The sequence below is a fragment of the Arachis ipaensis genome, chromosome B2, assembly GCF_059453495.1.
Source record: "Arachis ipaensis isolate K30076 ecotype BB chromosome B2, ASM5945349v1, whole genome shotgun sequence".
In the NCBI taxonomy this organism is placed as follows: Eukaryota; Viridiplantae; Streptophyta; class Magnoliopsida; order Fabales; family Fabaceae; genus Arachis; species Arachis ipaensis.
Genome location: NC_142437.1, coordinates 102,905,441 through 102,977,529, shown reverse-complemented (window position 1 = coordinate 102,977,529; position 72,089 = coordinate 102,905,441). Strand labels below are relative to the sequence as shown.

The 72,089-nt window shown below is 31.4% G+C and overlaps 3 protein-coding genes and 1 non-coding gene across 4 annotated transcripts; 1 reads left to right on the top strand and 3 right to left on the bottom strand.

The window, feature by feature from the left end:
• Nucleotides 1–21,219: 21,219 nt before the first annotated feature.
• LOC107625604 (zinc finger protein 10) lies at nt 21,220–22,665 on the bottom strand. The gene has a single exon (XM_016328286.3). It carries the CDS (start codon nt 22,375–22,377, stop codon nt 21,373–21,375), a length of 1,005 nt encoding a protein of 334 aa, XP_016183772.1. The 5' UTR covers nt 22,378–22,665; the 3' UTR covers nt 21,220–21,372.
• A 10,047-nt stretch (nt 22,666–32,712) lies between these two features.
• On the top strand, nt 32,713–33,245 carry LOC110268947 (uncharacterized). The gene is made up of 2 exons (XM_021116095.2): nt 32,713–32,763; nt 32,883–33,245. Exons 1-2 carry the CDS (start codon nt 32,713–32,715, stop codon nt 33,243–33,245), a joined length of 414 nt encoding a protein of 137 aa, XP_020971754.1.
• Nucleotides 33,246–59,279: 26,034 nt separating this feature from the next.
• LOC148575063 (pentatricopeptide (PPR) repeat protein) lies at nt 59,280–59,777 on the bottom strand. The gene is made up of 2 exons (XM_088506030.1): nt 59,577–59,777; nt 59,280–59,411 (listed from the first exon to the last, which is right to left on the bottom strand). The coding sequence occupies exons 1-2, from the start codon at nt 59,775–59,777 to the stop codon at nt 59,280–59,282; spliced, it is 333 nt and encodes a 110-aa protein (XP_088362156.1).
• Nucleotides 59,778–67,878: 8,101 nt separating this feature from the next.
• On the bottom strand, nt 67,879–67,986 carry LOC148575062 (small nucleolar RNA R71). The gene has a single exon (XR_015905578.1). It is a non-coding gene; the product is annotated as a small nucleolar RNA R71 (small nucleolar RNA).
• Between the last annotated feature and the right edge of the window lie 4,103 nt (nt 67,987–72,089).

Genomic DNA, 72,089 nt, shown 5'->3' with positions numbered 1-72,089 from the left:
TTACAAGAAATTTAAATGAAATTTAAAAGATATGGAAGAAATCCTATGGAAAAGAAAGCTCTTTGCATCAACTCTGAAAATCACTGGGGATGTGAGTGTGCGAGAGTGTTTTCTGAAAACAAATTCTAACTATTTTTTCTTCGAACCTTTACCTACTTATAAGAGTCTTTGACCAATCAAATTCAAACATAACTCTCACGTGTATTAATCTTTGAGTAACCGTTCCGCTCTTTTGCACGATGTGGGTACCTGCCATCAATTAGCTTTACTTATCAACTTCTTCATTTCTTCTATTACTTCATTCTTTCTAAATGAGTTCTTATCTATCGAAATTCACTCCCTTGTCGATATGCCATTTTCGATAAGCCCCATGAAGCAAGTTTTTACTTCAAAGCTCAAAACTTATTTATTTTCGACTAACAAATTGCCCCCTTAGGATTGATGCTCTATCGAGCTATAAAAAAAAATGCTCAATCCTATTTTCTCTTAAGAATTTTAAGACCCATAACTAGACAATTAATTCAAACACGGCTCATTAACTACCCACGTTTCCATTATTTTAAAAGTAACGTCCACAAAGACTCGTTTCCTCATTAGTTACTAACAAAATTTGAAAATTTTCTCCAAAATCTCTTTATAAACCCTTGGTCTCCATATTTTCATTTTTCTTTTCAAAATCCATCTTCTTCCAATAGCTACACCAATCTTTTCATCAAATTTCTTGTGCATCCTTCTTCATCCGAAACCAAACCAACGCTCATTTCTTTTTCTTTCCAACATCAATGGCTTCTTTTAAAATCCTAGAAACTTCAACAATCAAAGACAAAGACAAACAAGTTATGACTGAAACTTTTGAACAGTCTGACTTGAAAATAGTATCTCGATTCAATGACACTGTCATTGAAGACCCTAAGAACATTACAAATGACAAAAGAATCCTTTTCTTTTTTACTGTCGAAGATGATACTTGCTGTTTTGTCAGTCCTTTGCAAACCTTAGAACAAGTCAAGAAAAACGCCCATTACTTTTCAAGTGGTGAAGGAGAAAGTATAGTTTTTCATTAAATATTATGATACAAGTAGGCAACAAATGCAACTAAACAGCGCACCACAAATATACCAACAATAGCATATCAAGTACAGATTGTAGGACTGGTAATGGGTAGGGTAATGTAAGATTTGGATTTTATTCTAATTTTATCTACGGATTGAAAATTTTCTTAAAGTTCTATCCTATTCTATTCTATCTGTGGATTGAGAATCTCTCAACCCTAGCTCTACCTGCACCCTAAAGTTCTAAATCATATCCTATCCGATCCTACTCGCATAAAAATAAAAAATTTTCAAGCAAATATAAAATTTAACCATTCCAAATTTCATACATATTAATAAAATAGAAAATAAAAAACTAAATTCAAATTAAAATTAAAAATAATAAAATCTTAAAGAAATTCAACATAAAATTATAAATAATGTGATCATCAACTAACTTAGTGATTATTTCAAGTTTTTATAAAAGGAAGATTGTGAGTTCAACACTCACTTTTTTCACTACATACATAACTTTTACATATATATTATATAATATATTAGGGTGCGGGTAGGGTATGGTAGGGTATACCCTGAACTCATACCCTACCCTACCTGCAGGCAAACTCGCACCGCACTCTACCTTACTCGCAGCAAGTCGGGTAGACAATCCTATCCGAATAGGTTAGTCCGGATTGGGTACTCGCGGATAGGGTATATATTGCCAGCCCTAACAGATTGGAAAATTAGTTTTGTAAATATTTATAGAGAAGATAATAGATGTGCAGGTTGCTTAGCATGCAAAAGTTTGAATCTAGATTCAGAATTCTATTTTTAGGATACCCATTTTAAAGAGGTTCTTAGGTTATTAGTAGATGATGAATAAGGAACATCTTTAACTCGTTTAATTTCAGTGTAATTTTTTTTTGGACTGTGACTCCCTCTTAATAAAAAAAAAACATATCAAATATACGAATCAAGTTGAGTTGGTCTAATAGTTAGTTTATTAATCTGTTTAAACAAGTGTCAGAAAATTTGAATTTCACCTTATATATATAACAATTTATTAATTAACAACAAATCTTTAAATTGAGTTATATATATATATGCCATATATATATATACCAATGAGTTATAGCTCAAATGGTATAGTCTCCCCATATTCAATTAAGAGGTTGCAGATTCGAGTCTCCTATCTTTAGTAAAAAAAAAAAAGAGTTATATATATATATATATATATATATATATATATATATATATATATATATCAAGTACACTAGTTGACACTTTATTATCTACTAGATCCCTTAGTTAAGTAATTCACAGAAACACAACTTACAAGCATAATATTACCAATTAGGAAAATCCGTCAATAACTTAATAAAGAACCTTTGTCACATGGATCCATCAAGTTGAGGGCAACGGTGGAATGCTTTATGTCATTTATGGAAAATCCGTCAATAACTTAAATAGATATATTTTTTTAGTAAGTACTTACACATATATTTTGTGGGATATGCTTCCTCTAATTACATTTATTTATTTATTTATTCAATAATTGATTTGCAGTGCATTAGGATTTACTTGTCCGATCCATAAATGCTGGAAACTTGTCCAATTAGTATTTAGATGATTAATGTGAACAATAATGATTAAATAAATGCATAAACACAACTGGCTTCATTCTTATTAATTAATGTATTCTTCTATCTTGTGATTGAGTGTTTTTTTTTTTCTTTGAAATTCATATCCAAACTCTATTAATCTATTACATATTTGATTGAAAATAATAGAAAAAGTATATAAGTGATCATATTTCTAATATGTTTTTTTATGCAAAAATATTTGTAAATTTTTTTATACCTCATCTTTCTTTTTTATTCTGTTATGGTAATTTTTTTTTTTAAATTAACATAGATCGAACTCTAGACTTTAATTTAAGTCATAGAAAGTTTAATATCATACTAAACAATTTTTTCTCTTCAAAATTTAAACTGATAAAAAGTAAATGAATGATTCATATTTCTAATAATTATTTTCGATATTTCTTTTACCTATTTCTAAAATTCAAATTCGAGGCCACCAAAAAAGAAAACACTTGTTTACTATTCCACTAACCTCAGTTTGTGATTGAGATTTTTTACAGAGAATTTTTCTTTTTCAACTCACACATAATTTGGTATTTTTTATCAATCTTATTACTTCTCAAAGATATCAAAGTAAGCGAATAAAACTAACCATGCAAAAACAAATTAGAATAGAATAACTATTCATGTGTTTTTACCTATAATTTAAACTTGTATATGATACTAATAATTTTATGATAAAATATAAACAATTTTATAATTTAAATTTTTAGAATAAATAATTTTATGATAAATGGAAATACAGCAAGAACGTTCTTTATTTATCTATGGCTTGTTTTGTATAAGTTGAAAAGTTTTGAGTCACGTTCAAACAGCCTGTCGGATTGTATCGTGAAAAAAAAAAATTAGATTCCAACCGCAATATCCGAAATTAAGTCTAATTTAATTTAATATTTATTTTGTTACGTTATTAAAATTTTCTACAATGTGAATATATAAGAAATAATGCTTTAATTGTTAAAATAACAAAGTGAAGTGATTATTTCAATCTCATTTATGCTTTGTCAACAAGGATAGGCACTGTAAATTATTAAGACTTGACTCATAGTTTCACATATATATGTCCCATAGAAAATTTCAAATTAGTGGTTAGGATCTGCTTGATCTTTATAAGATACCCACACTTAATTAGTCCACCATGAAGTTTATTTAATATAGTCTCTTCTTTAATTTCTTTTCAAATAATTTAGTAAATATTTAGGTGAGTTCGATATTGATTAACAATTTATCAAAAGTTAAGATATGTTTTAAAATTCATATTATCTCTACTAAGGAGTTCTTATGGCGACAAATTAAGAAAAAAAAATAAATCCGCATCCTTGAAGAATATATTCTCAACTTTAATTTTATATATAGCGTGTTAACCCCTTCTTAGAGAATAAAAAATCCCATTATTTAATTTTAATATTGACTAATTTAAAAAAATAAAATAATAATTAAATTTTTGAGAATTTATATTTTAAACATATTAATTTTTTAAAAAATATCAATAATATTTTTTAAGATAATAAACATAGATAAGTTAGTTTAAATTAAGATATTTTTCCTTAATCATAAGAGCTAATTTAAATATAGTGTATCCATATCTGTTATTTTAGAGAATTTTATTAGTATTTTTTTTAGGGATTAATATTTTCGAAGTGTAAATCTTCACAAGTTTATTTGTCATTTTATTCAATTTAAAATTACAATTGAATATGATTAATGTTCGAAAATTATTTAATTTTCTAATTTATTTGTAAAGAATACATATATTAATTATAATCACAAATGATGTTATTTTAAATTAAATGACTTATATAGTGTTGATCTCATTTATTGTTATAAATGCTAAATTGAATAAGTCATAATTATTTTTTATTTGTAATTAAATGAGAATAAAACTATATATTATCTTTATAGGCTTTAGATAGTATTTTTATTTAGACTTTATGATTTAAGAGTGACATGCTCAAATATAATAGTAATTTTAGAATTTTGGTCTTCGATATACTAAAGTCATTTTTCGTAATTCTTTTCTCATAAAAGGTTACAATTCAATTGCCCTACTAAAAATACAGAAGATTTTAGTTGAAAAAGATTAAAATAATTTTTTTATTAATTTTTAAGTTTTAATTTCTATGAATAAAAATATATTTTCATACTATAATATATATTTTTTTATGATTTAATATAGATGATTTAGATTATAAAATAATTGATTTTAACAAATAGTATCAGAATTATCTATAATTTAATTATTAAAAATATTCAATTTTATTATTCTTTTGAATCGATACATGTATATCCGTACGTCGTTTACAATTAGAATTGTTGTGCAGTAAAATTATATATATTTTGAACATTTGTCTGTAGTTCGATTTATTGCTACGTACTGCACATATAATATGTAATTTTACTATGTGTACGCATTAAATGTTTAAGTTTAATACATGTATTATATTATGTACGTGCGTCATATATATATACTCTGTTATATATGTATATTCATAGACATTATTATGTTATTATTTAGCTATATGCATGGTTCTGTATTTATGATGGATACGCCGTGTTTTAATTATTTTTTGAGATGATGTTCATAAAATTATTTTGATAAATAAATATTAATGATTTATTTAGAAATATTGATAGAGTATTATTGAATTATGATTATTTTGTTTTAATTGTGTGTACCATTAATTTAATATAAAATTAATTAATTATCTCTTTTGGGATATAAAAATTATCATGTATATAATTTATGCGAATATTAATCAATTCAAAAAGAGATTTATATTTGGTCAAGTTATATGTATACATATATTAATAATATTTGAGTAATAGAAAATAATATTTATTATTTATACAAACAATAATCAATCCAAAAAATTTATTGTTTGGCCAAATAATAAGCATTGCACACTTTTGTTTATTTTTTATTAATTATGCGATCAATAATCGGCCTAAAAAAGGTTATTGTTTTGGCTAATTAATGAAAAATATATGCGGTAGTAAATAGGTTGTAAAGTTTGAGTTTCCATGTGCGCATTCAGTTGGTCCAAAGAAATGTTTAATGTGTGACAGAAATTTTTGACAATATTTAATTACTGCAATAAGAGTATCACTTACAGTTAATTTTTTTATCTAAAGATTGAAAATTAATGTTGTTATAGATATCTCAATATGGACTCTTTTTTTCATTATTTAACTAATATTTACTGCATGTTTTTGTTTTAATCCAAAAATTATGGCTTCAACTACCAATTCTACACAAGTTAGCAGTATTCCTATGTTGAATGGTTCAAACTTTAAGGTTTAGAAGGATACTGTAGAATTTGTCCTCGATTGTATGGATTTGGATATAGCTCTTTGAGAGGAGAAACCCACTTCCACTTCAAAAAATCCCAATGAGATTAAAATAGAGAAGTGGGAGAGATCCAATCGAATGAGCATTATATATGATCATGAAATGCTCAATTCCTGAGGTGTTTCGGAGCTCAATTACTGAGGATAAAGATGCCAAACAGTTCTTAAAAGATGTTAAAAATTCTTTACTAAGAATGAAAAGGCGGGGGCAAATAACATTTTGAGCAAACTTGTCTCCATAAGGTATAAAAGTAAAGAAAACATAAGGGAGTACATTATGGAAATATCTCATCTTGCTTCTAAATTGAAAGCACTAAAGTTAGAGTTATTTGAAGATTTACTCGTCCATTTCATTTTTATCTCTCTTCCTGCACATTTTGGGCAATTCAAAGTGAGTTATAACATTTTGAAGGACACTTGGTCCCTAAATGAGCTTATATCTCACTGTGTGTAAGAAGAAGAGAAGCTACAGCAAGATAAGACTGAAAGTGCTCACATGATTTCATCTTCTCAGTATAAAAGAAAGTGTGATACTACTGCAGATGTGCCTTCTCAGTAGACAAAGGCTAAGAAATAGGATCAAGTTTTAACCTGTTTCTTCTGTAAAAAGGTGAGACATATGAAGAAGGATTATACCAAATATGCCACTTGGCGTGTAAAGAAAGGTATGATTCTTACTTTCGTTTGTTCTTATGCTAGTTTAAGTTATGCACCTGTTGATACTTGGTGGGTAAATTTTCCTGCTACTACTCATCTAAGTGTTACTATACAGGATTGCCTTTGGAGCTAACTGCTAAGTGATGCTAAAAGATACATCTATGTGGCAGAAGGCAATATAATTGCAGTCAAAGCTATAGGAACCTTTAGATTATGTTCCACGAGTGGATTTTTTACTTGGATTTGTTTGAGACATTTTATGTACTGTCGTTTAGACAGAATTTAGTTTATGTTTTTCGTTTGGACAAATTGGGTTATTTTTGTTCGTTCAAAAACAATAAATTCAGTCTCTTTTATAATTCGAATAATATTTGCTCTGGTTCTTTAATGGATAATCTATATAGGCTTGATTTGAATTCCTATAATAATGAAATAATGCAAACAGGTACAAAACAGAAACTAAATGAGAGTTCGACATCATTATGACACAAACGCGTAGGTCATATCTCTAAACAGAGAATTCAAAGGCTCGTGTCGGATAAAATTCTTAGACTCCTAAATTTGGTAGACTTTGAAGTCTGCCTTGAGTGCATAAAGGAGAAAAGGACAAACGAATGAAAATTAGGTGTCAAGAGAGATAAAGATGTCTTAGAACTGATACATACCGATATATGTGGCTCATTCTTTACTGTCTCTTGAAGTGGACAATGGTATTTTATTATGTTCATAGATGATTACTCTCGTTATGGGTATCTATATTTAAGTCATAAAAAGTCCCAAGCATTAGATGTTTTCGAATCTTTCAAAGCTGAAGTTGAATTTCAACTTGGGAAGAAAATTAAAGCTGTCAAATCAGATCGTAGTGATGAATACTACGAAAGATATGACGGTTTAGGTGAACAACATCCCGGGTCGTTTACTCTTTTCCTAAAGGAGTGCGGTATTATTTTGCAATACACCATGCCAGGCAAACCTAGCGTGAATGGTGTTGTAGAGCGAATGAACGAACTCTTAAGGACATGGTAAGAAGTATGATTAGTCATTTTCCTTTGCCTGAATCACTCTGACGAGAAGTCTTAAAGACCGAAGGTACATTCTTAATAGGGTGCCAAACAAAGCAGTTAACAAAATTTCTTATAAAATATGGACTGAAAAAGACCCAGTATAAAGTATTTACATATTTGGGGATGTCTAGCTGAGGCGCGACCTTATAGGCCCCATGAAAGAAAATTGGACTCAAGAATAATTAATTGCTACTTTATTGGTTATGTTGAGTGTTCACGGGGATACAAGTTTTACAATCATGCATCAAGGACTATTTTTGAAACGAAAAATGAGAAATTTCTTGAGGATGTTGAGTTTGGGGGGAAGAAAATATTAGGAATGTTACCTTTGATGAGGATTCTGTAACTGATAATGATCAGGTCTTCGTACCTATTAGTGTTTAAGATGCAGTTACAATACAAGAGCACAATAAGAATCCTACTGTAGATCCAGTTATAGTATAAGAGAACAAGGAGAATATTATTGTTGCTCAAGATACTACTATAATACAGGAGAATAATGAAAATTCTCCTTAATGCCAACCCATACAGCAAGCTTAACAATCTCAAGAAGTGTCATTAAGGAGATCCAACAGAAAAAGGAGAAGTGCAAGTTTGAGTGAATATATAGTCTATCTCCAAGAACATGAGGATGGCATTGGTTTGACAGAAAATGACCCAATCAATTTTCTTCAAGTCATGTAAAGTTCTAACTCTGAAAAGTGGATTGATGTCATGAAAGAAGAGATGAAGTCTATGAAAGACAATGACGTTTGGTATCTTGTAGAATTATCTGAAGGTGTGAAACCAATTGGTTATAAATAGATATTTAACACCAAAAGGATTCTAAGGATAATGTCGAGAGGTATAAAACTCGTCTAGTAGCTAAAGGCTTCATCCAAAAGGAAGGCATAGACTATAAAGAGACTTTTTCTCTGGTATCATCAAAAGACTCTTTTAGAATCATAATGGTACTAGTAGCTCATTTTGACTTGGAGCTACATCAGATGAATGTACGATATTGTTTCTCAATGGTGACATTGATAAAACGATGTACATAGTACAATCAGAAAATTTTGTATCAAGTGATTCAAAATCTATAGTTTGTAAGTTAAAAAAATTCATTTATGGTCTCAAACAAGCTTTCCGTCAATGGTATCACAAATTTCATCAAGTCATTATCTAATATGGCTTTGAGGTAAATATTATAGATGAATATGTATACCGCAAATTCAATGAGAATAAATACATATTTTTAGTTTTATATATTGATGATATTCTACTTGCTAGTAACGATATAAGCTTGTTTCATGAAACTAAAAATTTCTATCGAACAAATTCGAAATGAAAGATATTGGTAATGCCTCTTTTGTATTAGGAATCCAGATACTAAGAGATCGCTCTCAAGATATTCTTGGATTATCACAAAAGAGTTATATCGAAAAGATTTTAAGTAGATATGGCATGAAAAATTGTATACCAATGGACACACCTATAGCTAAAGGAGACAAGTTCAATCTCAAGTAATGCCCCAAAAATGATCTTGAGAGGACAGTAATACATGATAAACCTTATGCATCAGCATTAGAGAGTTTGATGTATGCTCAATTCTACACACGCCCTGATATATCATTCATAGTAGGAATGTTGGATAGATACTTGAGCAATCCTAGCATGAATCATTGGATAGATGTTAAACACATAATACGTTATCTGAAGAGAACAAAAGATTACATGCTTACTTATCGGAGATAAAAAAATTTGGAGATCGTTGGGTACTCTGATTCTGATTTTATAGGATGCCAAGATAGTAGACGCTCTATTTCAGGCTGTGTCTTCATGTTGGCTGGAGGAGCTATTGCATAGAAGTCTAACAAATAGACTCTTGTAACTTCTTCAATAATGGAGGAAGAGTATGTTGCTTGCTTTGAGACATCCAAACATAGCATATGGTTGCGAAACTTTATTTGTCACTAAGTTTCGTATAGTAGATGACATTGAAAGGCCATTGAAAATATTTTGTGACAATAAGTCAGTAGTACTATACTCTAACAACAATCAGAGCTCGACGAAATCAAAGCATATAGACATCAAGTTCTTAGTTGTCAAGGAAAAAGTTTAAGAAAAACATATTTTCATAGAATATATAGGAAGAGAGTATATGTTAGCAGGCCCATTAACCAAGGGATTGATCCTTAAAGTATTTCATGAGCACACTGTTCGGATGGGTATCAATACATGTGATGCCTTGGTTTAGTGAGAGTTTATTTTATGTTATATGTTCTATGACAGATATTGAATTATCTTTCTGCAGAATTAAGTTGATAGTTTATTTCATGTTATGTGAAATATTTATTTTGTAATATTTATTTTGTGTTTGATCTCAATAATGTTTTAAAGTTAGACCAACTAAAAATAGACATGCATGAGATCACTTGTCATGCAATTTTCATATTACTCATGCAAATTTAATCTATGTCATTAAGTATATTAGGATGGTGATTATCGTGGTTCAGTCATGACATTAACGTGATAAAAGATGCGATAATTCCATATCTAATATATGAGACGGACATGATTGTTAAAGTAATAAGAGAAATAGCATTCAGATGTGCGCATAAAGTTTATAAGATGTGATTATCTCAAGAAAGAATATATGTATAGTTCAAGTGAGAGATTGTTAGGAAATTATTTAATTTTTTAATTTGTTTGTGGGCAATACATATATTAATTATAATCACAAATTATGTTATTTCAAATTAAATAACTTACATAATGGTGATCTCATTTATTGTTATAAATGTTAAATTGAATAAGTCATAATTACTTTTAATTTGAAATTAAATGAGAATAAAATCAAATATTATCTTTATGGGCTTTAGATACTATTATTTTTATTTGGACTTTAAGATTTAATGAATTTCATGCTTAAATATAAATAATGACTTTAGGGTTTCGATCCCCGATATACCAAAACTGCCTCTATAACTCTTTTTCTATAAAAGGAGTTGCAATTCAATCGTGCTACCAGGGATACAGAAGGTTTTAGTTGAAAAAGATTGAGATAATTTATTAGACCATTTGGTCACTACTCCCAAAAGTACTCCACAGACAAACAAGCCCAAATAAGATGATCAACAACTCTATATTTTTCTTTTATTATATTACATGTTTATTTTGCCTTCCTTTATTATTCTGGAATGTGTAAGTCAACTTTTATTCTTTATTCTGTTAGCATCTTATTAGCATATTCTACAAATTAGAAAGATTTGATAGATATGATTGTATTTATGATGAGCTTGTAAAAGCTGTATATATTACAGCAGCATACAGCAGAATAAATCAAGAGAAAAGCATTATACAATTTTTATTCTTCTCTTCTCCTTACTGCCCAAAATTCAGTATGGTATCAGAGCTTTAAAGCTCTGCTATATCCATTCATGGTGAAGACCGCAAATTCAAATGGAACACCTTCTTCTCCTTCTCCTTCTTCTTCCTCTGTCATACAAACAATGAATGATAATGATTCAAACCCCTCTCAAAATCCTGCTAGCCTCTTCTATATACACCCAAGTGAGAACCCAACATCAATTCTTGTTTTTTTTGTACTCATAGGAAACAACTACTATTCCTGGTGTCATTCCTTTTCTGTGGCCATAATTTCTAAAAACAAATATGGCTTTTTGACAGGCTCAATCCCTTGTCCTTCACTTGATGACCCAGTTTATCCTGCCTGGGAAAGGTGCAATAATTTAGTCCTTTCCTGGCTATTTTATTCCCTTTCACCTTTCATTATCCAAAGTGTCATCTATCTGTCTACTGCTTCTTTTGTTTGGGAAGATCTTCGAGATCGCTTCTCACAGTCAGATCTGTTGCGCATTGCTGAATTGCAGGAGAAAATTTATACAATCAAACAAGGTTCATTCTCTGTCACTGACTTTTTCACTGCCCTAAAGACTCTATGGGAAGAGATAGAAAATTCATGCCCTCTCCCTCTCTGTACATGCCCTGCAAAGACTTACCGTAACCAAGACTTCATCATCCGATTCTTGAAGGGACTTGATGAACGTTTTTCAGTGATAAGATCCCAATTGCTTCTCCTTGATCCTCTGCCTCCAGTCAATCGAGTTTTTGCCATGGTAATTCAGCAGGAAAGACAATTACAAGCAGCTTCTGGCATTCTGAATGAACAACGAACTATTGCTGCCACCATTGAAGGTCAACGACCAGAACATGGTCGCGGACGCGGCTCTGGTTTCTCCAGCAAAGGACGCAGCGGGAATTCCTCCAAGCAGTGTACTCATTGCGGCAGAACAGGGCACACGGTGGATGTGTGCTATGGAAAGCACGGGTATCCACCTAGACACCCGCGATACCCTGGGCGACCGTGTGCTGGTGATCACGCTGTTCCCTCCATCAACAGCGCCGCTTCTTCCGTTGCTAACCCTACTCTGTTCTCCAGCGGCGCCACACCATCATCCTCTTCATACAGCCTGGTTCAAGAAAAACAGGCTATTAGGGCACCAACTGAACCAGTTCTTGGACTGACCCAAGCCCAGCATGCAGCCTTAATGAGCTTTCTGAAAAGGGGGCCCACAGTTCATTTTCTAAGGATGAGATCAAACCCTTCAGTTCCTCTTCCTCTCAATCTCAAATTGGGCTTCTCCTTAGTCCAAATTTGGGTAGCCATATTTTACGTTCTTCTCATACTTTTTCAATTTTAAATTCCGCATCACATTCTGTTTTTAATGGTGCATAGATATTAGATTCAGGTACCACTGATCATATTGCTTCCAATTTTTCTTATTTTATTTCATACAAAAAAATTAAGCCAATAGTTGTCCATATGCCCAATGGTTCCAAAGCTATAGCGTCTTTTAAGGGTGTAGTTCAATTTTCATCCTCTTTAATTCTTTCTGACGTACTTTATTTGTCTCAATTTCATTTTAATCTAATTTCCATCTCAAAACTTACTTCTAAACTTCCTTATGATGTCACTTTCTCACAATTTTCATGTATTGTGCAGGAACCGAACAGTTTGAGGATGATTGATTTGGGTAGTTTAAAAGAAGGATTATATATTCTTGAGCAAGCTTTCTACAACATAAGTTCATCACCTTCCTCCATCAATTCTACATATATTACACCCATCACATCTTTAAACTTATGGCATTTTAGATTAGGTCATCTTTCTGGACAACGGCTTAATGCCTTGCATAAACAATATCCCTTTATTTCTTTGCATCATGATGAACCTTGTGATGTATGTCATTTTTCTAAGTAACGAAAACTTCTTTTTTCTCTTAGTAATAATAAAGCGGGCATGAAATTTGAATTCTTGCATATGGATATATAGGGACCTTTTTGTCAAAATTCAATTCATAATCACAAATATTTTTTAAGCATAGTTGACGATTTTAGCCGCTTTACTTGGATCATCTTGTTAAAATAAAAAAGTAAGGTATCTCAACATATCAAAAATTTCATTGCTTTGATTGAAACACAGTTTAACTCTAAGATTAAATTTATTCGATCAGATAATGGTCTAGAATTTCTTTTGACATTCTTTTATTCATCAAAAGGCATTATTCATCAACGAAGCTACGTTGAAACTCCCCAACAAAATGGGAGAGTCGAACGTAAGCATCAACACATTTTGAATGTTGCTCGTGCTCTCATGTTTCAATCAAATTTGCCTATCACTTTTTGGTCTTATGCTATTAACCATGCAGTTTATTTGATAAATAGAGTTCCATCTGCCATTCTTAATTTTAAAATCCCTTTTGAAACTCTATTTCATAAACAACCCGATTACAATGAACTCAAAGTTTTCAGCTGTTTATGCTTTGTTTTAACTATTTTGAATCATCGCTCTAAATTTGATTCAAGAGCACAAAAGAGTATTTTTCTTGGTTATCAAAATGGTTTTAAAGGATATCTTGTTTATCTTTTTGAACATAAGAAAATTATAATTTCCAGAAATGTGATCTTTTATGAGCTTATTTTTTCCTTAGTCAAAATCAATCAACAGCCCACACAAAATGATCCCATTCTTATCCCACATCAAAATAATCCAAGCCCAAATAACATCAATAATTCAAAAACATCCTCCATTCTTATTGGACCCATTCCTTTACCCAATGATCCACCCCATACTTCAAGCCCACTGCACAACAATAATTCCCAACCCCCCTCTTCTGGAAGCAGCGAACCCCCTCTCTCTCCTAATTCCCCTTCGTCTTCTTCCTCCCAATCCCCTTTACCCTGTTCCCCCAACTATTCTTCCAATGTGACTTCTCCCCCATCCTCTCCTCAATCACATACAGCCCCTCACTCCATTAAGCCAATTGAACTTGGACCAATCAATGTTCCTCCCTCTACCCAACATAGCTACCGTCATATCCGGCCTCTCGCTCGTCTCTCTGATTATGTCTGTAATACTTCTTTTAATCCCCAAATTTATTTATCCTTACGCTCAAGGTATCCTCTATCTTCAGTTTTCTCTTTTGCTTCTTTTTCTATCTCACATACCAAGTTTCTCTCATCCTTATACTCTGACTGTGAACCAAAGACTTTTCAAGATGCTGTTAAGGTTCCTCACTGGCAGCATGCCATGACAGAGGAACTTGTTGCACTTGAGCTGAACAAGACCTGGGTTCTGGTTGAGTGTCCTCCCACCGTAAAACCCATTGGATGTAAGTGGGTTTACAAGATCAAACGCCAGCCTGATAGTAGTATTGACCGCTACAAGGCTCGCTTGGTAGCCAAGGGTTTCACACAGACAGAAAGAGTAGATTTTCTTGAAACATTCTCACCGGTAGTGAAACCTGCAACTATCAGAATCGTTCTTGCTTTGGCTTTGATTAAGGGTTGGCCAATCCAGCAGATTGATGTTAACAACGTTTTCCTTCATGGCGATTTGACGGAAACTATCTATATGGCTTTACCTCCTGGCCTCAAATCTTCTCAGCCAAATCAATGTTGCAGATTGCTCAAATCATTGTATGGATTGAGACAATCCAGTAGAATGTGGTACGAGAAACTCTTCCTTTTTCTTGTTTCTTATGAATATCAGCAGACGATTTATGATTATAGTTTATTTTTCAAAATTCTAGGCACTGACATTTGCATCATACTGGTCTATGTTGATGATATTGTGATTACGGGAAGTTCTTCTTCTGAGATAACAGCAATAAAGGAACTTTTGAACTCTAAATTTAAAATTAAAGACCTTGGTACATTGAAGTATTTTTTAGGTATTGAGGTAGCACATTCTTCTCGGGGAATCTCTCTCTCACAGAACAAATACTGCTTAGACCTTTTGAACGATTCTGGGCTTTTGGGTGCAAAATCCACACCTATTCCTATGGATAGTACCACTAGACTTCATCAAGATGATAGTTCTCCTTTGTCTGATCCATTTATTTATCGGCGTCTTGTGGGTCGATTGCTTTACCTAACCACAACTCATCCGGATATTACTTACGCCACCCAACAGCTTAGCCAATTCATGGCCACCCCTACTCAGGTTCACTATATATGCAGCAGCTCTTCGAGTACTTCGATATCTGAAAAATAATCCGGGCAGAGGTCTTTTCTTTTCCAGATCTTCTAGTCTTCAGATATATGGCTTCAGCGATTCCGATTGGGCAGGTTGTCCGGATACCCGTCGTTCATTAACTGGTTATTGTTTCTTTTTGGGAGATTCTTTAATCTCTTGGAGGACTAAGAAGCAAACTAATGTTGCTAGATTTTCAACGGAAGCTGAGTACCGAGTCTTGGCTAATACTACATGCGAGCTTTTATGGATCTTGAATTTCTTGCAGTTTCTTTGTGTGTCTTGTGATCGTCTACCTGTTCTGTTTTGTGATAATCAAAGCGCCTTACACATTGCTGCCAATCCTGTGTTCTATGAGAGAACTAAGTACTTGGAGGTGGATTGTCATCTGGTTCGCCAAAAGGCTCAAGCTGGCGTAATGAAGTTACTTCCCGTTCCATCTTCGCGCCAATTGGCAGATATATTTACCAAGCCTCTCCCAACACATTCCTTTCATACCAGTTTATCCAAGTTGGGGATTATTGACGTATATCATCCTCCAACTTGCGGGGACATATTAGACCATTTGGCCAGTATTCCCAAGAGTACTCCACAGACAAAGAAGCCCAAATAAGATGATCAACAACTTTATATTTTTCTTTTATTATATTACATGTTTATTTTGCCTTCCTTTATTATTCTGGAATGTGTAAGTCAATTTTTATTCTTTATTCTGTTAGTATCTTATTAGCATATTCTACAAATTAAAAAGATTTGATAGATATGATTGTATTTATGATGAGCTTGTAAAAGTCGTATATATTACAGCAGCATACAGCAGAATAAATCAAGAGAAAAGCATTATACAATTTTTATTCTTCTCTTCTCCTTACTGTCCAAAATTCAGTACAATTTCTGTTAATTTCCAATTTCTAATTTTTATAAGTAAAGATACACTTTCGCACTATAATATATAATTTTTGGTAATTCAATATAGATGATCTGAATTATAAAACAATTTATTCCAACAATTAATTATTATTAGCTGTTATTCCTCACATTTTTCATCGCAAGTATATATGAAAGGATATACATACACAGTAAGAATAAGGCCACCTATATCTACGAATAGATCAGCAGTGAGGAGGAAAGACATGCAGTATACAAAAAAACAAAGATTCTGTTTTATGCAATATAAGTGTGCTCGTGATCAAAGGGAACTTGCCCCCATGCAAAAATATACTCTTTATTTAGACCTTAGTTGTCATACTAATTATAAAGAATAAAATCCCAAACAGACAATACCAACCCCCAATAGACTGGATGATGATGAGTTTAATTTCCCTTTGAAAATTCTGATTCTCCAAACTAATGATTTGCTATTAATAATTAGTATTTAATTCATGCACATTGTGATTATAAATTATACAAGAAAATCATTTAATCATGTATTATTAGGTCAGAAAATTTTTTTTGAGTCAATAACCAATTATTTAAAAAAATTAAAAATTCGGGTGCAGTCAACTTCATGTGAAATTGATAACTAAGAGTCGTTAGATAAAAATTTAATCAAATCATTCAAAAATATTTAATGACTTTCAACTATCAAATTCACCTGAAATTGACTGCACCTAAGTTTTCACTTTAAAAAAAATCATACAAATTATAACGCTTTATTTTTTAAAAATTTTTGTATATTAAATTTATTTATTTTTTTCAATAAGTAGAATCACACTTTAGACTTTTCGATTATAGAAATTTTGGTACTATATTATGTTATTACTTCTCATTCTTCAAAAGATTTTATTAAATAATTAGTGTTGCACTTTTTGTTAATTAAACAAATTTTAATTCTCTATTTAGTTAAACAAGAATTTTAATTTTATTTAAGAGTTTGATGCTAACTAATGAATTACTGTATATATAAGGAGGATTTTAAACACTTGACACTTATTTAAATAGACGAATAAATTAATTATTCGATTAACTCAAGTTAGTTTAACTCTTCATTTATTATGTTTTATAGGATTTAGAATATAAGATTTATAATATTTGATTATATTTTTATCTTTAATAACAAATTAGTTTTAAAAGGCACTGTATTCGTTATTTTCTCTAGAGGACATTAACATTCGTCTTAATATACATACAGTAATGAACACTATATATGAGAATATATAACAATATATATGCTATATATTATTCTTTCCCTCTTTTCTTTATATATTTAAGTGATTCGCTCTATATATAATCCTATTGTATTCTACAATTCTGTGAAGAAATGAAGAGAATAGAGAAACGACATATTTTGCCATGTGCAAGTCTGCAACTTCATCCCAAAAACTTGAATGATTCCTTGCTGTGTTTATGAGACCCTACCCATCTCAAACCCCAAAAGAAGACAAAGCCCACCAACTGCCTTTAAATCCCTCTTACACTCCCTTATATTAATTACAACAACTCTCTTTTCTCTTACTTTCCCATTCACATGCAAATTTGACAAAAAACAAACACCACTCATATCGAAAAATAATTACAATAAATTTTAGAAGAAAAGAGATATAATTAACTTTTGATATTTTTAAATCAATTATTGGATACATTTAAATTATATATGCTTAAAATAAGCTAAGAGTGAGTTTATATAACTTTTTTTTTTTTATTTTTACACTTTTTTATTTAAGTTGATGTCACTAACTAATACAACTAAAAATATTCAATTCTTGATTTTACGCAATATACTCTGACCAATAAGTTGCTACATGCATAAAGTAGAATTTAAATAAATTTCTAATATTTGTTTAAGCAAACGAGTAAATTAATCTTTCGATGAATCCAAATTAGTTCTAAAAGTATTTAATTCTTTGTAGTAATACTAGCTATTTGCATTAATAAACTAGAATCCATGGTTACATATAAAAATTAGCCGTTCTAATAAAATATTTCATACTTACATTGCACAAAAATAAATTCAGAAATGTGATGATACCCTCCTTCGTTCAAGTCATCATTCTCTAGGCTACAAGGGAACTATATATGATCTAAATGAATGTTGGGTATGGCTTAATTAAATTCTTGAATATACATACATATAAGTATATATGAAAGCTATGTTTCAATAATGACATTGATACGTACAAAATTTCATTAAAGTCAAAGGATGTTCCATCAAATTCCTATTAAAAGGTAACAATCAGAATGAAGTACCCAGAATGCTCGCCTTGTGTCCTGCAGCGAATTATGCATCAAAACTTCACCACCACCACCATTTCCTAGGGTTAGGGTTTATAGGGGAATTTTGGGGTTCACGCTTTCATTCTTTTATATATATATACTATAATTCATGGCTTGTCATTAAGTGTGTGTGTGTATGTGTATATTGTACACCTAATTCTCACATATAGAACAAGCAATAAACCAAAAGTATATATATTATTTAATTAACACCTGTGGTGATATGAGCCGTGATGGAATAATATTCTCTCTGTGATTATTTAATTGTATTTGTTTAAGTGTCCTTAAATTTATATGGGTGTATTGTACTCTATTTTTTTTATTAAGTTTTTATACGGAACTTTTGTTAATAAAGTGGTTTTCTTCTACGTAAAATCGATTTTATTTTATTAAATTTTGGTGGGTTTGCTTTTTCTTATTGCTTTTTTTTTTTGGTTAAGTCTTTTTTTTTATTGCATTTTATATTTTACTTCGTTTTTTTCTAATGTTAATTAAGCGCTTACAATTATTAAAAAACGATTGCAAAGGCATTTATCTTATTAGTGAAACTTTTTAATGATATGATACTCGAATTCACTTTCTATATATGAAAAGTTACGTGAAATTTATTATTAATTTTTTTCTTCTTTGTCTCCTCTATATATTATATCATATTATCCAAATATGGATAAAAAAAAAACATATATAGAATAGTTACTATTGTCGCTATAATATTAATACAGTAGGCATTATAACAATTTGTTATAAAATAACTTCTTTTAAAAGCTAAAGTTGATAAAAAAAATATATGAATAATTATATTTTTATTCTGTTTTTTTAAATAAATTTTTTTTTTAAATTTGTTTTTTTATATAAATTTTCTTTTCTTTTTATTTATGCTATATTTTTTATTTTTTACGAGATAACAATATAATAATAATAATAATCGTATTCTAAAATTTTTTTATTATAAAAGTTTTGATAATATATCATGAAACAATTTTTTTAAAATATTTAAATCAATAAAAAATATATGACTAATTATATCTTTATAACAGTGTAAACACAATTTAAAATTATGTATTACACTCCTTTTTCAATTTTTGAAATTATGGTTTAATTTGATTCTGTAGTAGGTAGCAAAAATTTGGAGGTATTTAGAAAAGAGGGTTGTTAGCTAATAATTAAAAAGGTGTTAGAGAGAAGCAAGCAAATGGATTTGAGTGCAAAGGATATTATATAAATAAAAAACATTATACTAACTACTACACATGCATACACTACTAGATCTTAGGTGAATGGGATGAGAATAATTACAAAGGAAAAGGGAATCAGTGTTGGGATGTATCTGACTTTATATGGCTATGAAAAGCTTCAATCAGTGAGTGTGGTGTTTATTTTTTTATGGGTTTGTTTAGTTGTCTATCTGATGGAATGTCAGTGAGGTATTACTGAATTGGAAAAAGAGCTTGCTTCTCCATTTTCTATGCTCAGTAACCTTGACCCCTTAAACCCCACATACACATACACATGCCCTAATTCCACTGCTTCAATCAAATTTTACAACACTAGTTACATTCTCTCTCTTTCATCTTCTCAAGAGAAATGTTTTCTAGTTAAAATAAATCAATATAATTAATTACTCACAAGAGAAATGTTTTCTAGTTAGAATCAATGTGATTAATTACTCTCTATATTAAAAATTAGTTATTATATATTTATATATATTATTTTATATATTTTATATTTTAATATGTATTTATATAAATAATTAATTTTTATATATACAAAATATAATTAATATAAAATATCTAGATTTAGACCACACTTAGAAAAAAAAATAGATTATTTTCAAAATTACCTCCACCATTTTCACATTTGGTGTTATTTTTTCAAGAAAAAATATATAATGATTATTCTCTTAAATTTAGTTAATATTAGATTTAATTTTTTAAAATGTGACACTAAATAAAATAACAATGTAAGTATAACATAATAATAATAATAATAATAATAATAATAATAATCTCCTCAAAAAGAGATTGAGGTTTTCAAGAAATTAATATAATCTTGACAAATAAAAAAAATACAGTTAATGTACAAAATTTTAAGAAAACTCAGTATAATTCGTCTTATTGTGAACAAATCATCAAACTTATAAATTCTCTCAATCTATCTGATTCTAAATCTACACATCTTGGCCTTTAATCTCAGATAAATTTGCGTTAGTTTTGTTAATTAACAATGGAAATAATAGAAGATCAAGTAATTAAGTATTCATGCCAATGGACTATAACTCAAATAACAGTCTCTTATCTTCACCTAAAAATTTCGGATTCAAGTCTCACTCTTAACTTAAAAAAAAAAAAAAAGTTAAGAACTCATAGTGATCGGTGAAACCCTAATTAAACATCAAAATGTAAACTAAGCAGCAATGCAAGAAATTAAAACTAGAAATATATTTGTTCGGATGAAACAAGAAGATATGTGTTGGACTATTCAAAGTAAGGACCCAACCAAATATAGAATTTTCATTGTCAGTATTTGAAAACTTTCATTTAATTTGATCCTTGTAAGAATCGGTGGAGCCATCAAGAACCAATTATGTTACAGTAATAATGTCAAGAATATTCTACATTTATTCATTCATTCATAACAATCCTATAGTTTACAAACTTGCTATAGCATTGATGGATTGTGATTGAGGATTAAACATGTTGAAAAAAAAATGAGAAAGAAAAACAAAAACAAAAAACTTCCTTGTGAGGTATATATAATTAAAAGAAGTAATAGAAACAAAAACACCAATCATAAAAAGATATATAGGTAATAATTAACAATAATAATTGAACTATATTCATTATTTTTTTTCTTTTTTTGTTTTCCAATGTAATACTGTACTATACCTCGGAGCTGCAGCTACCAAGCCTTAACTCCAGATCTAGCTCTTCAATGGAGCTAGGGTTTAATTCAATCATCTTCGGATGATGCATGTGATGATGATTATGTCTATCAACTGAGCTTGTTGAGTTTGGTAAAAATGGTGGAATTGATGAAGCTTCTGTTTTCCTCCTCTTGAAACTTATATGTTCTTCTTCTTTAGCCTCAAATTGATGATGACTTCTACAAACAACCAAGTTCAAGCTCACACCCACATGGTCGTCGTCATCGCCGTCTTCTTCTTCTTCTCCTTCATCATTTTTTCCCTTACCTTGTGAGACTTTCTCAACATCAGCTTCTTCAGGGTTGAAGAACTTATTATTAGAACACAACCTTTGATTATCTCCACCAAAGTTTGACCATGGATGAGAACAATAGACTTGGGAATTCTTGTGAAGAAGAATAGAAGAAGAATTATTGCAAAGTGGTGGAAATAATGATGGAGGAGCTAATAACAAAGCCTTGGAAGAAGAGGGAGTAGAGGGTAGTGACGAAGAAGAAGCTGAAGGAATAACAAGATCAGAATTAGGGTTAGTTTTAAAAGCTAATCCACAAAGAGTAGTAGAAGAAGTAGTAGAGGGGTATAATAGGGTATTATATGATGATCCCAAAGGTGTGCTATGAAAAACTTCATCATTATTATTACTATTACTATTCTTGTTGTTGGGACTAGAGGGTTGTTGTTGCTTAAGCCTTGCTCTATCCCTTCTATGAACATTCATGTGGCCACCAAGAGCCTGAGCTGACCTAAACTCTCTCCTACAAAAGCTGCAAGAATATGATCTTGGCGGCCATATGCATCCACCAACAAGGGCACCGGCCGCGTCTTCGGCAAAGGCTTGTTCTTCCCATGACGATTCGTCATAGGAAGAACGATCGTTATTGTTGGTGGTGATAAGATTATTATTGTATCCTAAAGAAAATTTTTTCTTTGCTTGCATCGTCCAACACTGATCCTGTTCCATTAAAAACAGAACACCGATCAGTCTGGAATTAGGGTTTTAAATTGCGGTTGCGACTACAGATATTATTCCTAGAACTTTAAGGAGGCACAAAGAGGGATTTGGAGAAGGAAATAGAAGAATTGAAGATGGTTTGAATGTAAATGAAAAAGGTGGGTAGTGCAATTAAAGTGATGATCCTAAATCTATAAGCTTGGAATTGGAAGCTATATGTACAAGTCTTCTAGGTCTAATGAGATCTTAGATAGGGAGAGTTTAGGGAAGAGTTTAATTTTTGTGTGTGGAGGTGAAGTGGTGGGTACTCTACCTTGTATTTGCTTGGTGAATATGATTAATTAAACCTGATATTATTATTATTTTGTTTTGGGGGAAAAAGAGGGGAGGGGGGGGGGGGTGTTGTGTGTTTGGATTGTGCAACATGGGTCAATGAGAAATCAAAGAAGGAATAATAATAATATATATTGTCCTGAAATGTGTCTTAGCCTCTTAGGCATAATAATGTGAAGTGTGGGTGGCTATATTGTTCAGTACTTGAGTCAAGAAATCTGACTGAAATTTCTTCCCCAGACACAGAAATTCAGTATTTTTTTTTTGCCATTTTATTTTAGAAAAAAAAGCTTTGTTCACTGATCTTAGACATACCTAGATAATATCCAGTTTATATTTTGTTTACTCGTGTTTGTATGTGCATTTTTATATAAAAAAAAAATTAAGTTGAAAATTTTAACTAAAAAGAGTAAAAAACTGAAATAAAAATGTTAAAAACTTTGCCTGGCGATTGGTGTCTAACTTAAGTGATCATATATGGAAATAGTCTTTATTTTTAATTTCCCTTTGTCTTCATTGCATTAGAAAACATATGGAGTACAGTTTTCCAGTGTCCTTTAGTAACAACATCATCAATTAATATATAATAATGTCAATAATAATAATTGTAAATGTGATTTTGGAACTTGGTAAGTTACAATTGCACTTGCCTTTTTTTCCCCAAAAAGTAAAATTTCTGAAACCAATATATACATAAATAAAGATGCCATTTAAAATAAATAATTTGGCTGATTTTTTTTTTTTTAATTATACTCATATAAAAAGTCTATTCAACTTGGCAACTAAACACTAAAGTTGACATTTTGTGATAATTAAGTTTGGAATCAAGTGCAAGAGTTATGTGAATTTGTCATATAAGTGTCGGATATTATTAAACCAATAATAATACATATTCACTTGTATTAAGGGCACTACTGTATCTGTATCATTATTTGACCACTACGTAATTAAAATTTACCTTCATTGGCACACACCGTTTTAACTGCTATAACCAAAAGATCTTTTACAATTATAAATATTATAAAAAATGATTTAAAAATAAAATAAAAGATAAATTTTTTGTTAATTATCTTTTAATTATATTAAAAAAAATTGTTAAAAAATTTGACACAAATTTTATTATCGATGAATTTTATGATACGAAAAATCGATTATTTTGTTAAGAAAAAGTATACACATATTTTTTGCACTTTAAAATATATTTTCTATCAATATATTTTTGTAATACATCTTATATTATATAATTTTTTGTATAATTTTTTAATATTATATATATTATTAGCCCCGTAATAATATTTTTAGATTCGTTACTGTACACACAGTTTATCACATGTCAATTTAGTCGCCTAAAATAAGGTAGAAAGTTGGAACTGTTTTTCTTAAGATGCTGCTGTTCTTTTGTTCTTATAAGGCTTGTTAAAATTCGTTCTAAACGAGGAAGTTATTCCTTCTCACACAAATATATTTTAATGGATTAATAATAAATAGTTATTATTTTTGTGAGTATAGTATTAAAAAATGTACTAGAATATAAAAAATTAAAAGCCAAAAACAACAAAAATTCTTAAAAGATAGAATAAGTCATACATTTAAAATGATTTGGGCTTAATATTACGTGATTGTCCTGTTTTAAATTAGATTACAGATTTGTTCTTAGCTAAAACGATTTAGCCCCACATCCTAATAAATTGGTGTTACAAAAAATAATTTATTTTTACACGAAGTATATAAATCGTTCTTGCTTAAAATGATTTAGAAAGGAGTGAGGCTACCTATATCAATTTTTAAAATAATTTACCAAGAGAGAGAGAGCCATGGATAACTCAATCTAGGTTAAAACGATTTAGTAGGTTAGAAACTCGCTTGGCTGAATCGATTTTATGTATTACAAATTTACAATTTAGCAGGGAGGAGACGTTATGCAGTGTGTATTATATATGTGTGAGGTTGCAAAATATATGATGAAAGATTTTTTGCTCTAGTCCACCATAACGGAAAAATTAAGAAAAGAAATCTAGAAAGGGAATCAAATTCAGCAGCAAAGATCTAATCAATGTCTCATTTGTTCATCTATCAATTCGCAAAATAATATACTATAGAAGCTTGAGACTTGTGGAATCAAGTGAGTGGGAAAATTGTTTTATGAGAAAGTTTAGGAATCAGTACTTTTATTAAAATTTGGTCAGCATTTAATCGACAAAAGAAAAGTGAGCAATCTTATACTATTTGATGAAATTTTACACCATTAAATACCAATAATAGCTAATTGATTATTACAAATCACAAAACTTGCTAGTTCTTAGCACACAAGATCCCTATTATTCTCAACAAAGATTTTTTGAAGCATTATCTTTTTGTGACCTCGTAGAAAATCACAAAGATTTGTAAATATTGTTTTACTGTGGCAAAAATTGTCTTAAAGTGAGAACGGGCGGAGTTGTATGTCAAGTTTGGAGATGTGGTTAAGAGTTTTGGAGATTCAACTCCAAATCTTCAATCTGTTTTCTTTTTTTTTTTTTGAAATAAAAAGCTCAGCACAATAAGATGGAGCATCAACGAAAAAGTATTAAACAGATAAAATAAACTAATTCCTAATCATCTTTGGTAAAAGTCATCAACACCCAAAAAATCAAATATCACTCCACTTTTTGTAACTCTTAATTGACCTGTTGACTATCCCTGCAATTCTTGATTCTTGATTCCTGAAAATTCTGTCATTCCTTTTCAACTAAGTGCTCCAAATGATAACAATGAAACCAAACTCACCAACATTCTATCAATCCGACTATACGATTGACCTCTGAACTACGTAAACTTACGGTCATTCAGTTCTACATCCACCAGTTCCATAATGCTGACACACTTGCACCTTTCCTTTCTTCCAACTGCACAATCTCATTGAAGACACCTATGTAGAAAAGAAGAACTTGACATATTCCCGATAAAAAACTCAACTATTCCCACACAGCAAGCTTCTCTTCCCTTGTATGCATACCATACACCAAGCAAATCACACAAATGAAAATTATTGTTTGTCAATTCCACTTCTATACACAACAATCTCTCTCCTTTGTATCAATTACTCAACCTAAACATCATAACATTCCACATTATTAATAAACCTCCAGAAGCACACCTTCCGATCCCACAAATTCTAAACCCACTGCATCATTACTCTAAAATTGCACTATATCAAACTTAGTAATCACCTCCTTCTTTGTTTCTATCAATCATAACATATTCACATTATTTTTACGCTTAAATTTTTACCATTTTCCACTTTCCAACACCCCCTAAACCCCTCATATTCCACGAACTAAACTCATTTAAAAACTTTACACACCTTATTTCGGTTTTTGGGGTGGCTCTTTCTTACTTTCTCTTTCTGCTTTGCTTGCCTTCTTTTTTGTGCCAATACTTCATTTTGAGCTTGGAGAATAGACATAATGTCCTCATCCTTGTCATATAAAATAGCTCCTTATTCGACAGCCAGATCCCAAGCAGCCCTATTTTTCAGCCGTATCTTTATCCCAACTTCTTCCGTGCTCATCATGATTAGTTTCATAGTCTGCATCCTGCTCTGAGTTTCCCAAATCTTCCATGTTCCTTACAGCCCCTTCATCATCCAACCCAGTTTCCTGCACCACTATATTCTCATCCTCTAAATCTGAATCCTGCACTGCATCACCCCTCATCAGACATATGCCAACATGCTGCTTACCACTCCCGTCCAAACTAGCGTGGGTCTCATTAACTACACTTGGTGGAATATTTTCCTCCGCTGTGCTGTTCGAAGTATTCTTCGCGCCTCCGCCAATCTCTTTTCTGCTTGATTCTGCTCGTCGGGTGCATAGGGCTTCACGCTCCTTCCTGCCCTCCACGCCATCAAGCTCAGCACAAACATTATCACCTCCGCCACCAGTAGCTGACTTCCGCGCTGCTCCTAGATCTGCCTCGTCAGCACTGTTCACCGTGGCATCAACCCCTTCGCAAACTCCATGACGAGCCACGCCTCTCTCTTTACCGTTGCCCGCAGCAGCCAGCAAAGAGGCCCTTTTAAAACGCACAATGACATACTTTTCATCGCACCACATAGCGACTTCGCTGCCACACCCCACTAACATATTAGGACTTATATGCTTCAACCCAGCCCCAATTGAACTTTGGTTCAACACCAAATCAACCCCTTCTTTTTGTTTATCCCTATATTTCCAAGTCTCCATTCTTTTAGAGATTGCTTCGTTACTGATTGTTTGAGATTCCATTGATTCCACACTCACCATAATTGCTGGATACATCAAATGATTATCCATTCACCTTTTCAAGAAACTCTCATGCCACTCATCCAAATCCTCAACGGCAATTACCTTTCTATCCTTGTCATGCTCTGCCTCCCGTAGGCGCCCCTGTGGCATCATTACCACCGCATCCCATTCTAACTCCAACGATTCCCTCTGAGCTTCTAGTTCTTCACTTCCATGGTGTTCCAAAACAACTCTCTCTTTCTCGTTCACCTCAATATCCTTTCTTTTAATTTTTTTTCTGTTTTTCATTAGGAAACTCCCTGATATCTTCATCGTGCGTAGTGGTTTTTTTCCGGACATCAATCCTCCTCCTATACTTAGCCTCACCCACAAAGATCTCTTTGCTCCTTAATCGCATTCCATTCATCTCCTTAATGGCTTTTATTGCCCCTCCTTTTGTAGTATGCCTAATGAAAGCAAACAGATGGATCCGGCCATACTTCTCTTTACGTACCAAATAGATGTCATTTATCCTTCCTGTCCACTTGAACATATGAAACAATTCATTTCTCGAAAGATTGCCGAGTAAATTATCCACAAAAATTGTGATTCACTTTCCAATCGAAGATACGCTTTCCAGTTCCAAATTCGTGGATCTTTTCCAACATGGGACTGTCTAACTTTATCCCGCCTTGCATTAGAAATAGATTATGTTATGAGAACATTGATGGTGGTTTAGGGTTCAGAGGAAGTAACGTTCAAGGTCTATGGTTCGTTACACCAAACGCAGTATTGGTGGCATTGCCATTGTTTGCATTTGATTGCGCCGATTGCAGTCCGACAGCCTCCAAATAAGGCATGATATGATCGTACGTGAAGAGGCATATACCGCTATCTTTTAATGGTCTTAATATAATGAGTTAATTACATCTCACAATAATATTTTCACACTAAATATGTTATACGTAATTAATCTAATTACAACAATCTTTTAAACTATAACAAACTTGTTTCATTTAATCATTCAATTTAAAAAATTAATCAGCAATAAAAATTTTATTTAATTATAGAAAACATATGATACTTCAAATTCGGTTATAACTTCATAATAGGATTAATAACGTTTAAAGTGGATAAAAACATCTAGGGGTAAGTATTTTTTTGGTCTCTAACGTTTAGGTCAAAATTGAAACTGTCTCCAACGTAATTTTTTATTTAGAATCATCCTTAACATTTTATTTCGTATTAAAATCATCCTTTTAACTTTTTATGGACAAAAATACCCTCCACCACCACCAGCACCTTTACCACCATCACCACCTTCCTTACTCCACCACCACCTCTTACTCCCATCAAATACTAATAATCAGATTCAAGAACACCAACAATAACACATTATTCAAATTCAGAAACAACATCAAATTCAACAACAAAATCAACACACAACAACAATGAAATCAGAAAAATAATAAATCAAAATCAGAATCAGAAGCAGAAACAAAACAGACATAGACGCAGAAGTAGAAGAAGAAGCAGATACAGAAGCAGAATCGAAAGCAGATGCAGAAGAAGAAGCAGATGCAAGCAGAAGAAGATGCAAATGCAGATGCAGATGTAGAAGCAGAATCGAAAGCACATGCAGAAGTAGAAGCAGATGCAGAAGCCGAAGCAGAACTACCGGCGCCGCCCGTGCCTCTTCCCCTTCCGCCACTGCCTTGCGCTTCATCCTTTCTCCTTCCTCGCGCGACACCCACCGCGGAACGAGCCAAGCTCTCTCCCTGATTTCTGACAGCGACGACGGCGGCTCCAAACTTCGCCGGTGCCGTCCCCCCTCTCCCTTTCCCCTTTTCCTCCCCCTCCCCCCGCGCATCGTTTCCCCTTTTCCTTTCTCCTCCCCCGCGTGTTTTCTTTTTTTTTTTTTTATAATTTTTTATTAGAATAGGAGTAATTTAGTAATAAAATTAAAAATTTTATTAAAAATGACGATTTTAATACGAAATAAAACGTTAAGGATGATTCTAAATTAAAAATTACATTGAGGACGGTTTCGATTCTGACCCTAAATATTAGGGACCAAAACAATACTCACTCCTAACATCTATAACAACTCTAGATTTATTTATGACAAATTTATCCTTATCTATAGAAAATCTAGCTCAACCAATAACAAATTTTAGACTTATTTATAGCTTTACTTTTAACTTTGTACAACATATACTACATACTAGCTTTATTTATAACTACACTAATAAGTAATACTATTACAATCATTCTAAAAACTAATGAATTAAGAATTTACGCTTACTTTAATATAAAAATAATAAAAATTTTATATACTAACATCTTTATATGTCCAACATAAGCGATGCTATTTAATCGGTAAAGACGATTGGTATCATCCAACACATTTTTTTCGTCTCGATCAAAATGTATCTGAATTCTCCGATCGGGTAGGATAATTTACAAAATGATAAATCGTCATGATCAAAACCAAATTATATAGCCTTGCACCTACACACAATCCGTGGATAAAATCAATTCATATAGGCTTGCGCTTTTTCTACTAAATCGATCTGGATAAAACCGATTTATATATAGTCCCTTTCCTACTAAATCGTCTTAGGTAAAACTGATTTACCCTATTCTATGTCTCACACTAGATCGGTCTGACAAAGGACGATTTACAAGAACTCTCTTATCATTAAAAAATCGTAGGCAAGCATGATTTATGTAGGACATAACCTAATTAATTTGAAACAGGTCAATTACATAATTTTTGAGTTGATTCATTTTAAACAGGTAATTTACCCTAAAAAATTATATTTAGTTGACAAAGATATAAAAAGAAAATACTATTTTCTTATAAATAGAAAAAAATTTGTACATTTAATTTAAGTTTTTTTTATAAATATTTAAATAATTATTTAAAAGAGATATGGAATAATTTGGGGACAAAATTTAATCTCAACTTATTTTATTTTATTTTTAATTTTTGATTATTCACATAAAAATAAAATAGTTGAAAAAAAAATTTCTTCTCATAAAATTACCCAATTCTAGATAAAAAGATTATCCAAATATTAGATCCCAGCAGGCCAACTATACTACTTTACTATATATAATATACGTTATATCAACAATTTAAATTTTTTTAACATGATTTAATTAACTTGAATTATCAGCGCACTACAATAATAAAGATTATTTTTTAGGGTTATATGTGTAAAAAAAAATTAAAATTCATCAAAAAAAAAATTTTGACACTATTTTAATTATGAAAATATATTAATAAAAGTTTTGTCAAAAATAATATTTTTAACATATAAGTAATTATGAAAATAGTTTAAATCTTATTTTGATAAATATTGGCTGTCAAAAATAATTTGTTAGAAAAATTTAAGAATATATTTTCTATGATACTTATTAACTGTCAAAAATATTATTTATTTTGACACTTATTGACCATAAAAAATTTTCAACAAAAATTTTCAACAAAGAATGAAATGAAATCTTGAAATCGAAGAATAAACTAAAATTTTAAACATAAAGAATGAGTAATATGATCCCAAATTGAGAGTAGTGTGATGCTAAAATTAACGGAACCCAAAGAAAAAGAAAAATAGTGGAGTAAATTTAAAATAAATAAGTATTAAAACTGAGGAATAATTTTTTATGATCAAATTATTCATCAAAAAAAAATAAAAAATTTGATATTTATGATATTTATCAAAAATATATATTAATTTTTATACTTAATTATGATTGTTAAAAAAGACAATATTAAAATAATTCTTTTTTCTTATAGTCTGATCGTGTATGTTAGGCAATATATCAAATGTCGACTTGGCTTATTATAATTACAATGTTCCTGCGTACGCTTGCCAACAAGGTATAAAAATATGTTAGTCTACACAACTATTGCTTACACTTTTTTATTAGAGAAAAGTTTTTAATATGGTATATTAGGAGAGCCTATAATCAAGCCTTGTTTGTTTAATAAAATTTTTTTTTTTATTCATTTTCCATATTTTAACTCTAAAGATGATCATAATTATACAATGAAAGAGCATGTTACGGTATAACACTGTTTATATATAGATTATATATATATATATCTTATTCAACGAAAAATATTAAAGGATTATCAGAATTTATTATTTTTTATTATTAACTAGTTATTAATCTTTAAAAGTATAGACTAAAGTATATTATTAGATTATTAAATTAAAAAAAATTAAATTATTAATTAAATATGATGACTAAACATAATAAATTTATAATGATCCTTTGGTATTTTTTTTATTGAATAATTTAAAATTCTGAAAGAAATTATTTCCAACAGGACAAATAGAGATCCATAATCCATATAAAGTTTGAAGCATCCTGCGATTATACTAAATTGACAATGTACCAAATATGTTTCATTATTTTAATTTGTAATAGACTAATAGTTTATTCTGATGTTCTACAATATATATTGTGGTTATTATTATTATTAAAAAATATGTGGAACGCTATAACAGCAAAATTGTTTTAATTTTTTTTTTTATTTTCTCGAGACAAGTTACGCATCTACTTATTTTTCTTATAAAACTCATTACATCTAGTTAACTGTTTGTTCTTATTATATCTACGTACTAAATAAACTATTGGCCAAATGACATCCTGATTTTCTTCAGAAGCAATAATTATGTGAACTTGGCAACTTGCTCTTATTATTATTAGATTTTGAACAAAAGCAAAATAGACAAGGTTCCGTAAATAAGGACACCCTGAAACTTCATAACACAAATGACACATTGTTGTTAATAAACAAAATAAAATCATCACAGACATGGATGGTTTTTTTTGTCACTTTTTATTTTTAGCATAAAACATACATCCCCCATCTACCTAATGAAGTTCTTCTTCTTCCTTTTTTTTCCTCCACTTAAACTCCCAAAAAAGATTCTATTTGGACGGTTGTTCTTGTACTCAGTGAATGCCGTTTTTGATGGACATGACGAAAAAATTAGTATGTAGATTTATGGTAGCTTATGATGAAGAGTTGAAGATATTAATCAACAAACTACTGAAGAAACTTAATTAGACCAATATTTTGTCATCAAAAGACTGCATGACCATACTATTATTATACAGGAAATGAGTCTAAAAAAATGTCCCTTTGACTAGTTTATTAATTAATTGGCTTAATTATATTATTTCATATATATGGTTCTTTTTCCAATTTTTTTATTTTTTTAAGATAAATGGTTGTAGCTTGACCTATAGGCCTTATTATATTATTCCTAGTAGAACCAATGACCAAGTCATGCTAAAGAGTATAAACCAGCTATTATTTTGATATTCACTTATTACACTTATTAATTATTATTCCGGAGTCCGATTATTTTGATGAAGCCATTTCCGGTGAGAATATCTTCGTTTAGGGTGTGTAAGTGTGCGTAGTTTTTTAATAGCATTGGTTTGTGCGAATAGTCATTAGTAGAAATTCTAGGGGTTAGCATCTTTATTAAAAATTGGTCTGTATTTAATCAGTAAAAAAAAAATAATCTCACACCATTAAAAACACTAATAACGTAATAATGACTATAAATCATAAATTCTGCTGATCTTCTAGCATTCTTCAAATTAGTTTGGGACACTGTAATAATGTCTGATTTGGCAATTAGGTTTGTGCATTTGTGTATTTTTCTTCTGTTTGTATTGAAGATGAAGTATTTGTAATATACCAGAAAAGAGTTCGGACAATGCTATCAACGCAACAATGTCAACGGGACCGGAAACCTCATTCTCTGATGGTGGTACCGTTGTTGAGGTGAGTTTGATGCATTTTATATTTATTTTTTATTGTATTTTGGGGTGGGGGGAGTTGATAGTTGACCGCGACTGACTAAATTATGTTGTCGTTGGATTTTGCTGATGATTATTGTACAGGACACAATTCTTGACACATGTATTGAAGGGGATGTAGTTGGCAGCGAAGCAAGGGGACAGTTCAAAATGGTGGTTATTGATTCTTCCCGAGGTTATGGACATATAATGGTTGAAGAGGTAATGACGATAAAATTCGGTACTCCAGGAGAAGCAAGGGAATTTTATGCTGCTTATAGTAGAGTAAAAGGTTTTACTATTCGGAAGAGTAAGAGTAAAAATGCCAAAGGAGAAGTGGTTAGATATAATTTTGCATGCAGCAGGGAGGGGTTCAGGCACAGGAAGTGGTTGGAGAAGTCGGATAGGAAGTTGGAGCACAAGCCTGTGACTATGTGCGGATATCTAGCAGAGATGAGGATCAAGTAGAATACTAGTAATGGGAAGTGGTGCGTTGGAAGATTTGTTGACAATCACAATCATGCTTTACTCTCCGAGAGAATCGTTGGACATTTGCCAGCTCACAAGAGTGTGTTGGATGTTGAAATGCACGGATGAACATGTTGAGGCAAGTTGGAATAAGCATCCTTAAGATACACCAATTGTTTGCCAGGTTGGGGGATATAATCTAGTTAAATTTACGAAGCAAGATATGCACAACGAGATTCGAAAGCAATGTACGTTGCAGAATGGGAATGTGAATGATGCCCTTAAGTTTTTCCAGCAAGCTACTAGGGATAACGAAAGGCTGTTTTGGAGATGTAGGGGGACCGAATATGCGACCTAATATGGAGCGACGGGCATAGCCAAGAAGATTATGAAGTTTTTGGGGATGTGTTGGCCTTTGATGCGACATATGACAAGAACAAATACAATCTCCTGGTGATTATTTCGTCAAGAGTGAATCACCATAATCAAACATGTGTCTTCAAAACGAGATGGTATCTTATAAGTCGCAGGATTCATACAAATGGGTTTTGAGCAACTTCCTTGATTGTGTAGGGGCAAGGCCCCAAAGGCAGTTATCACTTATGGGATCTTGCGGCAACTGGCTATTATGCAAGTCTTTCTGGATGCCCATCATAGACTATGTGCCTGGCATCTTTTAAGGGCACAAAAAATTATTTACCAAGGGCAAGTGTTGTTACGGATATAGAAGATGTTGCTTCGTAGTATCTTAACAGAGTAGGTGCTTTCGTCGATCAAAGCAAGCGTCTTGCCAAAGTGGCCTGTCTCAAGGAAGAAGACTTCAAGGCTTTCATAGACAACATGTTAAGGGACACTGCCATGTTGGAGTTGAGGAATGGGTTGCGATTGGGATCGGGCACTGAATGTTTTGCACAAGGTACGACTTTGGGGCGTTTAAATGATCCTATACGCATTCGCACGAAAGGAACTGGGCATTCAAACGATGCCCGCAGTTTGAAAGGTCCAAAGCGGAGATAGTGCAGTAGATGCGGGACTTTAGATCATCGACGAATACAATGCCCTAATTTGATATCATCGAGAAGCTCTTTTTTTTGAGAATTTCGCCAGAGTTGGCAGGATTGTAACACAAACCCAGGTGAGGCCATAGTAAAATGTACATAAATTTTTCATTTCGGGATATGTTTTAGGTTTCAACGGACAGAGTCATTTCTTTTGGTAGGCAATATAGTGTTGGGTCGGGAATATTGCACTATAAGTTAGTTTCAATAGACACTAAATTCACATTTATAAATTTGGGGATAATATGAAAAATGTTGCTGCTTGTGTAATGGTTGCTTGTGATTTAGCCATTGAGGCTCTGGATTTGCAAGTGGCATGGGTTGACACTACTTAGGTAGCAAAATCCTCTGCAATGGCCAATTGGCATGCAACAAGTAATGTAAAATTTTCTTTCTTTTACACCATTTGTGCTTAAATTGGGATGTTACAATTCGTTTTGATTTGGGGATACCTTTGTGAGTTCATAATGTAAGGCTAATACAATTTATTGATCAGAAGGAAGGACCGAGGATCAAGAAAGCTAAAGTCAATCTCCCGATATCAAGCAAGGGTGGCAAGCACATAATTAAAGACATACAATGATTAAAAAATCAAAGATCATCAACCTATTATGACTTAGATTCTTTTCTCCATAGATTTCATTTTCAAGAACCACATGCTTAATTGTGAATTTGTACATCAGTAATGGGACAAGATTAATGACTACTTTGCTAAGATTTCAAAAATCATAGTGCAACAACTCAAGACTTAATTGAAATTTATCAAAAAACAAGGTATTATTACATCAAATACTTGCATAGAATCAAAAAAATTGTGGACTCACTTGCCTCCACTAGCGACATGATTCCTCTGGAAGATTATATCATAGCAACCACTAATGGTTTCATCGAGGAGTATGATGCATTCATCTTCTCTATTATGCCAAAAACGGAGTCTTTATCCCTAATTAAAGTTAAAGCTCTCCTTTTAGTTTATGAAAATATGCTTGGTAGGTTTTAAAAGACAAAATTAGGAGCCATTAAAGTAAATTATACACAAAAAACTTGCCAACCTTGTGTTTCAGTTATGTTAGTTACTAAATGAATTATGTTAGTTATTGAAGCAGTCCTATTTTGATTCTCTGCTTCTGCACTATCACATACATGAATATAAATCACATTTCATCTCATTAAAAAAGACAATCAGATTGACCATTCTTTTTTACAAATTTTAAGTGTGAATACCTCAAATTCTCATCATTCTCACTAAATCCTTTTAACCTTAAAAGAAAACATTTTAGCATTGTGCAAATAAAAAAAAATACCGTCCATGCAAAATTAATGCAAATTCGAAAAAGACTATTGCATAAAGAGATGCACTAAAGATGTTCCTTGTTAGATACCAGACAAATGACGCAACAAAAGTATAAAGACGAAAAATTAAAAATCTGTATAAAATATGAAAACAACTAAATAACTATCTTTGAGAATTACAACTTTTCTATCACAAGGAGATTAAAATAACATTCTCTCTTGACAAAAAATTAGATAGGAGAATTCCTCTCAAAGAAAAAAAAATATCAAAGAAACTACAAATATTTCTATTACTCTTATTGGATTGAATTCATTAAAATTGAAATATAAAAACTTAATTTATAGGAAAACTTCTTCAATATAAATCATCTGTAATGAGCTTCTATCTCTCTTCTATAAACTAATTAATGATTGCTATTAATTACGATTCCATCCATTTCTTTCTCAAAAAAAAATAGTATTTTCTTTTCAACCGTAAAAAAAGACTAGCATTACTATTTTTATAATCTCTCACATAAAGCTAATTTTGGTAAATTTTCAAAATTCATGTTGCTCATGTATTTAATAGGTCATACAAGAATCTACACCATTCAAATTTTTGAGTATTGATTGGCATTGTCATGGCATCTGCTAGATTATCTTAGTGTTAATCTTTTGCATATCCACACTCCCTTCTTTTACCACTTCCCGAAAAAAGTGATATTGTATTCCAATGTGTTTTGTCCTTGAATGAAAAGCAGAATTTCTTGCAATATGTAGGGCACTCTGACTGTCACAATACATATGAATTTTCTGTTGTTTGTGCCCAAGTTTTTCTATTAACCTTTGGATTCAAATAGCTTCCTTATATGCTTGTGTAGCTGCCATATATTCAACTTCTGTAGTAGATAGAGCTATAATAGTTTGTAACTTAGATAGCCAACTCAGAACGCCTCCTACAAGTACAAACACATAGCTTGTAGTAGATTTTTGTTCGTTAAGATCACCTGCAAAGTCTGAATCAACATATCCATTGACAATGAGCTCTGATCCTCCAAAACATAATGCAACATTCGAGGTCCTTTTGATGTATCTTAGGATCCTTTTAACAACATTCCAATACTCTTTATCTGGATCTGCCATAAATCAACTTACCATTGCAATAGCTTGAGTAATATCTGGCCTTGTACAGATCATGTCATACATATAAGGCTTCCCACTACTGATGCATATGGTACTCGAATCTGCCTTATATGTTGTTTGCAAGATCTTCCTCAAATAATTCTTTTGTAATAGCCAAATCTTCCTATCCTTTTTGTCTCAATAAATTTGCATCCCTAAAATCTTGTTTACTGGTCCCAAGTTCTTCGTATTAAACTTCCTAGCCAACCGTGTCTTCATTTCTTGGATTTGATCTTTGTTGGGGCCTACCACCATGTCATCTACACAACAACAAAGAAATAATTATCATCAGACCTATTGTAATAGGTACAATGATCTGAACTAAATCTGTTGTATTCAAGACTAATAATGAAAGAATCAAATCTCTTGTACCAACACATTGGCGCCTACTTTAGACCATACAGAAATTTAGTTAACTTGCAAACCAAGTTTTCTTTTTCTTGTTCTTTAAAACCTTCTGGTTGGAGAATATATATCTCCTCTTCAAGTTCTCCATGAAGAAAAGTAGTCTTTACATCTAATTATTCTATATATAAATCAAATGCAGCACACATAGCCTAAACTACTCTGATAATAGTTAGTCTCATCATTGGAGAAAATATTTTATTGAAGTCAACACCTTCTTTCTAAGCATATCCTTTTATAGTCAATCTTGCACGATATCATTTCACTTGATATTATCTCGCTTGATCGTAAACTCATTTGTTACCAATGGATTTTTGACTTGTTGACAGTACAACAAGTTTCCAAATATGGTTTCTATGTAATGCCTTGATTTCTTCTTGCATTGCTATCATCAACATTGAAGCCTCTGGTTGCACATAGCCTCCATAAAAGTTGTTGGCTCTCCTTCTTCTGTTAGAAAATAATATGTATCATAAATTTCCAAAACATAATTTGAATTCCATGATGGTTTTTTTTTGTTGAGTGGATCGATGAACTTCTATGTCATTGGCCTCTGATTTTTGTTCTTCGTGCTCTGGTTGTGCTTCAGAAAAATCACATTTTCTGTATTTCTCATCGATTTGAACAGTGGCTATCTCTTAAATAGTGCTGTAATTTTCTTGTTCTCTTTACAATTCATCTTCTGCAAATATCATATCTCTGCTGACAACTATCTTGCAGACAGTAAAATTCCACAGGTGATACTTTTTAACTCCGTCAGTATAATCCAAGAATATACATTTCTTAGACTTTGGGTTCAGCTTTGTTCTTTCCTGAGAATCGTACATAATGTATACAGGACAACCAAATATATGTAAAGAAGAATAATTAGGTGACTTACTTTGCTACATATCCACTGGTATCTTTAACCAATTGTGGTTGATAGTAATCGAGTTATCACATAATAGACAGTTTTAACAGCTTCTACCCATAAAGATTTGGCTAAACTTGCAGTTTGCAACATAACTTGTGCTATTTCTAGGAGAGTCCTATTCATTATCTCTGCTACACCATTTTGCTGAGGTATATATGCAATTGTGAATTACCATTGAATACCTGCTTATTTGTAAAATGTTAGAAAATCACCATCAACATATTATCTTCTATTATCTGTCCTTAAACACTTGATCTTCTTTCCAGATTCAAGTTCTAACTTTGCTTTGAACTCCTTGAATATTACAAGCATGTTTGACTTCTTCTTGATCGGGTACACCGATAGCCTCTTAGAGTAATCATCAACAAATAATACAAGATATTTTGCTCCTCCTAAGGACATCTCTACAACTTTCATATATCAGAATGAATCAATTTCAATATCTGCTTGCTCCGAGTAGTCGATCTACTAAACGTCAACATATGTTACTTGCTTGTAATGCAATGCTCACAAAACGGTAAGCTTATGAATTTGAGTGCAGGAATAAGATTCATTCTACAAGAATCTTCAAGCCTCATTCTGACACATGGTCTAGTTTGCGATGCCATGTCATCATCATTTCTTCTTGGTTTGCTGAAGCAACTAATGCCTCTGCTTCTTGCAAAGTATCTCCCATAAGCATGTATAGATTTGCTGCAATCTTTTCTACTTTTATTACCACAAAAGCATCTTTAACATTTTCAAGATCTCAATTTTAATATGGGTCTTGCAACCAAGTTCGTCTAGTTGTCCAATCAACAACAGATTCTTCTTTAAACCTTTCACGTGTTTTACCCTTTGAAGTGAATGAATAGAACCATCAAATATTTTTATTTTGATAGTACTCATTCCAATAATTTCTAAGGCATGATAGTTTTCCATAAACATAAATCCTTCGAATACTTGTTCATATGTAAAAAACCAATCAGGATGAGGAGTCATGTGCCAAGTTGCTTCTGAATCAACAATCCAGACATCAGTAAGCTGTTTGCTACCTTTAGAACCAATTGTTACTTCGCCATACATAATTTCCCAATCATCAGAGGTACTCGCAACGCATCCTTGAGAACTTGATCCTTCTGGAACCTTCTCTATATTTTTCTTGAAGTTCCCTCTCTTGCCACAATTATAGCATTTGAATTACTTCTTTCTTGTGACTTTGGTCTACTTTGACTCCCACTACAACCATGCTCCATTGATCTCCCTTTCGTTATCAACGGCGCTTTTGCTTGCTTTGAGCTCTCTAATCTATCTTCCTTATTCTTGAGGCTAAATTCTTCTTTAAGAATCGCAGTAGTAATATCATCAATGAAAAGATAGTCTGTCAAAATATTATTAGTTAATTTAATGATGAGCTGATTATATGAATCTGGTAGACTTTGAAGTAGAAGCTCTGCATGTTCATTTTCTATTATGTTGTAATCAAACTATGAGAGTTGAGAAAATAACGTATTTAGATTGTTGATGTGATCTATTGCCGAGGTAAATGTTGGGAATAAATAGTATAACCACAATCCAATCAATCATGTATCAAATAATTTGTTACTGTTATTCTACTAAAATGTTAATATAATAAAATTCTTGATTAAATTTAGAGATTTATCATTGTGATAATGATCATAATATTGAGAGATAAATCTTTTATAATTTAATCTAAATTGTTGTTGGTCATAGGATTATTAAAAAGGACAATATAATCCGGAAAGATCAATATATATATATATATATATGGTGCATATAGAGATATGACCATTGAACTAACTCACTTTGAGAATTCTTAATGATTATAATTACTGCATATTTGTCAATAGGATATTCTCAAAATAAACATAGTAATAAAGTTCCTTTGACTTGCGACTATCATAGTAATTGATAATGTATTTATTATACTTTGATTCCAGACACCTGATACTCTAGGGTGCTAGTTGAATGGACATTTGGTATGATTTAAATACTTGTAGAATTGATGATCAGTCAATAAAGAATCCGTCAACTCTAGGTAAAGAGTTTGAGCTCTATGATAATAATGACTGAGATGAATAAAACATTGGCCAAGAGGATTGAATGAATGAAGAAATGAGTTTTTTAAGTCATTCACAGTTCATTATAATAATGGTAACAATTAGAGTTTGACAATTAAACCATACTCTAAGGGTTAACTAAGAGCTGAAAAGATGGAAGGAACTATACTTTGTTCTTCTCGGATTCTTAATAAAAATATATTACTTCATATTATCATGTCGTTAAGGAGTGTTGCTAGATGCCAACCTTGATTAGTAAATTTAGTATGACTAATTTACTACCCACTTAGTATTGAACCTATGGGTTACACACTAACAAGTGTTCTAATATTTGCTGTAAAATTATTTAATTATTATTTTGATTTGATCAAATAAATAATTATATTAATTCAACAGAACATTATTCTATTCTTTGCTAGTACCAAGAATATAATAATAATAATATGATAATTGAAAATATTAAATGAGATTTAAGAATAATTAGTTATTCTATTTCTAAATTTGAATTCTAAATTTGGATGAGATTCTAACTGATTCTGTTTCAATTTGAGTTATGATATGATTCATAAATTTAAAAGATTCAAGTTTAAAATAATAAGATATGATTTAAATTTGATATTCAAATTTAAAATCAGTAACAAATCTTACACTATATATATGTATGCCAAGAGTAAAGGAAAAAGATGAGAATAAAAATACAAGTGTTTTATTCCTTTACCTCTACACACATAAACGTATGTGAGCCTAATTCTTGGAGAAGAATTTTATAGCATACAAAGAGTTGTAAGAGGTTTCTCAATTTAGATCAAATGTCCATTGGTCAAGGAGTTGACAGCAAAAATTGGTCTCAATGTAGATACGCATAGCGCCTTCAAATATCTCATTTTATCATTTTAAACATTTTGAGATAAGTAATTTCATGATAATCGTTATTCTTATTATGAACTATTTCTCTAAGTCCATTACCAAAAATCAAGATCAGAAGTATCTAAAGTCTTAAGGAGCTAATTTCGATAATTATTTAAATTAGACTAAAATATTAAAGGAGACTAAGATCTAATAAGGTAGAAACAAAATTTTTTCATATATTTATTACAAAAATCAAGTAGATTAGTAATAAATAATAAGATTTTTTAATTAAAAATTTGAAATTTAAATCTCACTTAGAGCATCTCCAACGCATCAATTTTTTAAGGTTTCATTTTCTCTTTTTTTAACATAATGGAGTTCCAACTGTTGAAAAGAAAGAGAGTAGCATCCCTGTTCATGGATCGAGGAAGAAGAATTCCTCTTCAGAAGGACTTGTGTGCAAATGATAACTTGCCATGTGACAAATTATTTTTAAAATAAATAATTATATTAAATAATTAAATAATAATTAATTAATTATAATTTAAATAATTATATTAAATTATAATTAATATTATTTAAAAAATTATATTTTTATTTAATTAATAATTTATATTAATTATTTAAATTATAATTACATAAATAATTATATTAAATTATTATTGAATATTATGTATATTTTTATATTAAATTATAATTAATTAAATTTGTTTACATAAAAAAAATAAATTTAAACATTTTCACATTATAAAATAATTTTTGTTTGAATTATTTATTTTTATTTATAAAATTTAAAAATACTAATCATATTACAAAATTAACCGTGTAAAATTAATCGTTAAAAATTAGTCGTTATTATGTTATTGTTATTATTAATAAATTAATATTAATATTTTTTAATAATAAATTGTTTTTGAATTTATAAATTTAAATAATATTCTTATAAAAAATAGTAATCATATTAATTTTAATTATTTTAATTTATTAATTACGTGGGACTATAATAGAAATTAAAGTTAGTTCTTCCTAATGAAAAAAGAGAGATATTTTGAGTTTCTATTTACTGTTTATGACGCAAAAACTGATATGAAGTTATTTTTTATGACAGGTGAGAAATAAATAAGAACTGGAATGAGTTCCTAACGAAAATGTTCTTATAACACTTTTAAAAAATAACATATGTATAGTAATTTTAAATAGGTGGCCTAATAGGGTCTTATAGACTTTTCAGAGCCTAAGTCTAGTCTACCTCTTAAGATGAAAAGGATTATTGTAATTTTTTTTTTTAATTAGGCCAAACCCAAAGTCCTTGAAAGACCACCTCACCTGATTCCATCCCTAATTCCTACCATTGATACTCATGCAAAATAATTTAAGCTGTGTACTTATGCAACGACTTTTAAATTTGGCTTGAAAATATTGATTTTTTTTATTTAAAAACTCTTACCACTAAAATTTTATAGTTATCAATCCAATTTTTATAAAACAAAGTGTATAATTAATTATAATCCATGTTAAAAATGTTAAAAGTATAACTATTTATATATATGTCTTTTTTTATTAGTTTAAATTTTTGAGAGAAATAATTTTATAAAATAATATTAAAATTTGTATGATATAAAATTTTAGAATTTAATTTATTTTATTGAAAAAAATTTAAAATAAGGTAAAAATAATAACAATAATAATAAGAGAAAAAAATTATGTAAAAAATTTACGTAAATCCAAATAAGACTCTCGCATAAAGAATGTATTTGAAATACAATAATTTACGTACATATATAGTTTTATCAACTTAATATTTTAGAAAAAATGATTGTATGATAAGAAATTATAAAATAATAATATTATATGATTAGTAAATCTTATCATTTTTAGTTAACATTTAGTCAATAATAACTTATATTCTTATTTAAAAATATTTTATACACAAAAAATATATAATTTATATTTATATTTATTAAAATTATATATATATATATATAATTTATATTTATATTTTTTAATATTTGTACACATAAATTAATAAAATTTATTTATTAAAAATATTTTAATATTTATACTGATTAAATAATAACAAAAAATAATAAAAATGGTTAACCGTACCCTAATAATTTCTCATTGTAAAATATACATCAAAGAGTATAATTCATTTTAATTTCTCCAAATAATAATCGACATTGATGAGTGCATGAATATTCCAAAATTTCCTACCCTTATCTCTCATACCTTATCTCCACCTTCCCATGTCTTATTAGCGGGAGAAGTTCCTCTCCTTATAATAAAAACTCGCGTGGAGTAGTTATTAAATCTAAACTTGCTTTTAGCCTTTTACTTAGGTTATATCGTAATTAATTAATTAAGTATTAATATACTTCTTTTAATTTGAGTTTGTCTATTATTATATGAATCGAATTTAAATTGAATTAACCCATAATTAAAAACCAATATAATAATTTAAATAGGAAAGTATATGGGGAAAATATTAGCTTTAAAAGAAATTAAAAAAATTTCAAAATTTCAGCTACCTTGCTTGCTTAATGTTTTATTTTATTATTTACTTCAAATTCACTTCACTACTGATGGCTTGTAGAGTTTTTTTTATCATTATTAATAGAAAAAGTATATACTGTGTGAACGTATTCAAATTAAATAAAATTACAGATTAACTTCAATTGAAGTAAAGCATCGCTGTTTATAAATTAAAAAAAAAAAAGAAAAAAAGAAAAACAGGTAATCCAAAGTAATCTTGACAATTCATATTTAGAAATACTAGAACTAGTTTAACATAAAAAAATATATATATATGAATAATTGTATTTGTCCGCTACTTGTTGCTATTTAAAACTAACACTATCAATAATTATTCTTTTCCACTTAATAGACAAATTAGAAAAGACATTCATGTACCTGCTTCATACATTATATATAGTTATCTTTTGCAATCAAGTAGCTAATAGTACTATATATAATGTCCTGTTCTGGATCCGGGATGTTGCTTAATCTGTCTTCTTGCTTTCTACTTGTGTTACTTCAAATCTAAGCCTCTCATTTAATTTCTTGTTTGAATTAAATTAAATTAAATCAACATCTGTGGAGAGAGAGATGGTAACGAAGAAGGATATGACTAGAAAATAAAATAAAATTAAATATCAAAAGAAAATCAAATTGGTAGATTATTTATGGGTGTGTGATATGAGTATGACACTGGATGACTCGTGCATATTTAAAACTAAAAAGAATTTTTTTTCTCAATACATACATATGCACATTAGCGAAAATAAAGTTTTAAATTCTTCATCTCATAATACAGAAATTATTAAATATATAAAATTAACATTAAACAAATTATTAATCTCCGCGCAAATTCCTTAATTTCTATCATTATCGATTATTCTAATACCTTTCTTTTTTTTTAAACAAAAAGCTCAATACAATAAGGTGAAGCATCAACAGAAAAGTATTAAATAGATAAAATAAACTAATTCCTAATCATCTTCGGCAAAAGCTAGTAACAACCCAAAAGATCAAATATTATTCCACTCTTTGTAACTCCTAATTGACCTGTTAACTACTCCTCCTGCAATATCCATTTCTTAATTCCTGAAGATTCTATCATTCTTTTCACTCAAGTGCTCCAAATGATAACAATAAAATCAAATTCACCAACATTCTATCAATTTAACTGCACGATTGACCCTGAACTACGGATATAGTTTAAATTCTAATACCTTTCTATACAAATATAGTTTAAATTCTACCATTAAACAGATAATATTATTGTTTTCTTTTACTCTTTCTGTTTTTAATTAATGGTTTCCTCTAGTATTTTTTCAATTTATTGAAAAATAAATATATTTAGAGCTAATATTATCAAATACGTGATCTTTTTTTCTTTTTTCTTTTAAAATTCAGCTGCAGTGACAGTTTATATATATATATATACTCTCTCGGACGAGCATCTCTTTCCTAAAATTTTTTTCCTAAGAAAATTGATGACTATTTTACACATATTATATTATCTGATTAAAATGGAGAAAATCTTGAAGAAATTGCATCGGTTAGGGTCAATTATTTCTGAATTAACTATGGAAGTCTTGAACTTATTGATTTTTAAATAAAATTAAACAAAGCAAAGACAAATTTAGGTGCAACTAGTACTTTATACTTTATTACATATAATGGGGCTTTGCCATACGTGCGACCTTTGATAGTGTTGTTGACATAAAAAATTTAGCAAAAATATCATCACGCCCTGCAAAAAAGACAACTTTTACCACTATATGCTTGTAATTGAAGCATGAAAAATGACTCTTTTATTAATATTATTAAGTCCTCGTCATAAGTTAAATACAGCGATCAAAATAGACTTTGCCTCGCGATTTGGCTCGGATCCTATTGTTCTTAAAAATAAGCGACTCGAGCCAGAAAAATTGCATCTCATTTAAAAGTGAGTCAATTTAACTTCGTTTATATAACTTATAAATTAAACGGATTTGGATCAACTGAACACGGAATGGTTCATTTGACTCGTTTATCTTTTTTTTTTTTTTTGAGTATATAAAATTTTTTTATATATAAATTTTTTTTTATTAACTAATTTTTCAGATTTTAGATAATTTATTATAAAAATATATGAATATATGATAATTTTTTTTGAAAGAGAGAAGCTCAACACAACAAGTGGAGCGAAACAACATAAAGAACCAGTGAATATCATAAAGCAATCTAGGTAGCTCCTAATAACACTAATATATATGATAATTGTTTTTATTTGTATGATAATAAGTCAAACAAGTCGACTCATCTAATTTATTAATTCGGATGAATCGAGTCAGATTGACATTTCTTTGGCTCATTTAAAATACTGACCAATTAAAGATATTTATAAATTTTATCTTCAAATAATATTTCTTTTTGCAATCCATATAAATTGACCACAAAAGGTTACTAGCTTTGAAATTTATCCGAGTACACATGCTTTTTAAATGATATGATGCTCAACCTGTTTAAATTAAATAAGTATTTTGTTTCGTGGCGAAACTAAAAAAGAGGATGTGAGTAATTAGACTTGTAAAAGAGGTCAGAGATAATGGTAAAAATGTTTGACATGCCTTCACATTAATTCTGAGATGATAATTAGAGGTTTTTATAAAAAATTCTAATGTCTAAGCTAACAAAAATTTAAGTAGATTTATAAGAAGAATATAAAAAATACCTAAATTTAATGGTATTTATAAAAAAGATGATGACTGAGTCATCACTTCTAAAGATCACCCTTGAAATAAGTGGATAGTTTTTTTTTCTGATTGTAAGAAAAATTATCACATGATGAAGTGATTTTTTATTCTTTGGATAACACTTGAGGTAGTGGGGTGACAAACCCTTGCTTATCCCAAGTTGAGTTAAATGTTGGTCATCATACCCATGTAGCACTTAGAATGATCTTCTGTGACCCAAGTCATATATACTGGGTCTATTGAGGTGGAGTTAATTCATTTTAAGCCATAATCTTAAATATTTAGACCATGGTACGAACACATTTTATGTAAAAAATTAAGCATAAGTAGGCCACATGTGATGTAAGATGTAGGGTTCGTTTTTGCTGATTATCCATGTTTAATCTCTAAGCATTAAAAGGAAAGATACCAATAAGCACCATGTCTTTGTCTCCAACAAATTTAAATTAGCTAGTGTGTATTTTTATTGGTGAGTTATATGGTAAAGATGTAAGTTTACAGATTTTTCTTTTAATTGAAAGAGAAATTAATAAAGGTATGACCTATATTTTGAATAATAATAAAATAATAAAAAATAATTATAAAAGGAATTATATTTTCTCTATACCACTTCAATCTGTACAATAGAGTGCCCCATTTTTATTGGATTATTATGTTCAGGGACAAATTCAAAAGTTACACTAATAAAAGAGTCTGTATTTTTTCTATTAATTTAAACTGTTAAAATAAATAATTTTATGATATTGTATTAAATAAGGAAGGAAAAAATGCACACTAATTGAATGAGAAGTAGTTCTCTTTCTCTGATCTATTCTGCCGTCAAGCTTCCACACTCCCGAATTCTTCTCTCTGTTCTTCAATTCTCCTGCTTTTGCACATTATTTTTCTGTTTTTCTTGTTTTCCAAGCAAACATTCTTAGCTCCAATTTCTTTTCATATTTATATAGTAGGTACAAATTAAATACTTCTTAGATTATCTTTTACCATCGCAATTTTCCTCATTTACCCATAGATCAATGGACACTCTAGCTTTTCTTTTTGTCACTAGCTAATCTAATACAATATTCGAATGCTCTATTACTAATTAAGCTACTAGAAATTCATCAATTAATAATAACTCAAACAGTTTGTATATATAAAAATACAAAAATGCTATCTACACATCAAAATTAACCAACATGTAATTATGTATAAATATAGTTTAATTTATTTTTAGTATGTATTTTATATTTTAGTGCGTATTATACACCAGTGGCCAATTTTAGTATACGTCTAACATGATTGATAAAAATAACCCTACTCGATCATATAATAATTATGATTCTTCACAATTAATTATGTAATAGAAATTCTTATAAGCAAGGTAGGGTGACGCACAAACATGCTTGTAGTAGTTACACCGGACAAGACTTGTTGTATTATCATCCCCAAATTTCATTATATTCCCTTGTTTGAATGTGTATGTCTTAGTTTTTCAAATCATCATTTGACCATTCATGCAAGAGTGAGGAATTTGTTAGTTGCTTACATAGCATTATCAATTGTAGTTTTTTTAATGGGATGAGGAGCAATCAAAACAAATAAAAAAGTATATGGTATTTGAAATTGATTTAAAAGATTTATAATATTGGTGTTGAAAGGACCACATCCTATTTGGAGATATCTTAGTATGATCATTGGAATTAATTAGTTCACTAATTAAATCAATGAACAATTTCTGAGAAACACGGCAATTGCAAGAAAAATTAACGATGAGAACATTCTTAACTGTTCTAAGCCAGATTTGTCTGACCTACAATATGTGCAAAATCTTTGTGGGATACACTTTCATGAAAGCAACCTCTTAGACCCTTCAATTGAAGGATATGAACGAAGGATATTCAAAATTTGAGAAAGAAAAGAAACAACCTTGTTAAATGTGAAAAAGAAAAAAAAGAAAAAAAAGTCAGTTACTATATAAAAATATATCTTTGGCGTTTATAAATAAGTTCAATTATATTACTATAAAAAAATTATTTGACTGGTTTAATAATTTTACTAAAAAAAATAATTATTCTAATAATAAATTATTTTATTAAAAATTATTAAAAAAAACATGTAAATATATAAATATTTAGTGATTGAAATTTACTATTAATTAATTATTTTCGGAAAACAAAGTAATGGATCTAGATCTGTTTGCAATAGTTTAAAGTAATATTTTAAATTGCAGTATTAATATTTTAATATAGGACGAAGAATATATTGTGACTGTTTCGGATTTGAAAGATTTTAGCAAAAATATTGGTTATATTATACAATAGCGATTCTCAAAATTAAACTTTTGAACGTAGATCCTCAAAATAAGGCGAAAAGATTAAAGTGATAAAAAAAAAAGATTAATCACTATTAAATTTATAATTTTTATTATATATTAGTTTCATTATTTTAATTTAAGAATCGTTAAATATTTTTCTTTATCACTTTAATATCTCTTTCGTCTTATATATTAAAACTTTAGGTATCTGACTCTTCAATTTTGATATATTGTACTAACACCAAACAAAAGAACTAATAAGAACTAGTGATAGGAAAGTACATTATCTTAATTAATTTGATCGCTAATTTTTTTTTTTTTTTATAAAAATGAGATGAATGATATATTTTAGTATTGTAATTTTATTTTGGTGTTTTTAAAACTGCGAGAAGAATTAAAATCAAAAGATTTTATTTTTGCTATATCATATTTTTTAATTTTTTAAATAGAAATTAAAGAATATTAACTATTTTATATTTTAAATTAAATGATGTCATATTTAAAATTAATATTCCGACAATAATTTATAATTTAAAAAAAAGTACTTTTATGAATCCAATATCAAAAATAAAAAGTGTAATCTAATTTCTTGGCACCGATTGAAATTGATTACTTTTAAAACAATAATAAAACGGTAGCTGTCAATTTGTCATTGCTCTTGGTAAGTAGAGCCTTTTTCATTAGGGTTTTCAGTTGTAATAATGGTTGGAATTTTGATTCTTTAAATTTTGAATTTTATTTTAGAAGGTAAAATATGATCTATCATTATTTATTTTATAGGTGAAATTAAGAGAAAATATAAGAAAAAAATATTTAATGATAAAAATTTCACTTTATTCTCTAAAATAAAAATCTAAAATTGAGAAAATTTAAATTCTGATTGTTGTGATGGATACTATAACCGTACCTTTGCGGATAATTTTTTAAAGTGAAAGTTGTTTTACCTGGTATTATCTTCAAGACTACAACTATTATTAAAAATAAAAGTAATATCTTAAATGATCAGCACCTAAAAAATCTTTTGTCAAAAATTTTAATTATTAAATTAATTTTTAAATTTTTATTTCATTAAATAGATCCATTTTTATATCAAAATATTTTGTCTATAAAAAATCACTAGTATAAAAATTTCAAAAATTTTTAAGAACTACTATGTCTATAATGATAATGACTAATTTATTTAATTTTATACTAAAATTTAAAGTAAAAATTGATTCGTGCAATAAAATAAAAAAATAAAGATTAATTTGACAATTAAACTTTATTAAAAATTACAGTGTTCAACTAAATAACTCTTAAAAGTTGATTTAGGATATTACTCAAAAAATTATTTTTTAGCAATAATTTTTTTTTCCCAACAATGATTTGAGTGCTATAACTTTAATAACAACAAGTAAAGATATACGGGTGAATGCGGATCAGATCGGATATAACCAAAATCTCAATCTAATCCGCATTAAAATTATCAGATCGGATCTAATATTCGCGGTTTAATTTTTAAGTTTGAATTTAATCCGCACATTCACAGATCAGATCTCGGTATATCTGCAAAACATAAAAATATTTTTAAAAAAATTTCGAAAGTAGAAATATATTTCATTAATTTTGGTAAATGAAATACAAGGTCCATATCAGGACAAGAAACAATGAATGGGGATCTCCATCCTAAATAAATTTCACTTAGAAAAAAATCTGATGGTGAAAAATGGAAAAGTAAATTATAAGAGAAAGTAGTCTTCTTTCAAAAGAACAGGGCTTGTGGACCAAATCAACGAGAAGTTACAAGAAGACGTTAAATTTCTCGAAATAATTTAATGGAAACATCAAGAATAGAAGTTGGGACAATGATGATTTGTTCAAAGATAAAGAGATTCCTAATTTTCTAATAGTTCCAGCATAAAATAGCAAGGAGTTGTTGGTTCCGATCATCACCAACTATTTAACGAAGCTGCTACGTCGTGGTGTTCCACCAAGGCAAAAAATCAGCAATTGGATAGGTGGGGAGACAAAAGCTCAACTATTGGACCAACCATCTCTTATAGCTGGACATTGCGTAAGATAGTGGGGGATTGTTTCATCCTCTTCTTGGCAATGGGGACACAGTGCTAGTGTTTTGAAAAAAATCTTCGATGAATCTGGGCCAAAACCAGGAGCCACCCATGGAGGCACTTTCAGATAAACAGTTTGATTTTGTGAGGGAGCTTCATCTTCCAAAGGTTTATCCAAGAGGCTTTTTGCTAGATATGGGTTTAACAAAGTTCAAGCAAAGGATGCAAAAATAGGTAAGCCACTCTATAGCCCGAAGTTGTATCATACTTCTTATGTTTGTTTAGCACCCATTGAAGTTTGTCGTCTCCATCTTCAATTTTTAGAGATAAAATTCTAGTTGAAATATCATTTGAAAATATCTCTATAATTAACGGCTAATTCCAAATTTTTTTTTCGGAAATCAGGTCTTTTATTCTGGGAACAACAATGGCTGAGTATTGAAGATTTATTCACATAGTGAAGGAATATGAGGGAGGCAACTATGGATCATCAAACATACGGATGTTTATACAATTACCTATTCTCCAGGTAAGCCCCTTCTCCACCACAGTTTTGTCTTGCAAAACATTATTCTCCATCCTCAAGAAGGGAGTGTTTCAGGTTTTGCATTTAAAATATTTCTGTTTCTGAAATATTTATCTCTGTAAATTCTGGCCAATAGAAAAATAGGATGTGTTGCTATTCTCCAATACTATTTGTCTAACAGAGCAAGGTTTTGAGCCCTAAGGTCTTTAAAACCAAAGTCTTCTTTCTTTCTTAGGCAGGTCATAGTGTCTCAATTGATCCAGGGCATTCGCCTTTCATTTCATTTTTGACTCCATCAGAACTGAGTCAGTATGGAGTGAATATTGGAGATTAGACTGTCTAGTAATCTAAAGCAGGAGAGTGTGTAAATCGGGATTGCCTCCCCAACTGTCTTTAATAAAACCAATCTTCCCCAACAAACAATAGACTACGTTTTTACTTTTGAATTTTTTTCTGTACTTTCTCCTTTATCATATTAAAAGTGGCTCTCTTTGATCTGTTAACAATAGATGACAGCCCAAGATATTTATCTTGAACTCCAATGTGTGAAATATTTAAGGAGGCAGCCAGACGAACGCGAGAATCAGGAGGAGTGTTATGGCTGAAAAGAACTGTAGACTTGCCAAGAATAACTTTCTGACCACTGAAACTCTTGTACGTAGCTAATAAATCAATAATATTTCCACGAACATTTGTATTAGTCTTACAAAAAAGAATAGAGTTGTCTGCGAATAGAAGATGATTCACCTTAGGACAGCGCCTTTTAACCTGAATTCCCTCAATGAGATTATTTTGTTTTGTTTTGCGTAACAAGAAGAAGAGAACTTCTGTACAAAATTAAAAAAAAAAAGATAGGGAGAAAGAGGATCTTCTTGGTAGAGACCTCTTTGTAGTTTGAAAAAACTATAAGATTATTCATTCCACCATCATAGAATAAAAAATAATTGTCACTAGTTCATGAATCCAATTAATCCAAAGGAGATCAAATCCTATTTTCTCCAACATAAACCACAAAAGTTCCACTCTAGGGCTCTACTCTGTCATAGGTCTTACTCATATCTAATTTGAGGGTCATCTCATGTTTCAAACCCTGTTTTTTTTTTTCTTGAGATAATGCATACATTCTGGACAATTAAGATATTATTAGAAAATAGTCTGTCTTTAATAAAAGCACTCTGAGAAGGGCTTATAAGTTTATGCATCATTCCTTGAAGATTGTGAACTAAGACTTTAGAAATAATTTCATAAACTAAGCAAGAGAGGCTAATTGGTCTCACCTGTGACATATCTTTAACATCTGGGAGTTTTGGGATAAGACAAATTTATGTGTGGTTGAAACTTTTCAACATGAGACCACCCGTAAAAAACTCATTAATTGCATGAAACACATCACCACTGACGATATCTCAATAATATTAAAAGAATTTAGCCGTTATCCCACCATCTCCTGGGACACTACTCTGAGAGTGTACACTGAAAATAGTCCGTTTGACATCCTCTATAGTAACCGGACGTCTAAGTCTTTGGTTCATAGAAGCTGTAATCTTAGACTCGAAATCAGTGAATAGAGGGCTCAGATCATCGTGGCAAGAGGAGAAAAAAATATCTCAAAAATAAGACTCAGCCACCGTCGGTATTTCAGCGTTTGATGAAATTAATTCGTCATGATTTTCTGTCAATTGCCAGATTTTATTTCGACGAATACGGTTAAAAAATTTCTGGTGAAAGAAACTACTATTTGATCTCTTGCCTGATGCCATCTAACCCTAGACTTCTCCTTCCAATATAATTCTCCATTATGGAGAGCCTTGTCTAGTTTGCTTTCCAAATTTGAGATGACATTACTTCCATGGACTCTGCTGCTTGATGCTCCTTTTATTGAGATTGAAGGAAATCAATTTTCTCTTTAGAGTTCATTTTATTAGATTATTGTCATGAGACAAGTCTGTGTCAATACTTCTTCAATTTTTGAAATAAAATAAATATGGGGCTGCCTTCTATTCTCTCCCTGCATATCTCATTTACAATTTATCTTATCTCGTAAATAAAAAAAATTATTAAAAAATATCAATATTTTTTTTAAACATGTTCACTTTTAAAATATTATTAAACACTTTTTTTAAATAATAAAAATAAAATAATACAACATATATAATAATTATTAGTTGTAATAAAACATAAAAAGAATATTCACTTATTTATTTATTTATTTTTGTAAATTCGCAGATATGCAGATTTCTATATAAAATCTTCAATCCAATTCTATTACTGTGTGGATCGAATCCGATCCGATTTGATAACTTTGTAGATCGGATCAATATTCACAATTTTTAAATCAGATTCGGATAAATACTGCAAATATGCGAATCAGATCCGATCCATAAATACTCCTAAGAATATCGCTACAAAACATGGAATATTATAGCTCAGCAATATCATAGTTGTAAGTATATAATTATTTATAGTAGTCAACTTGACAAATTATAAATATATTATTCCTTTCTATAGTCATTGTGGTGGCCGATGGTTATGATCCTCTTGATTGCATGCAAAACTAGAACAGAGAACACATGAACAATCAATCAAATGAAATGGGCATAGCAGTATAGCACTGTTACTAGATAACTAAAAAAGGTACTTGATATAAATCCGAGCAACTTCGAGCTGGTTGCTAATTCAAAAAACTCTTCCCATTGGGGTATGATTCTACGTGTAAAAATATGTAAAATAAATGTATAAATATATAAATCCATGATGTCTATTTAATGGCTAATTTTTTTTATTTTTTTGTCATGGATATAGACCATGTAACCATCTAATCTTATATAATTCTAACTAGCTATTAATCTTTAAGTGTTATCATCAATACTGGAAAAAAAATTGATGATTTAATAATTTTAAAGCACTCTTTTTTTTTTTATCTCACGGCAACCCGATAAATTAAGGAGTAGTCTCTAGCAAATTTGAATTTCATTTTAAAATTTGTCTTAACTAATAAATTGTAAATTGCTGTATACAAGATATAATTTAAATTTTCAATACTTAACAGAGGAGTGGACTCATCATTCGATCAACCCACTTGAATTCTTTTGTCATGGATTGGGCCAGGACAAGCTCGACTCAACAACACATCCAAGTATCCAACTTGGTTGTTTATCTTTTATTACGAGTACGAGTTGGTTTTCATAGTCAAATGCATAACTCCCTGAAACCCTTGTGCTTTTAGTTAGGGCCTGGTTCAAGTGGTTTGCAGCGGCAAGCTCAACACCAAAAATATGGTTAATGGCCCAAAAATATAAACTCAAAAATGGTGCCAAATTGCCAATAGATCTCTGACCCAAAAAAAATTTGTCAATAGATCTCCCTATTGTCTAGTAGTGAAAATGATTTGCAAAATCCCACAAAATTGTGAAAGTGAAACACACAAAGTCCCAAACACCGTGTTAAAACTAGGGAATGATTTTTGTTTTTTTTAATAATTGAAAGAATAAAATGTGATTTTTTATCATTAATTTTATAAGTGGAATAAGAAAAATAAAAAAAACATTAAAAAATTAGAGATCACGCTTTATTCTGTTCATTGTTAAAAAAAATTGAGAGGATCTATTTTTGTTAAAACTATTTCTTGACCAAAAAAAAAATTCAAAAATATTATTTATACACTAAAATTAATATATTTATGCATAAACTAATATTAATCTATTTTTGTTAATATATTTATGCATAAATATATATATTGTTTAATTTATTTTTAATGTATATTTATATTTCAATATGTATTTTATATTAAGTAACTGATTTTGGTGTTTATTATAAAGCTATTAGATGCTTCAAAACAACAAAAATGGAGTGCAAGAAAACTAAGCACTCAAACATTAAAGCAACAAAGCAGATTCCTTTTCATAGTTTTGCAATTATCTACAACAACGTTCAAAACCTGATCAAACTAAAATATCTGGCAGAAGTGTTTCATTCATGAATGCGAGCTAATAAAAACAGACATCAAGTAATATTCACCTAGTTCACACAATTTCAATTTATGCCAAGATCACTTCTTCAACGACCCCTAAACCAGAAGAGAGAAAGAACTTCCTTTGACACTCAAGAATACCAAGAGACAAGATAACCCAACCAACCAATCAATCATACTTGCCAACATAAAAATTTAAAATTATATCCCTGAGGGCATGGAAAATGAGAATTTACACATCACTTGATACACTTTACCTTTTAGAAGAGCAAAACTTTCTTCAAGAATTCGTTCCACCGACTCAAAATCCTAATTTTAAGAGGGAGAATAGAGAATATAATTAGAAGCAGCACTGACCAATCACAGATACCGTAAAGATGAAAAAGGTAAAAATACGAAGCTCATGGCGAATCAAATCAACAAGAAACCATGCATGAATTTGGTTAATATATACCATAAATTCATAAACGAACTAGTTGTAAGTAGTATCGATTCACAAGCCTGTACTCATCTAGAAGTAATTACAAGAAACCAAAATTATAAGCTAAACAACAAACAGAGGTCCTTGGAATAACAAATTAACAATGACCCATATGTTGTACATATTTTGAAGCTTTATGAAGAACATACAAGTATATAGGATAAAGAACGGTTTTGTTAGGACTTTTGTTCACATTGTTAACAATGAGTTCTAGAATTCACTCAATAAAATCAAAAAATACTCTACCTTTAAATTATTCTCTAAACCCTAACATTAGGATAACTATGCATGAGTAAATCGAATCAAAAGGAATAATCATCCAACTAAGAATCAACATAATCATCTGCATACATATTGAATTGAACATCCGACATATTTATTGTTCACATTGTTTAGTATTTTCATTGTCTCCCTAAACTTTTTCGATAAAAAAAAAAAACAAAAATTTTGAATAACTCTTCTTATCTACAATATACAATGGAGATTAGAAAAAGTTTAGACTTTTAGTACACAACTTTGTCTTTCTATATATATATATATATATACTTGGCCCTAAAAATGCGATCCTAGACAAAAAAAAAATTCATTTTGGCCCTTTCGTTGTTAGTAGTTAATACTGTTAACAAAAGTTGCTGATGTGTTATGTTAACATGTTAAGTTGAACTCTTAAGGTCAATATAGAATAATCAGGAACGAATTTGTCCCTAAACCCAAATTCGTCAAGATTTTATTTGTCTTTATTAATTCAAATAAAACGATGTTATTGGAAGGTTAAATTGCTCAGAAACTTATTTATCCTAAAAAAATTATATACATCATTTTTTTAAATTAAATTTTTATTGTTATAATAATTATACTAATATTTTTTTTAATAATTTTTTTATTTGCAATAAATTCTTAAATATATGGTATAATAAATATAAATTAATTAACAACTTTTTTAATTTAAAAATATTATTTATTATGACACTAAGTAAATAATTTTTAGATTAATTTTAAGGATGAAAATATCTTATTTTTTTAATAATAATTACAAAAATTTACATCAAAATCTTATCTATAAAATCTTTTTTCAAAATATATATTTAATATTTAGTTTTTTTTTATCGCATTTTTTTATTTTTTGAAAATTTATTTGTCATTAGTATCTTTTGGTATTTTTTTTTTGTTAACGATATAAATTTTTCGAAACTATTTTGATAGTTTACTCTTAATTATAACTTTTATTGTGATGTATTAGTTGAATAATAAGTCATTAATGAGTATTTATAATAAAATCACTTTAGCGTATATGGCATAAATTAATTGGAGAGAATAAATTATTTTAAGTAATTAAGAATGTGCTTGTTTAATATTTAACAATGTATCAATTATTATTATATATTTATTATAAAGGAGTACAAAAGACTCTAAATTCTAATTATAATTTCATAATACTAGGAAATTAATTATTAATTAGTTTATATTTACTATATCATATATTCAAAAATTTATTAAAAAAATATTAATATAATGAATATTATAATAATAAAATTTAATTTAAAAAATATTATATAAATTTTTTTAGGATAAATAGCCTCCGACCAATTTAAAGTTAAAACGACGTCGTTTTATTTAAATGAATAGAAATAAATAAGTCCCTCACCAATTTAGGTTTAAGGACAAATTGATCCCTACTAACTATTTTATGTTGACACTTAACGTCTAACTTAGTATGTTAACTTGATACATCAGTGACTTTCGTTAACAGATGACGGCAATACTGACAAAAAAGTTGTTGTCTCATTGAGATTAGAGAAGGGGTCAAAGTAGAAATTTTTATTTTTGTCAAGAGCCATGTTATGATTTTAGAAAAAAAGACAAGTTTACTTCCACAAGAACCAAGCCTCTTCTAACTATCCATGCATTTTCAAATAACACATTTCGAAACAAATTTTCTCACCTTATTTCCTCTCTCTGGTAACCCTTGATCGATCATTTCACAAAGAAGCCTTTTAGCGTGTTCATTCTCATTTCTAGCAAGAAGAGCTCGAACAATTGTTTTGTAAACAACAGCATCTGGCTGAAAACCATTGCCTTTCATTTTTGAAAGTGGGGATATTGCTTCATCAAAAATGCCTTCTTTACATACCCATTGATCATGATATTTAAGTCCAAGCATTTAGGTTATAATTGTTGATCACAAGATGTTGAAAAAATTCTTTTGCAATCTTTAGTCTTTTGCATTTGCACAAACCCTTTAGAGTAATACTGCACATATACAGATCTGGACTGGTCCTTTGTCCACAAGTTCTTGAAATAATGTAGTTGCCTAGTCAGATATTGAGCTTTGCATAAAGAATCCAACAATGCATTGTAAGTGATCGAATTAGGGATATGACCACTGTAATGCATGTCAGCTAGAAGATTTTGTACCTTAGATGTTCTTCCTAGTTTACACAAGCCAATGAAGCCGTCAATAAGAGTACCGTAGCTTACAATATCAGGAACTAAATATTTTTTACGCATACCTTCAAAGAGTGTGATAGCTTCATCCACTAACTTATTTTTAGGGTTAAGTACGATTTTGGTTCTTCAGGTATAGGTCGAAAAATTTTTTCGTCCCCAACTTTTTTTTGCATACAACATCGTTCCTAAGATTGAACATAAATTTAAAATTGTCATTCGTACCAAAATATCATTCTCTTCTTCTTTTTCTTCTTCTTCGTCATAGCATCAGAATCTTTTTTTTCTTCTTCTTCATCACAACATCTCTTCTTCTTCATCACAGTATCAGCAACAACAATAGAATCAGAAACAAAATAGAAGAAACAGAAGCAGAAACAAAAGTGACGAGCGTGGAATAGCAGTGAGAATGCGAGGAGCAGCGGTGACAATAACTCTATCTTCTCCACGACGTTGTCTCCACCACACCCGCTCATGGACATGCTTCTCCTCCACGAATGGGTTCATATTTCCTCTTCTTCCTTTCTTTGGCGGCAATTTTGGAGAACAAAGGCAACGGCGGTAGCACGGTGGTTCTCTCTCTCTCTCTCTCTCTCTCTCTCTCTCTCTCTCTCTCTCTCTCTCTCTCAATGTGTGTGTGTGTGTTGAATTTGAAATACTAGATTGCAATGAATGATGTTGTTCTTGAATTTGAATACGTTGTTGTTGAATATTGTGTGTTGTTATTGGTGCTCCATTGATGACTTCTTTGTGGTTCCTTTTTCCTCCATTAATGGCTTTTCTGATCCTTTTTTTATTTTATAATTTTTTGTTAGGGATAATTTGGTCTAGAAATTTAAGATTTTAGTCCAAAGGACGTTTTTAAAACTACGTTGAATCTTAGAGACGATTTTGTATGCAAAAAAAAGTTGGAGACGAAAAAAATTTTCGGTCTATATCTTAGAGACCAAAATCATACTTAACCCTTATTTTTACAATATCTATTAATCATGATGTTATAGCTTGTAACATTAGGACTCAAACCTCTCTTTATCATATGGTCAAATAACTCTCTTGCCTTTGTGACTTCATTTTATCCATATATTAAAGTAGTATAAGTGACAACATTAGGCTTATGGCTTCTTTCCAACAACATATCAAACATTTTTTGAACTTCTACAACTCTTCCTTCTTTACATAAAGCATTAATTAAGATGCTAAACGTATATACGTTTTAATGTTGTTTGGCACTATTTCATTGAGTAATCGAGTAGCTCCTTTTAGTTAACTTACACAGTAGAAACCATGAATTAGGGAACTGTAACTAAAACAGTTGGAGGAATTCTCCGTGCAATCATTTTACCAAACAAGTTAGCAGCCTCAGTTACAAGCTCATCTCTACGTAATCTATCATTTACAGTAGTATACATCACAACACCGGTCTGGAATGTTGTTTCTCCAGATTTTGTAGCAAGTCATAGCAATTCCTGTTTACCCCATTAATTAAGGTCCCACAAGTGACCTCATCAAGCTCAAATCCGATAGCTCTAACCTTATCATGAAACTCTAGAGCTTCCCTAACCTTTCGATTGATACAAAACCCTTACACTATGGTGTTCAAACTTCAAAGTAATGACACAAAATCGATGAGCCCATTTGATAATCTTGGCCAATGCAGAGAAAGCAGAATCAGTCTGATCCAAATGGCAAGAGCAATTGATCAAGATGTTCATAGTAACAATGGAAGGAGTGATACCCTTAAACTCCAACATAGAAACAAGTGAAACAGCCGTGTTGTATTGCTTCATCTTAACAACAGATGCTAAAATCTTATTGAATTCAATTACAGAGGAAAAATGGTGCTCACTGAGAATGTGAGAAAAGTGTAAATATCATCATCAACATTACAATTAGAATCAGAATAAAACACAGAAACGCTCTTAACAACTGAAAAATGAGAAATAATACAAAGCCTGGAAGGGGCAAAAGCAAAAGAGAGAAGGAGTTTCGAGTTGAAATACCTTGTTGCCATTTCCATTCTCATTCTCTTCAATATCTCTCAATTCTCAATTCTCAACTTGTTCCTCTTTAATCGGTTTTAACTTTCGTGGCAAACTGAGAGTATGCCTGAAAAGCACGTATTAATCAGTAGCTTTCTTTATTGGTCTCTGATAAACCCATATTTTATGATATATTTTGTGCTTAGTTTGAGTGATTTATTCAATCCTTCACCTACTTATTCATATTAATTGCATAGTTTTACTTTTCCTTTCTCATTATGTGATGTATGTGAAAAACATGTTTTCTATGCTTTAAAACTAATTATTTTAATTACCTTTAATTCCATTCGATGCCGTGACTAGTGTGTTGAGTAGTTTCAGATCTTCTAAGGCAGGAATGACTTAAAGGATGGAAAGGAAACATACAAAAATGGAAGGAAAGCACAAAATAAAGTTTCTAAAGAAACTGGCATCCACGCGATCGCATGGGCGACGCGGACGCATGCCAAGCGCGAATCAACAGCGACGCGGCCGCATGACTGACGCGACCGCGCGCCTTAAGCAAAACACATATGACGCGGCCGCATGACTGACGCGACCGCGTGACAAGAAAAGCTCCGAATGACGCGACCACGTGACCCACGCGGACGCGTGACAGAGGCCACGCACCAGAAATTGCAGAAAACGCTCCCAGTGATTTCTGAAGCTCTTTTTGGCCCAAATCCAAGTCCAGAAGGCATAGACTAGAGGTTATGAAGTGAGGGAATGCATCCATTCATAGAGAGACGACTTTAGTTTTAGTTTTCATGATTTAGATTTAGTTTAGAGAGACGACTTTAGTTTTAGTTTTCATGATTTAGATTTAGTTTAGAGAGATATTCTCTCTCTCTCTTTTAGGATTAGGATTTAGGATTTCTCTTAGTTTGGGAGTGACTCTCGATCCCAGGTTTAATGTTCCTTTACTTTAAGCTTCTCTTTTACTTTTATTCATTACTCTAGTTGATTATTTACTTTTGCAATTTAATTTATGAATTCTTCCATGTTACAGATTATTATTTTGGATTAATGTTATTTGAGGTATTTCAGTTAATATTGCTTTCTTTTATTTATTAGTTACAATTATTCCCAATCTGAAGACATTCTTATTCCAATAGATTTACTTTTCTCCTTTTGGTTTTGGTTAAGAAATCAGTAACTCAGGAGTTATCAAACTCAAACATGCTTGATAATTATTATCTTTGTTAATTGAATTGAGCTTCAAGAATCCCAATCTTTTCTTAGAAAATAAAATAGGATCCGAAGATCAATCCAATTAATCCCTTGACCTTCCTTTATCTTAGTAAAGGCTAACAAAGTAGAATTAAGATTCAATTATTATCATCATTGATAAGGATAGCCAGGATAGGACCTCTAATTTCTCATACCTTGCCAAAAGTTTATTTACAGTCATTTATTTATTTCACTTGCTATTTAAATTACTTGTTCTTCATTTACTTTAATTGCCACTTAAATTACTTGCTCCTCATTCTCAAAACTCCAATTTACAATCCCCATAGCCAATAATAAGAACATACTTCCCTGCAGTTCCTTGAGAAGACGACCCGAGGTTTGAATACTTTGGTTATCAATTTATTTAGGGGTTTGTTACTTGTGATAACCAAAACGTTTGTATGAAAGGACTTTTGAAGGTTTAGAAACTATACTTGCAACGAGGATTTATCCGCAAATTTCTAGACCACGCAAGAGTTCCTCTCATCAAAATGGCGCCGTTGCCGGGGAGCTGCAATCGTGTGCCTTATTATTGGTTATTGTAAATATTCTTCTTTTACTTGTTTATTTGTTTTTATTTTTCCCTTTTATTTTCATCAGCTACTATGAATTCTCACCCCTTTCGCTTTGAGTTTGGTTCTAATGTTATTGAAAGGAATGAAAGTTATAACAGGAATATGCATCAAGGTCAGAGCAATCAAAGATGGATGGAGCCAAGAGGATCTGATCAACCCTTTAGGCAACAACACCCTCTAAGATATCATGGACAAAGACCATTCTACAATGCATACCAAGCAAATAGACATGGTGGACAACCTTGTAACTACCAACAAGCCCCACCACGTGCTTATAGGCCATCCTCTCAACATAACTTCGAACCACCACGCTCACAAGCTTCTTTTCACCATTCACCACCACATGATCCTCATTTATCCCAGTTCCAATCCAATCACTCCCAAACACCACCACTTCCCCCTGTGCCATATCCAAATCTATCGCCCCGAGAATCAGAGTTTCGCCTCAAGGAAACAGTAAATCGACTTCAAACAACCCTTCATCAACTGGAGCAATCAATAAGTCAATTATCTTCTAGACGTTTGAACATTCAAGAACCTTCCACAGCCCCATGTGGACAGTCTAATGAAGAGCGTAGCATGAAGGAAATACTAGAAACTCCAGTGGACAAGACAGAGCATGGCTTCATACTGGAACAAGTAAAAGAAGCTGTCATTATTGAAGAAGAAGAGTTGGTTGAAGACTTAGGAGACGCTGAACTTCCATGGAAAGCCAGAGTTGTGGAAAATTCTGTAAAGGATGTTGCAATTGATGCAAAGGAGGATTATGCGCAATCCCCAAGGCAGGTATTTCCTGAAGAACTAGACAGAATAATCCAAGAAGCAAGTTTCCTTGATGATGATAATGAACTTGCATCCGCAAGTGAATTCTCTGAGATTGAAGAATCCTCCCCAAGCGAATACAAAGATGATACGGAGGTAGATTTCTCTCAACCTCCAGTCTATGACACAAGTGATGAGGAGGACATAGATGGCTTTGATCAGGACATGGAAACATTTGAAGAATCTTGCAAAGAAGTGGAGAATTTCACAGAAGAGCACAAGGGAGTAGAACTCACCGAACCACTGGAACCACCTACCCCAAGGCCATTACCACCCAATACAAGTTTCAAGTGGGTACAATCCTTAACTTTTAACTGTATTTTTCCACTTGAATATGGTTTGCTTGAAACAGATGGCCAGCTTAGAGCTCTCTGTGGCTTTAAGAGTAAAAGGAAAATGGCTCGTACTCAGAGCTGGTGCACAAGGTTCAATAAAGTTCCACGCTTCAACTTGAAGTGCACGGATTGGCATCATGATAAACCAAATGGATTTCGGAAAACGTTTGGTTATCCTGGTGAGAATCTAATCTCTAAACCGCCCAGATGGAAAAGTATAGATTAAGACGAAGGCGGATTTAAAAGCAAAGTTTGGGATCCTGGAATCTATGCTGATATTCGTCACCTCGGGAGTCTGAGAATCTGTTTGAAGCTGCTCAGAAGCTTCACGTGCCTAGTTTGGGACCCCGGAGGCTATTGGCATTCCAAGCATTGGTGGAGATTTCTGGATGAATTTAAGCATAAGCCGCCATAACAGGAAGTTCATCCAATGTCCAACTTAAGGACTTTAACTAAAAGTGCTAGGTGGGAGACAACCCACCATGGTATGATCGTTCATTTTTTAATTTTTATTTTGTTTTGTTATTTTTCAAGTTTTATTTTATTTTATAATATTGAACCTGGAATTTTGCATCGCATTCATATTAATCATTGCATTCTGCATACTGCATAAAAAAAATGGTGCTCCACGAGACCGCATCATCCATGCGATCGCGTCAAATGGCGTAAAACATTACCCACGTGACCGCGTCATCCACGCGGCCGCGTGACTTGGAGATCGGCGTAAAGATCCAACGTCCAGAAAGTTAGGCTAGAATCGTGCGGCCATTGTGCGTTTCGCACAATTGACCCACGCGATCGCGTCACTCACGCGATCGCGTCACTTGCACAATACCAATCCCACGCGATCGCGTGAGCGACGCGATTGCGTCGCATGGATTGCACCACACCCCAAAAGGAGACAGAGAGTTGCGCTGAAACGACGCTGGATTTGTGCGTTTAGCACAAATTCCAATGACGCGATCGCATGCCCCAGGTTGAAGAAGGACTGCAGATGATGTTGGATTCTGACCTCTCTGCATTCAAAGTGGATTTTCTGGAGCTACAAAACTCCAAATGACGCGCTCTCAACGGCGTTGGAAAGTAGACATCCAGGGCTTTCCAGCAATATATAATAGTTCATACTTTGCCCGAGTTTAGACGATGCAAACTGGCATTGAACGCCAGTTCTATGCTGCATTCTGGAGTCAAACGCCATAAATACGTCACGAACCAGAGTTGAACGCCAAAAACACGTTACAACTTGGCGTTCAACTCCAAAAGAAGCCTCTGCACGTGTAAACTTCAAGCTCAGCCCAAGCACACACCAAGTGGGCCCCAGAAGTGGATTTCTGCATCAATTACTTACTTCTGTAAACCCTAGTAGCTAGCCTAGTATAAATAGGACTTTTACTATTGTATTTGAATCTTTAGTTTCATCTTTAGATCATGTTTGGGGGCTGGCCATTTGGCCATTCCTGGACCTTATCACTTATGTATTTTCCACGGTAGAGTTTCTACACTCCATAGATTAAGGTGTGGAGCTCTGCTGTTCCTCATGGATTAATGCAAAGTACTACTGTTTTTCTATTCAATTCAACTTATTCCGCTTCTAAGATATCCATTCGCACCCAAGAACATGATGAATGTGATGATTATGTGACGATCATCATCATTCTCACTTATGAACGCGTGCCTGACAAACACTTCCGTTCTACATGCAACCAAGCTAGAATGAGTATCTCTTAGATATCTAATACAGGGGACCGAGTCCGAGATATTAGAATCTTCGTGGTATAAGTTAGAACCCATGGATGGCCATTCTTGAGATCCGGAAAGTCTAAACCTTGTCTGTGGTATTCTGAGTAGGATCTGGGAAGGAATGGCTGTGACGAGCTTCAAACTCGCGAGTGCTGGGCGTAGTGACAGACGCAAAAGGATAGTAAATCCTATTCCAATATGATCGAGAACCGACAGATGATTAGCCGTGCCGTGACAGAGCATTTGGACCTTTTTTACTGAGAGGATGGGATGTAGCCATTGACAACGGTGATGCCCTACATAGAGTTTGCCATGGAAAGGAGTAGGATTGATTGGATGAAGACAGCAGGAAAGCAGAGGTTCAGAGGAACGAAAGCATCTCTATACACTCATCTGAAATTCTCACCAATAAATTACATAAGTATCTCTATCTTTATTTTCTGTTTATTTATTATTATCATTCGAAAACTCCATATCCATTTAATATCCGCCTGACTGAGATTTACAAGACGACTATAGCTTGCTTCATACCAATAATCTCCGTGGGATCGACCCTTACTCACGTAAGGTTTATTACTTGGACGACCCAGTGCACTTGCTGGTTAGTTGTATCGAAGTTGTGAACGAAAAAGAATTTGAAATTAAGAACGTGCGTACTGAGTTTTTGGCGCCGTTGCTAGAGATCACAATTTCGTGCACCAAGTTTTTGGCGCTGTTGCCGGGGATTGTTCGAGTTTGGACAACTGATGGTTCATCTTGTTGCTCAGATTAGGTAATTTTCTTTTTATTTTATTTTCAAAAAAAAAAATTCTTCAAAAATCTTTCAAAAAAATTTTTTCCCTTTGTTTTCGAAAATTATTTTAAAATTTTAAGAATGAATTCTAAAGTTTCAAAATGGTATGCTGAAGTTTGGCTGGCCATCAAGCTTTAGACTAACCTGGTATGATTCCTGGAATCTTGATTGAGGACTTTGAATTCATTACTTCCTTTTTCCTATATGTTTTCGAAAAAAAATATACAAAAAATCCAAAAAAATTAATAAAATCATAAAAAATAAAAATATTTTATGTTGTTTGTTTGAGTCTTGAGTCAATTTTTTAGTTTAGTGTCAATTACATTTTTCTAAAAATTTATGTATTTTTCGAAAATTCATGCATTCATAGTGTTCTTCATGATCTTCAAGTTGTTCTTGGTAAGTCTTCTTGTTTGATCTTCATATTTTCTTGTTTTATGTCTTTTCCTGTTTTTCATATGCATTTTCAATTTGTTAGTGTCTGAAGTTTGCAAATTTCTAAGTTTGGTATCTTGCATGTTTTTTTTGCATGAAAAAAATTTTTCAAAAATATGTTCTTGATGTTCATCATGATCTTCAAGGTGTTCTTGGTGTTTATCTTGACATTCATAGTGTTCTTGCATGCATCATATGTTTTGATTCATAATTTTCATATTGTGAGTCATTTTCATGTTTTTCTCTTTCATCATAAAAAAAAATTCAAAAATAAAAAAATATCTTTTCCTTATTTTACTCATAAATTTCGAAATTTTGGGTTGACTTAGTCAAAAATTTTTAAAAATAAGTTGTTTCTTATGAGTCAAATCAAAATTTCAATTTTAAAAATCTTATCTTTTTCAAATCTTTTTCAAAAATCAAATCTTTTTCATTTTTCTTCTTAATTTTTTTTTCTTTTCGAAAATTTTAAAAATTAATTTTTCAAAATCTTTTTCTTAATTTTATCTTATATTTTCGAAATTAACACTAACATCTAATGTTTTTATTCAAAAATTTCAAGTTTGTGACTTTCCTATCAAGAAAAATTCAATCTTTAAATTCTAGAATCATATCTTTTAGTTTCTTGTTAGTCAAGTCATCAACTTTAATTTTAAAAATAAAATCTTTTTAATTTATCTTTCAAATCTTTTTCAAAATAAAGTTTAATCATATCTTTTCAATCATATCTTTTTCAAACAAATCTCTTTCAATCATATCTTTTTAAAATTTGATTTCAAAATCTTTTTCTAACTTCTTATCTTTTCAAATTTAATTTTCAAATCTTAATATCTTTTCAATCATATCTTTTCAATTAAATCTTTTTAATCATATCTTTTTATCATATCTTTTATATCATATCTTTTTCAAAATTTTATCTTTTTCAAAAATTTGATTTTAAAATAACTTCTTATCTTCTTATCTTTTCAAAATTGATTTTCAAATCTTTTTCAACTAACTAATTGACCTTCTGTTTGTTTCCTATCTTTTTCAAAACCACCTAACTAACTCTCTCTCTAATTTTCGAAAATCCCTTCCCTCTTTTTCAAAATTCAATTTTAACTAACTAGTTGTTTTAAATTTTAATTTAATTTAATTTCAATTTTTATTTTCGAAATTTAACTTTAAATTTTAATTTTATTTTAGTAAATTTTTGAAAACTTCTCTTTCTCATCCTATTCTATTTATTTATTCATTCATTAACACATCTCCTCATCTCAAATCACTGCTCCTATCCTCACCCTTGTGTTTGGATTATCCATCCTTCTTCACTCCTATTCCCTTTCTTCTTCTACTAACAACAAGGAACCTCTTTACTGTGACATAGAGGATTCCTCTTCTTTTCTTGTTCTCTTCTCTTTCTTATGAGCAGGAACAAGAAAAAAGGCGTTCTTGTTGAAGCTGATCCAGAACCTGAAAGGACTCTGAAGAGGAAACTAAGAAAAGCTAAATTACAACAATCCAGAGACAACCTTACTGAAAAATTCGAACAAGAAAAGGAGATGGCAGCCGAACCTAACAACAATAATGCAAGGAGGATGCTTGGTGATTATTCTACACCTATTTCCAAGTTTGATGGAAGGAGCATCTCCATCCCTACCATTGGAGCAAACAATTTTGAGCTGAAACCTCAATTAGTTGCTCTAATGCAACAGAACTGCAAATTCCATGGACTTCCATCAGAAGATCCCTATCAATTTTTAACTGAGTTATTGCAGATCTGTGAGACTGTTAAGACTAATGGAGTAGATCCTGAAGTCTACAGGCTCATGCTTTTCCCTTTTGCTGTAAGAGACAGAGCTAGAACATGGTTGGACTCACAACCTAAGGATAGCCTGGACTCCTGGGATAAGCTGGTCACGGCCTTCTTGGCTAAGTTCTTTCCTCCTCAAAAGCTGAACAAACTTAGAGTGGATGTTCAGACCTTCAAGCAAAAAGATGGTGAATCCCTCTATGAAGCTTGGGAAAGATACAAGCAGATGACCAAAAGGTGTCCTCCTGACATGCTTTCAGAATGGACCATTCTGGATATATTTTATTATGGTCTATCTGAATTCTCTAAGATGTCATTGGACCATTCTGCAGGTGGATCCATTCACCTAAAGAAAACGCCTGCAGAAGCTCAAGAACTTATTGACATGGTTGCAAATAATCAATTCATGTATACTTCTGAGAGGAATTCCGTGAATAATAGGACGCCTCAGAGGAAGGGTGTTCTTGAAATTGATGCTCTGAATGCCATATTGGCTCAAAACAAAATGTTGACTCAGCAAGTCAACATGATTTCTCAAAGTCTGAATGGATGGCAAAATGCATCCAACAGTACTAAAGAGCCATCTTCTGAAGAAGCTTATGATCCTGACAACCCTGCAATGGCAGAGGTAAATTACATGGGTGAACCTTATGGAAACACCTATAATTCATCATGGAGAAATCATCCAAATCTCTCATGGAAGGATCAACAGAAGCCTCAACAAGGCTTTAATAATGGTGGAAGAAACAGGCTTAGCAATAGCAAGCCTTTTCCATCATCTTCTCAGCAACAGACAGAGAATTCTGAGCAGAGCACCTCTAACTTAGCAAATATAGTCTCTGATCTGTCTAAGGCCACTTTAAGTTTCATGAGTGAAACACGGTCCTCCATCAGAAATTTGGAGGCACAAGTGGGCCAGCTGAGTAAGAAAGTCACTGAAACTCCTCCTAGTACTCTCCCAAGCAATACTGAAGAAAATCCAAAAAGAGAGTGCAAGACCATTGATATAATCAACATGGCTGAAACTAGAGAGGAAGGAGAGGATGTGAATCCCAATGAGGAAGACCTCATGGGACGTCTCTCAAGCAAGAAGGAGCTCCCTATTGAGGATCCAAAAGAATCTGAGGCTCATATAGAGACCATAGAGATTCCACTAAACCTCCTTCTGCCATTCATGAGCTCTGAAGACTATTCTTCCTCTGAAAAGGATGAAAATGTAACTGGGGAGCAAGTTGCTCAATATCTAGGAGCTGTGATAGATGTTAACAGAGGAGAATTAGTCATTCAATTAAATGGGGACTACCTTGTGTTTAAGACCCAAGGGTGTTCTTCTGTAACAATGGAGAGGAAGCAAGAAAAGCTTCTCTCAGTACAGAGTCAAACAAAGCCCCCACAATCAAACTCTAAGTTTGGTGTTGGGAGGTCTCATCCAAACTCTAAGTTTGGTGTCGGGAGTCTATTAAATTGACCTGATCACCTCTGTGGCTCCGTGAGAGCCCACTGTCAAGCTAGTGACATTAAAGAAGCGCTTGTTGGGAGGCAACCCAATTTTTATTTATCTAATTTTATTTTTTTTTTCATTGTTCTTTCATGTTTTATTAGGTTCATGATCATGTGCAGTCACAAAATAAATACAAAAATTAAAAACAGAATCAAAAACAGCAAAAGAAAAATCACACCCTGGAGGAAGAACTTACTGGCGTTTAAACGCCAGTAAGGAGCATCTGGCTGGCGTTCAACGCCAGAATAGAGCATGGAGCTGGCGCTGAACGCCAGAAACAAGCATGGAGCTGGCGTTCAACGCCAGAAATATGCTGCATATGGGCGTTGAACGCCCAGAACAAGCATCACTTCGGCGTTTAAACGCCAGAAATGCATGCAAAGGCATTTTACATGCCTAATTGGTGCAGGGATGTAAATCCTTGACACCTCAGGATCTGTGGATCCCACAGGATCCCCACATACCTCCACTCACCTTCCCTCCTCATAATCCTATATCACCCTTTCCCAAGAACCCTTCACCAATCACCTCAATCTCTCTTCCCCATTACCTCTTCACCACTCACATCCATTTCTTCTTCTTCTCATCCTTTCTTTCTTCTTTTGCTCGAGGACGAGCAAACATTTTAAGTTTGGTGTGGAAAAAGTATTGTTTTTTTCCCATAACCACTAATGCCTCAAGGGATGCACTTTTCTCCACAGAATTTTTTGGAGCAAATCAACACCTCCCTAGGAGAATTAAGTTCCAACATGGGACAACTAAGGATGGAACATCAATAGCAATCCATCATCCTCCATAAAATTAGAGAAGATCAAAGAGCAATGAGGGAGGAGCAAGAAAGACAAGGAAGAGACATAGAAGAGCTCAAGGACATATTGGTTCTTCAAGAAGAAAACGCCACCATCACTAAGGTGGACTCATTCCTTGTTCTTAAATTTTCTGTTTTTCGTTTTTATGTTGAATGTTTATCTATATTTGTGTCTTATTACATGATCATTAGTATTCAAGTGTCTATGCCTTAAAGTAGTTAATATGAATCCATCACCTCTCTTAAATAGAAAAATATTTTAATTACAAAAGAACAAGGAGTACATGGTTTCAAATTTATCCTTGAAACTAGTTTAATTATTTTGATGTGGTGACAATACTTTTTGTTTTCTGAATGAATGCTTGAACAGTGCATATGTCTTTTGAATTTGATGTTTAAGAATGTTAAATATGTTGGCTCTTGAAAGAATGATGACAAGGAGACATGTTATTTGATAATCTGAAAAATCATAAAAATGATTCTTGAAGCAAGAAAAAGCAGTGAATACAAAGCTTGCAGAAAAAAATAGCGAAAAAAAAGAGAGAAAAAGAACAAGCAAGCAGAAAAAGCCAAAAGCTCTTAAAACCAAAAGGCAAGAGCAAAAATCCAGTAGCCCTTAAAACCAAAAGGCAAGGGTAAATAAAAAGGATCCAAGGCTTTGAGCATCAGTGGATAGGAGGGCCTAAAGGAATAAAATCCTGGCCTAAGCGGCTAAACCAAGCTGTCCCTAACCATATGCTTGTGGCGTGAAGGTGTCAAGTGAAAACTTGAGACTGAGCGGTTAAAGTCAAGGTCCAAAGCAAAAATAAGAGTGTGCTTAAGAACCCTGGACACCTCTAATTGGGGACTTTAGCAAAGCTGAGTCACAATCTGAAAAGGTTCATCCAGTTATGTGTCTGTGGCATTTATGTATCCGGTGGTAATACTGGAAAACAAAGTGCTTAGGGCCACGGCCAAGACTCATAAAGTAGCTGTGTTCAAGAATCAACATACTGAACTAGGAGAATCAATAACACTATCTGAACTCTGAGTTCCTATAGATGCCAATCATTCTGAACTTCAATGGATAAAGTGAGATGCTAAAACTATTCAAGAGGCAAAAAGCTACAAGTCCCGCTCATCTGATTGGAGCTAAGTTTCATTGATAGTTTGGAATTTATAGTATATTCTCTTCTTTTTATCCTATTTTATTTTCAGTTGCTTGGGGACAAGCAACAATTTAAGTTTGGTGTTGTGATGAGTGGATAATTTATACGCTTTTTGGCATTGTTTTTACATAGTTTTTAGTATGATTTAGTTAGTTTTTAGTATATTTTTATTAGTTTTTAATTAAAAATCACATTCATGGACTTTAATATGAGTTTGTGTGTTTTTCTGTGATTTCAGGTATTTTCTGGCTGAAATTGAGGGACTTGAGCAAAAATCAGATTCAGAGGTTGAAGAAGGACTGCAGATGCTGTTGGATTCTGACCTCTCTGCACTCAAAGTTGGATTCTGACCTCTCTGCACTCAAAGTGGATTCTGACCCAAATGGCGCGCTCTCAACGGCGTTGGAAAGTAGACATCCAGGGCTTTCCAGCAATATATAATAGTCCATACTTTGCTCAAGTTTAGATGACGCAAACTGGCGTTGAACGCCAGTTCTACGCTGCATTCTGAAGTCAAACGCCAGAAATACGTCACGAACCAGAGTTGAACGCCAAAAACACGTTACAACTTGGCGTTCAACTCCAAAAGAAGCCTCTGCACGTGTAAACTTTAAGCTCAGCCCAAGCACACACCAAGTGGGCCCCAGAAGTGGATTTCTGCATCAATTACTTACTTCTGTAAACCCTAGTAGCTAGCCTAGTATAAATAGGACTTTTTACTATTGTATTTGAATCTTTAGTTTCATCTTTAGATCATGTTTGGGGGCTGGCCATTCGGCCATGCCTGGACCTTATCACTTATGTATTTTCCACGGTAGAGTTTCTACATTCCATAGATTAAGGTGTGGAGCTCTGCTGTTCCTCATGGATTAATGCAAAGTACTACTGTTTTTCTATTCAAT

What these genes read in the sequence shown, in the direction of transcription:
- LOC107625604 (XM_016328286.3), bottom strand. Translation starts at nt 22,377, where the DNA reads ATGGAACAGGATCAGTGTTGGACGATGCAAGCAAAGAAAAAATTTTCT.
- LOC110268947 (XM_021116095.2), top strand. Translation starts at nt 32,713, where the DNA reads ATGTCAACGGGACCGGAAACCTCATTCTCTGATGGTGGTACCGTTGTT. An exon ending in ATGGTGGTACCGTTGTTGAG is followed by an intron (nt 32,764 to 32,882) that starts GTGAGTTTGATG and finishes ATTATTGTACAG; the next exon opens with GACACAATTCTTGACACATG.
- LOC148575063 (XM_088506030.1), bottom strand. Translation starts at nt 59,777, where the DNA reads ATGAAGCAATACAACACGGCTGTTTCACTTGTTTCTATGTTGGAGTTT. An exon ending in TGAAGTTTGAACACCATAGT is followed by an intron (nt 59,412 to 59,576) that starts GTAAGGGTTTTG and finishes ACAACATTCCAG; the next exon opens with ACCGGTGTTGTGATGTATAC.